Genomic DNA, 72089 nt, shown 5'->3' on the forward strand with positions numbered 1-72089 from the left:
ATGCATTGTTTTAGCATGAATGTGTGATGTGGAGATTTCTTCCAGATGATGATGATCACATTGCACCATGATCATGTGACTTACAAGATGCTTCATGGTGACCTAAGCAGTACTCATATACCCATCCTGCATCCTCTCGGCCATCATTCTTATGTCCTGGCTGCATCTCCCCCCCACATATCCCAACACTTCCAATCTCTACCAACCCCACGACCTCCGGGAACTCATCATTTTGACATCTGGGGGTTTCCCCCTCCTGGGTTTGTGCCTGCATATGTGCACAAATGAATCCGAGCATTGCCAACAGCATGTGCTGTACGCAACATGTTGTTCTGTATCTGTGTCAGGGAGGAAACCGGTCCCTCACACTGCCAGTAAAGTCCCATTAATCACCCGTGCAGCCACAAGGCAGACCAGGCCAGTGGATGGGACCGTGTTTCTGTAACTCAAAACCACAATGCCTCCCCGCTTATGAACATTGTCCGTCCTCCATCGATCACGCATCTGGATCCCATTGTCTCGTGCCCCGACATCAGACAGTCATCTGGAGCCCATGGAAGAAGAGAGAGGGAGCGGAGGGGAAGAAGGGCACTCCGATTACCGGTAAGTGTGATTAATCATAACCACATTGGGAGCAGGATGAGGCAACGACAGAGTTGGACCACAGGGCAGAATGATAATGGCTGCTCCTTTAGGTTTGGGGTGTCAGTAATGCTGTCAGATCCAAAGGTCGAGGACAAAGGGCGAGCGTGAAGCTTGGATGAGAGGTCAAAGAGTAAGACGGGAACTGTAACAGAGAAGTTAAGGTGGATTAGCACTTTGCATTAGAACATGTTACCACCACTGTGATGTTTTGGAGCTTGATTCTTCATATCTGATCCTGGTTGTGTTTCAGAATTAAGCTCTTTTAAACTGTTTGATTCTCTTCCCTCTGAACAATACTACTGTTCTGTTTGACTGTTTGACAACAAGTGAAGATACAAATATGATGTTAACAGGGCTTCAGACAGAAAGTGCTGAAGAGGCGGCAGTGGTGGGAGAATGTTGTTAAGGTACAAGTGAGATATGAAGTGTTAAGCTTATCAGATGCAAGAAAACTGCACAGCAATTTGTAAACCTCAGAATTTCACGTCTGAAAATCTATTCATATTTGTATATTTAGCTTAAATGTCTTTTATTGCCACATTTGACAAAAAGTTGTTCTGTCTCATAGCCTGAAATAGATTTTAGGTCATTTCAATTTGTTGTGGATAATGTTACATTGTTTTTCAATTAATGTATGTTTGCAATAGAGATTGATTGCCATTTGTTAGAGGCCTGATGTTCTTGCCTATATTTGCTCACATATATATTTATATATATATATATTTGCTCTGATTCTGATTCTGATGTAAAATTAGCCTATTTGGGCATCAGCAGTTCCTGGTGCATATGTACCATTGGATTAACTTAAATATATTACAGATTTCTTTTTATCAAAGAAAATTGATAGAGGTGATGATTCTCATCTTTTAGAGCAGATTTCTATATGATCATTTGTGATGGATATCAGAGGGTGTAAAAATATGTTCATCGTGTACGTGTGTTCAAACTTTTAAGTAATGAAACAGATTAGTCTGTCACTAATAGAAGTAATCTACATCACTATGCATTGTTCTTCAGGCCAGTTTAATGAACAGATGCCTGGGCTGTATGTACTGTACAGACTGCAAACCCCCTGGCTTTTACAGGCTCTCGGTTTAAACTGTGTGATGCTCGCACCCTCCTGCCTTTTTGGAGGATAAACTACACTGAGTGTCTGATGGGACGTCTTTTCAACTCCACACAACGGGTCCAATATTGCAAATCAATCGATCTAATATGCTGATGAACTGAGGATTGAGATGTTGTGTCATGGCATTCATACTTTTAAAGAAATTATGGCAGCTTATCATATTAAACAAGATATTTTGAAGATAAGAATTTCTTTAGTTAATAAAATTCTGTATTTTTCCAGTTGTCTATTTTCCATAGAAAATGTTATTGAGACTGCACTCAATGTACAGTATACTGCTAGTGTGTCATACAACATATGACCAACATTCTGACTTCCAGCTCCTTTGTTAAGTTGTAACCAACATGAAATAAAGGATGTAGAACAACGGCAACTGTAAAACAGGCAAGAAATGGAGTTTCTGATTTTACTAATATGGACATAGGAATATATTTGAGATGATACAAGACAAGAGGACATTAATTGTTTCCCTTAGTGGAAAGAGATGTTGTTACATGTTGAGGAGGTTAAGGAGGGATGACTTAGCCTTGGTGCCAGACGAACTTAGCCCCGCCCACAACATTTTCTGTCAGGAAGTTCGGTCTGGAGTCGCTCCATTGGGGAGAAATAATGCTCCGAACAGAAGCTGTTAAGACCAATCACATTGTCAGGGCGGGCTTTATACGATGATGGCCAGATGATCAACCATAGATATGTGATCAGCAGTTACGTAATCCACTACGTCATCAAACAGCGCTTGGGTTGATTTTGTTTTCCACAAACGTGCCTGCCGCTGGAGAGCTGAGATGTGTAGATGCTGCCATTGAGTCTGTTTTAGAAGACATCGATAGCGCATTCATTTTGAAAGAGAGAAACGCGATCAAGGCATGGCGATGCAACTCGGCGTGCACGACGAGGTAGACATTATTTTTTCATCTATTGCATGTTCCCTATGTGGCAGAAGGTTTCCCTGAACGAGGTTTCCCTGAACGCAGCACAGCGAGGACGTTAGCAGCTGGAGGAAGCAGCCCGGATCTAGCCGCCACTGCTCGGCTTCATGTCCGCACACGGACCGTCAGTCCACGGGAAGGGAACCCGGGCAGACCCGGGTCTGGGTGAGGAGTTCCGAAAGTGAGGGCGTGACAACAACCGGACTGAGAGGTCGAGAGCCTTCAAATCGAGCTAGCTCTCAGCGGCTAGCTGCTCTCTCAGCGGGGCTTAGGAGCACAGCAGCGCTTAATTACAAGTGGAACCATTGAACGGATTCCGTTTAACTGCCACAAGAGTTGTTCATCTTTTAATAAAGATCTCAATGAGGAAAAACGCTGTGTTGTTTTTTTATGGTAAGAGAAAGTCTTGACTGTCTGACTTAGTAAATAACTTACAATGTTGCTAAACATACGTCACATACTACGTTGCTCTGATTGGTTGTAGGTCTATCCAATTGAGCGAAAAGGCATTTTTTTTCCTGGTTCGGTTGAAACACGCCCCATAATCACAGCCCAATGGAGCGGTCTCAGACTCATATTCTGACTAGAATTGAGTATGACAACGTCAGGCTAGGGATGACTGGCTGGCTGTGGGGAAATGAAGGTAGGCAAGAGGTAGTATTCCCTTGTTCTATATTATAAGGCTGCGTTGTGTCGTCTACATGTCAAACACGACATGGACTATTTCATAATCTTTCTTTTACCTGTCTTCACCCAGGATCACGTCAGGAAACACCTGCTGGACTAGTTGTTTCTCCAGTCCCTCTGGGAATTAAAAGTGCAGCCTCTGCACAGTTCATCTCCCTACAGAGAAAACTCTTTCCACACAGCTCCTATCACCCTCACCAGAATGTCTTTTGGGCCCTAATCTCTAAATTCCTCTCAAGCTCGCTCCGTGACAATCTCCTAACGTGGTGGAGAGGGAGAGGAGCTGCTGAAGGCAGAATGTTTAAAGAAGAAAATCAATAAATGTCTCTTGTGATTCGAGTGAAACTCTCCAGATGCTGGAAACCAGACAAAACTCCATCCACTTCGTCTTTGCCCTCAGCTTCCATCCCTGCTCACAGCAACACCAGCCCATGTTCAAAGGAATTCACCAAACGGATGGAGTGTGAATCACAAATGCTCGTCCAAAACCCCTCACGCTTCTATTAAATTCCAGCAGAACTTCAATAAAACTGCTACAAATATTCTTCGTCTCAGTTCAAATCAAAGAAAATTTTACATGGTGTTGAAGATGAAATGACAAAGAAAATACCTAACTTATTTCACATGTAATAACTGAGCAAGAAGGTTCCTGGTTGGAATCCCAGTTCAGCTGGAGTCTTTCTGTGTGCAGTTTGCATTTTCTTCCCATGTATATGTGGGTTTTCTCCAGATTGTCCAACTTCCCCCTAACGACCAATACCCCTACCAGGACCCCTCCACTAAACTCCAGCTCCAGTCAGACGCCCTCAGTCCTGCGCTGGCACCTCTCCTTCTGCCCTGTGCGGGGTGATAAGCCCCAATTATGATCGCCTTCATCTGGAGTTCACACATACATTCAGACACATACGCAGGGTGTCCAGCGTGTGCCATGACTCTCGCTCAATATCAGCTTGGATTGGCTCCAACTCCCTCCACCACCCTCAAAGGATAAGCAGTATAGATATTAGATGGATGTGATTACTGGGCACCCTTTTATCCCTATATTGTCACCACCTGCTCATTTTTGGCATTTTTTAGAAGAGCTAGCTCTCTGTCATTGTTTATGTCGATACTAATGTCGAATCTACATTAAAAGCGTTTGGAACCTTCAACCTATCAAGGGCCATTCAATTTGTATATCATCCTTCAAGGGCCATACTAAATTACAGTAAAACGTTGAACTAACCTCTCAAATGCAATGGCTGAAACTGCTGTTGTTTGGCACGGCATCTGATGTCAATTGGTAATGATGATGACTGTGGTGATGATGTTACCTGCAGCTCATTTTAGCCGAAACAACCTCCTTAGAATAGTCCTCATCTTTGTCACTGACATGCATGGCTTATAAAGAGAGTCATGTCTTATTTGTATTAAATACTTCAATACATAAAAAATGGCTTGTTTCTTGTTTGCATCACAGAGCAGAAAGGAAAACTGGAATTTCTTCTGTTTCCTTTAGTAAGAGTTATTTGAAAGTGACCCAGTTATACTTCTTGATGAGGCTTCAGCTTCTTAGCTGTCAGCTTTCTCACCAGAAAACGTGTGCAATATTATGTCCGTCAAAATGCGGTGTTATTAAAGCTGGTTGTTGGGCAAACAACCCCAAAGAGTGTTAACTTTATCTAAGAGCAATAGTCCTTCCAACTCATCCGAGTATGCATGTTTCGAGTTGGAATGATGATCAACATAATTATAGATAAATAATGAGTGAACAAGCCCAGAAGTACGTGATTGGAGAGGACCAAAAACTCTCAGGTATATAGTATTTACTTTGGGCATGCCCTTTCCAAGGAAGGGCATAGAAAAGGGCATATATTAAGAGGTTGAGCAGATTGGACTTTTTTTCAGGTGTTTTCTTTCTTGCTCCTTCTACCTGGCTTTTCATGAAGCATTTTGATTTTCTTAAATTTTCTCTGGGAGAAAAGTTACCGGACCAAGAGGAAAACTTGGAACTAAAATCCTCCACAGACTAAACCGGCGTAGACTCAAGTGAACCAACAATCGTGTTTGGTAATAAAATCTTCCATCATTCGAGTGTATTGGCAATTCGATTGACCAAGAGCAGAGCAGACCCGTCAGTCAGAGCCTGTCTGTCCGCGGCAGGTTCCAGAGAGTATGAACAGATGAACAGAACAGATGAACATCAAACATTGTGTGCTATCTTTGATCTGGGGATTAAAGTAATTGATGCTGAGTTTTATGGGATGGACTGTGTTCAGTGTATGGAATATGTTCTCCGGCTGTGTGAGGCTTTGCCCATACGGATCTGGATGACTCATTACAGCACCCCCACCCGCACCCCTCCACTAAACTCCAGCCCCAGTCAGACGCCCTCAGTCCTGCGCTGGCACCTCTCCTTCTGCCCTGTGCGGGGTGATAAGCCCCAATTATGACTGCCTTCATCTGGAGTTCACACATACATTCAAACACATACGCAGAGCTACATGTAAGCAGGCAAGCATGTACACACACACACACACACACACAGACACACACACACACACACACACACACACACACACACACACACACACACACACACACACACACACACACACACAGGCAGTGAGAGGTCTGATGGTCAGGTGCCCCAGACAGCATTCCCCTGTGTGATTAGGCTTAGTGAGCCATCTCTTCTCTCCAACCTGTCGCCAGTAGCTCTGCTTGGCCTTAACACCCGGCCAGCCGGCTACATAACACCACTGTCTGTGTCCGTGCGTGTGTGTGTGTGTGTGTGAAGGAGAGAGGGAGCGTGTGTATTCCCAAATCCAGGCTGTGTGTGTGTCAAATTTCTCTTTCACATAGATGTAATATACTCTCTCTCTCTCTCTCCCTCTGTGTGTGTGAGTGTGTGTGTGTTAGTGTGCGCATGTGTCTGCTGTCTGCAACCTCTAAAGCTGTGTGGATTAGTGGCAGGACCCCACCAGAGCATGACAAGGCCTTTGTCTCTGGAGCCCAGTGGTTTTATGGCTGAGCACGCTCCTGTGTCCGTTTTTGCGTGTGTGTTGTGTGTAAGTCTATATGAAGTCAAGAAACAGAAAGGTTACTTCTTTTCTTCATTTCCCGGCCTCTATTTTCAAATCACAGTATGAAGGTGGAGGGGGTAGCAGCAGGAGGAGTAGGAGGCTTCTCTCTCTTCGTATTTATAGAGCGCTTTTCCAGTCTTGATGACCACTCAAAGCACTTTACAGTACAGCTTTAAACTCACCCATTCACACACACATTCATATAGTGCATCTATTAGCAGCACTTTTTTGTTCATAAAGGGCAATTCGGGATCAGCAACTTGCCCAAGGACACTTCGGCATGCAGATGGGGATCGAACTACTTGGGGATCAACCCACATTCAGGCCTAGCCATTCGCCACAGGCTTGTGGTTTGATGACAGCCTCCACACTCTATGTGTGTGTGTGTGTGTGTTTGTGTGTGTGTGTGTGTGTGTGTGTGTGTGTGTGTGTGTGTGTGTGTGTGTGTGTGTGTGTGTGTGTGTGTGTGTGTGTGTGTGTGTGTGTGTGTGTGTGTGTGTGTGTGTGTGTGTGTGTGTGTGCTCGTTGGAAGAAGCTGCTGTGTCACCAGCAGTCGCTGCTATCATTTATTTTATGTGTGAGCTCATACCTGATGGATTGTTCTCAGCACAGCTTTATATCACATATTTACAAATTTATGAACACACCACACCCCCTGAGCACACTAGTTCCTTACATTTATATGTGAGTCAATCTCTATTGCTGACTTTCAGGCCATCAGAGGCACAATAATGCTGCATCTATCTGGCAGCTTAAAACAATGTCGTCAAAATATAGACTCCTGTCTTTATTTCCTATCTAACCAGGAAATGCAGTACATCAAGGTATCATATATCGGTGCAGATCAGCTTTGTCAAATTTCACTTTACGCAATTCTTCGGACTTCACCCAGCGCCCCCTGGAGCCACAAAATGCTTTGTACAACAATATAACATTGTACACAGCTCTGGTATTTAATGGTTGGGGAGTTTTGTAAAGATTGGGAATGATTTACTTTTTCTCTCCTTGACAAGATACAGGCCCCACTTTGAAAGAGAAAACAGAGAAGTTTGACTTGTCGACCATTTTCCTGTAGTATTACAGACACACTAATGCCAGGGCCGGGTCTAGGCAGGGGCAAGAGGGGGCCTGGCCCCCTCAAATAAATGTTGTGCCCCCTCAAACTAAATCCCAATTTATAATAATAATAATATAATAAAGCACAATGCCCCCTCAAGATTTGTGGCTGCCCCCTCATACATGCCTGTCTAGACCCGGCCCTGACTAATGCTGTCATTTGCAAGACCCCTCTGTACATTTAATACAGTAGCAAGGCTGCCTCAAAAACACTGCAATGATTTCTTATTATTTTAAGGTTCACGTAATTTAACAAAGAAAAATAAGAGATGTTTTACTAGTGACACGGTGTCCCTCTCCTGTGTTTAATGTCCACAGTGATGGTTGATTTGTGATTGGTGTAACTCCAGATTCCCTATAGTCTCAAAGAATAGTGAAGAAGCACCAACTATTTTGATATGTTTTTAATCCTTCCAAACAACTGCTCTAAAATATAGCTCTTCTACGACAGGTCAGTTGAATGTACAAACCAAAGCTCTCTGGTTTGTACATTGCCTATGCATTATGTCACCAATGGCAGCACAAACCCTGCTGCCATTGGTGGCAGTGACTGGTGCGTGCGTGTATATGCGCGCTGGTAATTGGGGATTGTTGAGTTGACGCTGTGGTTTTTCCGTGGAACTGGGATTCCGACTGGAAATACCAGAGCTTTGACCTCACACAGCAAAGATCCCAAAGTCTAAATCCCTGTCTGCCATCTGATAGTCCAACACAGACACACAAAGAAGAGTACAGAGGAAAACCACAGTGACCAGCAGTACGTGGGGGAAGCTGGGGCACAGCTGATGAGGGGGTGATGATTAGTGTCAATACCGCATACGTGTGCACCGGCATGCTTTCATGGTTAGCCTCCTCCTGACAGATGATGCCACTCATGAGGAGGCTTACTTCTGTCTAGTCATTATCATGCAAGTGAACTGGTGATGAATGTGGCCAAAACAAAAGACCATATCTATCTATCTATCTATCTATCTATCTATCTATCTATCTATCTATCTATCTATCTATCTATCTATCTATCTATCTATCTATCTATCTATCTATCTATCTATCTATCTATCTATCTATCTATCTATCTATCTATCTATCTATCTATCTATCTATCTATCTATCTATCTATCTATCTATCTATCTATCTATCTATCTATCTATCTATCTATCTATCTATCTATCTATCTATCTATCTATCTATCTATCTATCTATCTATCTATCTATCTATCTATCTATCTATCTATCTATCTATGCACAGTTAGATAGATAGGTGTATATGATACTATTAACAAAAAGTTCAACAAAACACCTGTCCTTCTTTTCTCCTGTAAAATCAAACAACACAATTTTGAAATCACAGCCCATAAAACATACATGTTACCTTTGATGCAGCAACTTCTCCACCAAAATAAAGCGTACAAAGCTGTAGTGGACTCATTACTGCCCCCTGAGGCCAGAAAGTGGAAAAACAACCATATTATGGCTGCTAAAAACTTGTGAAATTTAACTGAAATCAATTTTGATGTGAGAGCTGAATGGGCTTCTAGGGGAAAACGTCCCACAACAACCTACACAAAGGTAGATCCATGGGTTAATGGAAGTGTGCGGGTAACTGTCTCCTTCACACAGCTTTGAATGTGTGGGAGATCAGTAGCTTCACCCATCTTTCTCAAAACGTCAATGTCTCGTTGGAATAACTGCTTTTACACTTAATATGTGAGCTATAAATTCTTACATAATAATGTCATTTTTTATTCAGTTTTTTTTCTTTTATTATATGAACGTTTTCTTGAGCTTAGACTCACCTCTTAACCCACAGCGAGGCCCGCCCTTATCCTGAGATATTTGGTGGGTTTTGTTGGGGCTCTGCACACATACTTTGACTTTTTATTACTCCCATAAAAAAGACAGTACCATTTGAGAAAGAATTCAGTATTCTTTAGACAGAAAATTGTTTTTGATGATTGTAAAAAGGTATTTTATCAATAAAAATAAAATCTACATCTGAAATCTCTCTTAACACTTATATGAAGAGCTGTATATAATACATTTTTTGCAGGTTAACTAAATTTAAATTTAAATTTGTAAATAAATAACATTTTCCTGATTACCCTAACCCTTATCATTTATAATGTAATCATTTTGCACTTAACAACTGAGATCCAACACTGATGGCTTCTACCTGTGGTTGAACATTCCAATGTTGTGATAGTTCTTCAATATGGCCAAACGTCTTTGCAGAGTTGAGGAGCGCATAATTGTAGATAAAGAGCAAAGTTCACATGCACACTTACCTTTGTGTGTGCATGTCATTTTATGTGTGTGTATTTGCGTGCACGTTTTAGCCTGGGCAGCGAAGAGGAGCACATTCGTGGTAAATCCCGGTCGGCTGAGTCCTAGTGACAGCGAGAGGTGACGCGGTTCAGCGCACTCAGAAAACAGAGGAGTGTACCAAATTAAATTCAGCTGTGAGTGTGTGTGTCTGTGTGTGTGTGTGTATGTGTGTGTGTGTGTTAGCGTAAATGACACTGTGCTGGATGGGGAAGGGAAACCCGTGGTGAGAGTGAGGCCCGGCAGGCTGGAGCTGTCGGCTGTTTTTGTTTTCACACTGGCATTGTGGTTAATGCCTGGAATACTCTGACAAACCTTCACAGCGGAGAGCAACACTCTGACTTCCTCCCACTGCACAAACGGCTCCGATAAGACAGGTGAACACATCCCTTGGACCCGGACTGCTCAACACGTTAACTCGTTCTCTTAACATGCTGCGATACGTTGCTTATCACCTCAAAGATGGCAGCAGGCACTCCCGTCCACATGCGTGTAAGGAAAGTGTAACCTTCAGCGCCCACACACAGACGTTCTGCATGCTGGAACACAGGTTTTTCCTCAGTTTTCCCTCTGCTAGTGAGGAAAGTGTTCACTGCTGGGTGACGCTGAGGAATAAACACATACATACTTGTGGCTTCTGTCACTAAAAACAGAGGAAGTTAAAGAGCCAGCCAGTTAAAGAATGGAAAGAGAGAGGGCCAACCAGCTCTGGTGTCAGCACCTATGTAGGCCCAACCACCTCTGACTTTGTAGGGTAGAAGTGAAGGGGTGCCCTGGGATCACTGGGACACAGACATGATCCGAGAAGTGTGTGGTGTATGTGTGCACTCACAAAGCATGCACTGTCCACTGTGGGGGTATGAAGTCAAACGAAGCACGTCAATTATAATTTGGAGAAAAATCACATGACTAAACAGTTGAGTAACAGAAATCTATTCAGTGATCATTGTAGTTTTTGCGTGTTTACTAGTATCCATATTAATGTGCAAAAGTAACCCCTCTCATGCAGATTCAGTCATATACACTCACACTGTGCGCTGTCAGAGCGCTGATCTCAGTCTCTTTCTCCCTCTCAACGGCTCCACTCTGGCACTGTTTCATTTGTGCCGTAAAATCAACCAAATGGAGAAGGTAAATTCCAGTTGGCTGGTACAGTAGTTAGCACTGTTGCCTCTTGGGACTCCAGCTTCCTCCCATATAGTCCAAGTACATTTATATCGGGCCTTGGTTCATTGGAGTAAATTGTTGTTTTTCTCCTTATGTTGACCCTGTGACGTTTGGAAGAACTATAACAACAGTAGAACGTTGCTTTAACTTTTCTACTTTGTAATGGAACACCAATGTCCATCCTTCACAATAACTTTTAGTTTGTATATGCTTATTTAAATTACAACAAGATTGCATAGCTATACAATATGCCTACTCACATGTTGGACTATTACTGGCAATACCTGTATAATTACAATTCTCATTAATGCTCCATGTACCTCTGTTGGACATTTTCAATTGTAAAGAATACCCAGAAAATGTAAACACTTATTCATTTATGTATTAAGTAATGTTATTTCTTTCCCTGATAAAAAGATTATTTATTGTGTGTTTGGCTCACTCTTGTTGAGGGTTAAGGGCAAAGGATGTTGCACCTTGTGAAGCCCTAGGAGGCAAAGGGTGATTTCTGAATAAGGGCTATATATAAATCAAATTGTTACATACTAAAACTTGCTTACTACACGTTAAATGAAAGATCTAAACACAGCCTCTTCTCTCGCTTGGGAAGAGGCCATGGCACACTCAGAGAAGCTCTGATAAATAAAATGATGGATGCATAATGCAATCATGGGCCTTGTTTTCTTTCATACTTTACAAAACAAAAAGATTAAATGTCATCGGGAACTACTCCAGAAGTAAGAGAATCAGTCCACTGCTGAGTGACAGAGCTGCCACACCCTTGCCTGACACAAGCTTTTATCCTCTGAATAAAATCCTCTTAGCTGAGAGGGGGATCATATGGGACCTCTAGAGAATACACTTCTCCTTAAGACTGATGGGATCTGATCAGTATCACCTTAACAAGGCATTTTGCCTGTTGTACATTTTCACCAGAGTTAATACACTGTTAAGTCAAGCAGGTATTTTTAGATGCAAAGTGAAAGGCAGATGATGGGAAACTTGTCTTTGTAAAGAAAGAATTGTAGATTAGCTCATGTTGGAAAGCTAACAGGGCGTGTGGAAGCGTGCTTGTTCCAGTGGTCAGAGCCAGTAAAAAGACTAAAGTTGTCATCATAAGACATTTTCTGACCAGATTGACTCCAGACCTTTTTTCACGCTTGTTAATCTCGGAGAGACAAAGTCATTTTCAAGGTCTAATTATAATTTGATCAGATTCCATCACCCAACTATGCAGGAATGACTTTTGTTTATTTTTGCATCAGATCTCTCAAGCACAGGCATAGCTCTAGTGTGGCGTGGGATAATTTCTCTGTAAAGTCTATAAAACCTGTAGGGAAAGTCGCCTCGCCCTGTCTGCAATCATAACTCAGACAATTTCAGCAGTATGAGTTTCGGTGGGAGAGTGTGAGCGTCACTTCATGGTCAAAACCCCGCTCCGGTGGCATTTCCACCTGGACAAGAGGAGCACTCTGTGGCAGCTGATGTTTTCCAGCCTTTATGCCAGCCCGAGTGTGTGCACGTCGTGTTGAAGTGTGTGGTCAGTGCTGGCTTTTTGCTGAAAGCCAAAGCTCTTCCAAAGCCACAGACAAAGCCACAGCAGGTGGATGGGTAGCAGGGTGGAGGAGAGCAGAGGGGGTGAGGCAGGGGTTTACAGAGGGCTCAATGCCTCTCCTCATCACGCTCCTCGACCCTGAAGAAAAGGCTGATTAAACGGAGCCTAATGGGATGGAGGCGCCACACTCGTCCTTTTTACTGCGGCTGGACAGGCCTGCAGGACACCGGCTGACTGAAGGAACAACAGAGAAGAGAGGGATGAGAAAAACGAATGAAGATTCCTGGAAGAAGAGTTTCATATCAATGGCGTGTCTTAAACAAAATCATAAAAGTTCTCTAAAGATGAGACTGAAGATGAATGAACCCAAAGAGATCTATGGTTCATATTTCTGAATGAATTTCAACGACAACTTTCATGAAACAGTTATTAGTATGTTTCTTCTTCTTGTGTTTATTACCTCAGCGAATGAGATTATGGTTTCTGCATTTGTTTTTTGTTTGTTTGTTTGTTAGCAGGACCATGCAAAAAAACGACTCAACCAATATCCAGCGTTGGTGCATGACAGAAGGAAGAGCCCAATGGGTTCTTTCTACTGTAGATTCAGGGTTTATTTTTGATTTGATATCTATTAGTGTGTGCAATTTGTTGAAGTTTGAAGTTTAAATTTAAGGGGACTGTTGGGCGGAGGCATGAGCTCTACCATTCTTTTTGATTTTGTGGCCATGGCAGAATAACCTGCAAACAAAACTTTGACATAAACATTTAAAAAGATTATAAAGTGTTAAGAAATAATTGTCTTTTAACATATCCAAGTGATGAGTAGCATTATCATTCATTGTCCAATATTCACTGAACTTTCCGAGCTCTTTTAGCCTCCGAACACCGCTAAGGGAAAGTCCTGACTCTTCAGCTGCTCAGTGCTCCACTGTGCTCACCAGCTGGAAGCTATCTGGGTCTGTCTGCTGTTTGCTGGTGGGACAGTTTGTGGTTCATCAATGAAAACGGCCTCCTGTTGAGGCTGGAGACAAGAGTGACCAAGAGGGAACCAAAACAAAACAGTTTGTAAAACCTAAACAATTATCTCAAAGAAGATGTTTGAGGAGACGATGCTCATCATTGTGAGCTGGACAAGTTCATATAAAGATATTGCTTAATGCAGCTTTGGGTTTTCAGAAAGTCTGCAATTAAAACACACCGACATATAGGGATTTGAGACTGTATGGCATCACTGAAGACACATGGCAGGTGTCTCTGCTGGGATTAATCTATTGCAACAATTAAAGGGGAAGATATTTCACACATCAATGTCTGTTTTGGGGTCTTGGGGGTAGTGTACTGTATTGCATATGTGAAAAAGGTTTGTGTTGGCACAGGATGACTCAAGTGATGTCACTTGAGTCGGCATCAGTTGGACTGAAGTTGGAAAATTAGAAAATAACTGAAGATGTGGAGTCCAAGAAGTCAATCGTTGGCTATTGGCTATCGTCTGACGAAGAAGGCATTGTTGGGGCTTCTGGTGTACACAGCAGATATCAGGTCCAAGACTCCATCTTCCGTTACCACACATTGTTTGTAACTTTGTAACTAGTTTCTTTAATCAAACCTTTCTCCTCACAAACCACATTGAGCATTCACACCACATATTGTAAGTGTTTACGGTCCCGCCGGCATTTTGGCCAATATCTTTGAACAGCTACCTGAATATGAAAGCAGATGAATTAAAGAGCTGTTGCATTTCGTCAATATGTTCAACTTCTTTTTCTCTTGTCATGAACTATTTACCAGCGATCAACCAAAGCCTGCTCAAACACGATTGGTAAACTCCCTGCATATTCACGTGCACAATCTGATATTACAAAGAAGTGAACTGTAGTCTGCTTCTCGGATAAGTTTGAGGCTAGAAGCTAAAGGCTGCATCATCTGCTGAAAGCACAGCATACAGAATCTCTGGTGGAAGTAGTCAAATTGCATTGTGGGTAATGTAGATGCCAGGTTTTGACTGGGACGAAGAACGTGTTGAAGGGTCCTGCTGCATCAATTTTGATATTTGCTGATCAAGCATCCCCCTGTAAGGCCGACTGAGGGTGGTTGTGATGGGGCCCAAGGCTGACTGACTGACTGTGCTCCTGTGACGCCTGCCAGGCTTTGTGGTGGACGCCTCTCAGGTCTTCTCAACCAAGCTTAGTCTGGTCCCTGGACCCTTGCAAGGCCTCTGGGAGCCCACTACTGACTCCCTATTGTCTGTTTAAATGTGTGTGTGTGTGTGTGTGTGTGTGTGTGTGTGTGTGTGTGTGTGTGTGTGTGTGTGCCTGTGTGTGTATGTGCGTGTGTCCAAAGGGGTCTTTGAAGGCCTCCTGGGGGCCAGTGACTCCTCTTTGTCTCCTGGTTGGCCTGCTGTCAGAGTGTCTTTGTTATGACAGTTGGGCTCCTTTTAAACAGACTAAATCACCACTCTCAGCTGTTCATTTACTGGCCTAACCCCTGGCAGCCCTCGTGACACCTAACACACTGATACACACACATGCACACACACAGACACACACACACACACACACACAAACACACACACTGCGACATCACCCTCTTCTACTTCATTGCACCCCTCTCTTTCTCCTACAAGAAAATACACCAAGATCCACCCTGTGAAAATCTCTCCGCTGGGCAGAATAAGAGGATGAAGTGAAAAGGAGGATGAGGATAAAGGATATAACAAAGCAAAGCAAGGGGGAGGTGGAGTGGGGCGGCAAAGGGCATTTGACCTCTGACCTCTGTGTTGTGGCTGGGGCACCGGGGGGGTCAGAGGACACAACGACCCAAGGTAATCAGTAACTACATTCAAGATACGACACACAACTAGACGGAAAGAGAAAGAGATGCACATCGACATTCGGTTCGATTTCAACCTGATTCATCTGTGGGACAGGAAATGAACATGTGTTGTCAAAGCAGTAGCAGTAAAGTAGCAATTAAAGATGTGTTGTAGGCATAGTGACGAAATATAAACTAAATGGTTTCCCATGGGGACATTTGTTCACTGCAGCAGTGAAAGTGTTGGGACCAAGAAGAATAACAGAATCAGAGCAAAGGATTTATTGCAAATTAAATTAAATCAACCAGAGAAAAGAGAATCAACTGATTAGAAAACATTTTTATCTCACTTCTCATTTGCTGTTAAACAAGTGAAATTTAACAAGTGATACTAAATTGCCATATCATCTGATTACCAAGCGGCTGTAGTCCAGGGACAGACTTAAAGATTCAATCCCACTAACAGATCATTTTCACTTGTTGTCTTTGGCTTGATCATTATAATAAATGTCTAATGGAGTCAGAGTGCACACAGAAAGGCAGCGTGATGATGTCATCATTGATTTCTACAGTCAATATTGAACAGCATTGATCCACCTTGTGTTTGAAGAGAGAAGACGGGAAATGTGCTCATTTTTTTTCCATCTTGATTGTGTCTTTGTGTGTGTTTCTCTGACCAGAGAATCTCTTGCTGCATTGTTTGCAATTGTGTGAAAATTCTCTGTGAATGTTTAAAAAGGGTATATATATCTTCAGTGACAAGAGCAAGGGGAACTGCAGCGCAATGGGTTGGCCCCACAGAACCTTGATCACATGGAGAGACAGAGGACATGACATTAAGAGGGACTGAATCAAATTAAGCAGAGTAGCGTCAAAATCTATTGTGTCTGATGAGTAGAAGTGAGCAGGTGAAGTTGAATCAACTACACTAAAGCCATTTTCAACCATGAACTAAAAAATATTTTCCAGACTTTGAATTTCACATATAAAGACACAGCAGGAGACTTTCCGGGTCAGACAAGTTCACAACAGAAATCCCAGAACATTGACACCAGAGTCACCAGAGAAACATTGAAACCAGAGCATTGACACCTAATGCTCTCAGATCTCGTTGTCTTTTCAAGTTCACAACTTTATCAGTATCTTCCATGTGAATTTGTATTCTGTTTGTTTTTTTCTGTAAAGTGACCAACGAGCTGAAGATTTGTACATGATTTGTCCACATCGTCAGCAAAGTCTAGTTTAAAAACAAACTGTCAACCAACCACATGTAAAGAGTGTGATCATCATGAGTGACCACTCTAAACTCTGCAATTGAAGTTGTCGTCATATGATGCGAACAAGGTGGGATTCAAGGGGGACATTGTGAAAGTCACATTCACACATTGTAATAACATGTAATTGTAGAACTGTTTTTTGGTGACTATTGACAAGTGTATTGCATAAAAACTGGTTCAACAAGAAAATCCCATGAAATGTGTATCATGCAGGAGGAGGAGGATGCAAAAGTTACAGCTACTTCTCACAAAATTTAACCCTGAATATCAATATGGATATGACTGATAGAAAACGGAATTATTTCCCTTTTTATGTAAGGATTAATATTGAAAAAAAAACCTGGAAAACAAATATCTCCCGCTGAAAAAGCAGTGACACACACGTAGAAGACACCGAAGAAGATGTCAAGAGAGTTTGCCGACGACGGTGTTTGTGTGTTGTTAAGAGAATCACGTGATCTCTGTGGTGGAGTTAATGCGTCACTTCCTGTCTCTGTCTGCTGCACCTGACTGCTCCACCTCTCGGATTAATAATGTGAAGAAAATCTCCCGCTGTGTTGTCCATGTGTGAAAGTCAAACTTTGGGTAAAGTCCGTAACCAATTCTCCGGACTTTCCCCGCAGGTCATGTCTGAAAACGGCTAAAGTGATTCAGCAACAGTGGGAAACGCTGAGAGAGAGAGAGAGAGGAAGACATTTGTCAGACTTGTTGTAACTCTTCCAGAAGTGTGTGTGTGTGTGTGTGTGTGTGTGTTAGTACCTGTGCACCGGTTCATTTGTGCGCGACTGTGTATGTGTCGCCCGAGAGTAAATGTTAGAGGTCCGAGCAGCATTAGTGTTACCAGGGTGATAGCACAGGACTGTAAAGCCAGGGGCAATATAAAACCTGTGCTTTCCCAGAATGCCTTTGTGCTGGGCATGTGTGCCAGCTCCCGTTGCCATGGGGATGAGGGGGGTTGTTGTTAGGGAAACATCCTGATTCAGACCTTTTCTCTCATGACCCCACCGACTGTGTTTCATGTGTCCAGCGAGAACACACAGCGTCCATGCCTCTATGTCTCTCACTCACTGTCTCACACACCATCATACACAGATGTGTGTTTCAGTGTGTGTGTGTGTGGGGGGGGGGGGGGGGGGCTCCCTGCATGCTGTGTGTAGCGGTCCCAGATGTCTGAGGCTCCATGGGTGATAATGGTTTCTTTCAGAGGCAATAGGGTGTGTGTCTGTGTGTGTGTGTGTGTGTGTGTCTGTGTGTGTGTGTGTGCGTGTGTGTGTGTGTGTGTGTGTGTGTGTGTGTGGGTGGGTGTGTGGGTGGGTGTGTGGGTGGGTGAGGAAGAGAGAGAGACTTAAATTGTGCATGCGTGTCTGCACCACTGCATCACTTCAACAAACTCAATGAGAGTAACACACTTGTGTGTTTCATGCAAATGAGATTTGATCCTGATTGCGAGCAGCTCAGGATACTTCAGGACACAGCAGGAGTTCAGTTTACAGCTGCAAACAAAAGTTAATTTAAACACCACAACAGTAACAAGCTCATTCTCTCAAGGCTGATATACTAGCTTACTAATACAGCTTATGAAAACCAAAACGATCTCTGACAAGTATTTGACTCTGTATCAGTTTTGATCCCTGTTCATACAAACACACCTGAGAACGCACTTCATGTGACCACTCACACGCACTGAGCACCCACGTGCTGGTGTAAACAGGAATTGATCAAAAGAAAATTGTCTCCTACACTTGTACGCAGTTGTATCTTTGCAAAATGGAGAATTTAACTGAACCATAGCTGATGGCAAAGACAACAGGGTCAACAGCACTTGTAATTGATTTTGAAAAAATCAGTGAATGCTCTGTCGTGACCGAAGAGGCCCAGTTAGCAGGGGGCTGTAAGGGTCTACATCATCGTTTCCAAGCATGTCTGTTTCTGCCCAACCAGACTAAAATACTGCCCGGAGTTTTCAAACTAAAACAGAGCCAGCAGCGTTTCCAAAACGTATCCATTTTAGTGTCTCTAAAACTCCGGAGTAGCATGGACAACCGGCGTTTCCGAAGCTGACTTGAACATTTTTTAATGACAACTGTCGTATGAATGTAGCCTCAGATGCTTACATACAGCAATTACTAAGGGGAAACAAGAATGATGAAAAGTGATCGAAGAGATATATTTTCTTGGAAGTGGAACTGTTACTGACAGTAAGTGTAAACAACATTTCCCCTTCACCACTGATGGTCGAGTTGTGACTGATGAGAACAAATCAGAAAGCGATTACAGGTGTGTTGTTTCCAAATGTCTCCCTTGAGATTTAAAACCCTTGAGATTTCAAACCGGCTGACAAGCCAACAGCCGTTCCAAGTTTCTCCATTATAAAAACTATGGACTTGTGTGGACTGCAGGAGTAAATGCAGGACCAGTAATGCGTTTTTAAACTAAAACGTAGTAGTGTGGATGGAGCCTGAAGTGCATAGGGTGTTGTTTTGGGAAAGCTCTGACACATCTTTCTTAGTAGACTGAACAAGAGCACTAGAGACATGCACAAAAACCTGTTGGGTAACTTTACTGGAGAAATAAATCATGCAGATGGTTGACTTCTCCTGTAAAAACACATCTCATCCCAATGATGAGGTCAATAATCGAGTTCTGTTCTTCCCAGAGGAACTTTCTCTCCTTGGGGGAACCAATAAGAGGGCTGAGCTGTACGATACTCTTTCTTTCAGGTTGACACAGTTTTCCAAACAGAAACTTCAAGAGACACCTCTCTCTCTCTCTTTTACTCACTTCCCCCCTCTGTTGGCCAATCAGCAGCAGAGCTGAGGCAGGCGACCTCTGTGGAAACTGGACCTGGATGTACGGACAAGCAGAGAAGATGTCGCAGCCTTCACAGCAGCAGTTTGCACGGCCGCTGCCCTTGTGCTCACGCCGCAATCCGCTGTGAGTTTTTGCAAATTCCCCCTGAGCTCGGCGCAGGTGCCATCTGTCTCGTTGCGAAGGCAGAGACGGGTTCAGTGGGAGCAGACGTTTGGAAGGAACTGACAGCAGAGAATGTAGGTCAGCAGGTTCCCACACCAGCCTGGCTCTGCCGTCCAGCAGCAGCTTCCACTCTCTCTGAGGAACCTGCAGACTTTCCGCTCAGAGGAGAGCACTTTGGAGCCTCTTGTCACTTACTGTATTCAGTGTTTAACTGATTCTCTACTTTTGGTATTAAATTCTGCCAATTCTTCCACTGCTGATTTCATTTAGTTTGGCTGCGGCAGTACAATCCTCCCACATGGATCAATGCACATTTGTCTTATCTTTAAGTAGCCAACATGGGATGAAAGACTTGTCTTTCTTACTCAATGCTTCTGTGTGTGTGTGTGTGTGTGTGTGTGTGTGTGTGTGTGTGTGTGTGTGTGTGTGTGTGTGTGTGTGTGTGTGTGTGTGTGTGTGTGTGTGTGTGTGTGTGTGTGTGTGTGGCAGTCAGGGGCCACACTGCACACAGCTGGTGGCGCGGCTGCAGCGTCTCGTCCCAGCAGGGTGTATTCTTAGCTCCCACAACCCAATAAGTGAAATGAGATTAGACGACACACACACACACACACACACACACATACAACCCAAACCTCAACCACCACCACCACCACCACCACCCACACACACACACACACACAAACACACACACACAAACAACCACACACACACACACTCATAGACACTTCCGACTGAGGCCATGTGTGGAGAGTGGCTGCTGCTGAAGTCTCCTGTCTATAACTTTTTTCTGGCTTTTCCACATCTGTGTGTTGTGCCTGAGAGAAGCTCTGATGTCACATGTTTACATACATGTCAACATACATGTTCAAAAACCTTAACATACTTGTTCCTCCTCTTTGCTTCCCTCTGAAGGACCTCTACAGTCAGGAACGTCTTATTCCACAGTGTCTAACAGTCTAATTGTACTATATACAACTTCTCGTCACTGAAGATGTAGAATGTTTATTGAAGATTCTTTTTGTGCAACAGATTATAATAATAATTTTCTTCTAAACTAAGCCTGAAGTGGCTGTATCTTTGAAAAAAAGTTCTGTGGGTTTGAAGGACAGTTGATGATTGGAAGGAGATGTATGAGGTGGATTTTTGTTAGTGTCATTCTGTTGCTGTGACGTTTGTTTCTCTATTTCATGATTTTTTTTTTATACCTTACTTGCTTATTTGTTCCTATTTGTGAATAAATAACTGAATATTAATGAACAGTGTTTGCTGACAATTATAACCATCCAAATTTAGACATATTTTATATTATTAAAGCTTTGTTTAACTACATTCTCAGTCTCTATCTGTTTGTACGACACTTATATCTGCTTACACTAATTGTAAACCATTAATACGGATGTTTATACACCCCCAAGCTAATGGGGGGATAAAATTGTCAAATTTTCTTATTGGGTATAATTTGTGTTTATATTAATTTACTTATCTTTGTAAGTTTAAAAGTCAATGTGTAGACACTAATGAACTTAATAAAAGTAGGAAATTGAAAAGGATAAACATAATTTGATCTACATGTTATGTCATCTATTATAGTATTACTAATATTATAGTATTGTTATTACTATATACCTCGTATTGTCAACCTATTAGAGGTTTTACTATTAAATTCCTCTTAAAGAACCAGTGTGTAAGATTTAGGTGAAAGGGATCTATATATAATGTAATATATAAAAATCCTAGCGATTTTGTCACTGGTGTGTTCCTTCCAAATTGTACAAATTGTTGTTTTCTTTACCTTAGAATGGGACCTTTAAATATTTAAATACTTTATATTCAAATCAGGAGAGGGTCCTCTCTACAGAGGCCTCCATGTTCATTTCAGTAGCCCAAACTAGACAAACTAAACAAGTTTTTATGACAACTAAAGGCTACCACAGTTGTGTGAGGTGAGGGGTATTCAGCTGCAACATAAAACTTCACAACTAGATGCGCTAAATTCTACATACTGACCCTTTAGTTACTATATCTGCTTGTTTCATCATTGGAGTCAAACAACTGTGGCTGATGTTTATTAAAATCATTTCATCCAGCCTTCAAGTTTACTAAGGCTGCCATCTTTCAAACAGAAATACTCTACATGTTTGTGTACCCTTTTCTACCAATTACCCATAATCCAGTCTGACATAAATTTGGAAACTTTGGGATCCCCTCTGCTGTAACGTCCTATGGGTTTTGCAGAAAAGGTCATCTGATGAACCAAGGCAAAAAAGTACATGTTTTTATCTAAATTCAACGCTGTCATTAGGTCAATATTTTTTCGAATATCATTTTACAATCCTCAGCCCTGCACCTCGCTCATGGTCTCAGCCAGGACCAGGTGAGTCACGCAGAATGCTCAGTGGTGTTACATGAGGCCAGCCAGGCTGCCTCACCTTGTTATCCAGCTACAGAGTTTTCATCAATCAGTAGTGTGGAGGTGACATTTGTCATATTTGGGATTTGCTGGTTTCAAATGCAGACATTTTGCAGCCAGCTTTAAATAGAATGTTGACCGCAGAATATTTGGTTGAGTGTGTGACAGAGAGAGTGAAGTGCTGCCAAGAAGCGTGTGTGAGTGTGTGTGTGTTCGTTTGTGTGTGTGTGTGTGTGTGTGTGTGTGTGTGTGTGTGTGTGTGTGTGTGTGTGTGTGTGTGTGTGTTCGTTTGTGTGTGTGTGTGTGTGTGTGTGTGTGTGTTTGCGTGCGTGTCTGCAGGACAGTGTGTTTATGTGTGTAATGTGTGTTGGAGAGTGGCTGGGGAGGGCATAAGTGAATGGCTGTGCTATTGCATCCTCCCAGGAGACCTCTAAAAGAGAGAGAGAGAGAGAGAGAGAGAGAGAGAGAGAGAGAGAGAGAGAGAGAGAGAGAGAGAGTACCTTAGCAGCTCCTCCTTCATCCCCAGAAAACTCCCATCTCTCTGCCCATACCTCTACATCCTCGCACCGCCCCTCCACTAGAGTCAGCTCACACTCTCTCTCCTCAGGCAGACACACACCGAGGGACGGTGGTGTTTGGAGAGGAGCCGTGCGCTCAGAGTGTGTGTGTGTGTGTGTGTGTGCGTCCTGCGAGAGTTGAAGAGCCCGCTGTGCTCAGTCGGGACAGGAGTGCTGGACCCGGCAGCAAGTGTGATAAGCCGTCACAGAGGAAGAGGAGGAGGAGGAGGTGGAGGAGGAAGAAGATCCACTGGAGCCGCTCGGTCCATTGGCTTTGATTTGTCCACCTCCAAGCTCGTCTCTCCCTGCGCAAGTTTACGCGCGGCGGCTGAGAGGGGACAGCGCACAGTTTGGTTTAGTAGAAGGGTCCGGTTGAGAGATTTGACTATATATCATTTTTTTTTAATTTAAGCATCCCTCCTTTCCCCCCCACCCCGTCACCCTGTCCCCTCTGAGTGAGAACCGGGAGAACCGGGTGGACGGATCCCGGAGCTGCGCGCCTCCCCAGTGCCTGATCCACTGGATGCGGGATGATGGATTAACAGACATCTCCGGACCCTGCCGCAGTTTCTTTTTTTGCTTTCTTTTCCACCACCCTCTGTCCACCTCGGGATTATTTCAGCTCGCACCGACCTCCCCTCCATCCTTGTCGAGATGACGGAGGAATGCGTCCTGCGGTGCGTCCTGATGCTCTGCTGCGCGCTCCTCTCCGCCAGCGCCAGTAACTGGCTGTAAGTTGCGCACCATGCTCACTCCTCTCCACCTCCAGTCTTGTAGCATTCACCTGTTCTCTTTCTCCTCCTCATCTTCACAGCCTCCTCCTCATCTGTCCCTCCAGCTTGGTGGTCTCTCGGGTTAATTGTTAACTATCCAAACACGCTCACACACACTCTCCCTCCTGCAGGTCTCTTTCTGTCTCCCCCCAGACTTAATAACTTACCAACACCGATACATCCCCCATTACACAAGTGAGAGAGCACATGTTCTTTTTTTAAGGCGCAGTTCTCCATAAAACAGCATTTTCTTCATTGAAAAACGACAATGCATCCTTCAGGTAATATATATAATACATAATGGCAGGTGGAATTATGACTTTAATATTCACATGCAGCCTGAAGGAAACAGCATATAAGGTAATTGACAAAGTTTCCTTTCACCTTGTTATATTTCTGCTCACAGTTGAGAGGAGATGCCCTTTGGAATCTGATAAGTAAATGTTAGTAATGGTGCAGTAGTGTAGAGAGATGTGAGATTTTTTTAGTGCAGGCTGTGAAACTTAATGAGCTACTCTTCTTTAAATGGCAATAAAAATGTAAAAAACTAACAGTGAAGAGTTCCCAGAGCAATAAAGCCTCTGCCCTGCATCCTTCTTAATCTTAAAACTCTTAATCTTGTGGGTTTGTCAACATTGATGTTATTGTATGTGCAAGAGAAATAAAATCATTAATAAAGTCATTATTAGGGAGATGTGGGGTAGTTCAGCTGCATCTGAGCTCAAATAACTCTCTTACAATAGTTTCTAAATGCATAGTGTACAATTGCACGAAGTAGAAGAGAACTGCTGTGAGTTATTAAATTAAACACCAAACATTGACACGACCAGAAGACAATATCATAAGGATCTCGCTGGAGATTAGAAATAACATAAAAGTACCACACGGTCAGAAAAAGCCTTCATTTGGTAGCTGAGGATGTTGGGTAGAGCTGAGCCTGTAGCTGAGCTGCTCAGTGCCACCTCTTCCTGGGGCCGGTCGGTCGGGTCGCATGTGTGTGCCTGCTCTCCCAGCAGCCTGTGGGAGGTGGCCAGGTGGGTTTCTGCATTCCTCCGCAGGCTCCACTCCATTTTGCGCTGTCATTCATTCCTCTCAGCTTCTGCTAATTTACAAGCAGCGCTCATCACTCAGGCAGGACCCCTCCTCAGGTGATAACTGAGTTATACCTGACACTGCTGCAGCTAGTGCACGCTCACCAGCTCTTAGAAAATTACAATGGAAGTGTCTGCTTTGCCAAACAGTGACTGCATGTTGACTTTTCATATTTGTATAATTTCCTTGTGTTAATCCATTTGTAGTAGTCATAATAGTTAATAATACACATTCCTGCCTGCCATGTTTACATCAGCCGAGCGCTGCAGACGGCCCAACTGACATTGTTGACAGATTAATCAGAAAAAGTCAAATCAAGGCCAATTCCAAACAGCAGTGCCTACCCTCACTGAGTGCAGAGGTAATTGTGCTGTTCAGGGCTGAAGGCGTGGTGACAGCAGCACAGAGCAGGCATGTACAGGCAAGCTGTCGAGCTGCCAGTCCGCTCTACGGGGTTGCACTGTTCAAGAGAATCTGTGTGTGTGTGTGGCTGTGCGGACTGTAAGTCAGAGTCCTCAGCACCTCAGTCTCACCTTCACGCTGCAGTCAGTACACTCAGGGTCACGGGATGGAGAGCACTTCGATTACTGCTGTATACAAGTGGTGACAGTTCGAAACTGTAAAACGTGCATTAACCAACTCACTGCACACTCACAGCAGTTTACCACAGAGCCACTTGATTGGACATGGCAACATGAGTGCTCATTTGGAGTGTGAATCACATGGGTGGCGGTTTGCTCTCTACATGTATTTGTCTTCATGAAATACCCGCTCACTGTGAGTTTGGTGTCATGTACTTATCTCATTCTCTGGCTCACTGTGGATAACAAAAGCAGATGATATGATGTGAGAACATCAAGGGGTCATGACACATGTAGAAGACCCTCTCCTACTTTGGAGCACAAGGGGTCAGGGGGTCAGGGGGTCAGGGGGTCAGGGTGTCAGGGGGCCAGGGGGGTCTTGGACTGATGGACCTGTTCTGCAATTCATCTGAGGGGAGGAGGAGGGTCCATCTACATTTTTAATACATTTTAACATGTTTTTTAATTTGTGTGTTCAGATAAGATTTTGTTTTTGATGCTTTTGGTATATTTATATATATATATATATATATATATATATATATATATATTTCTATCCCAAAAACGGTTTGATTCAATACTATGGAGAATATAGGCATGACATTGGAAAAAGTTTGGTGCTGACTTCATTACTCTTCCACATGTTTCTATCAATCGAAGACGTTGTGTTGTGGTTCTGAAAAACGCGAGTTAATGCTCTTTTTTAATCTGAATGTTTTGTTTCTGTGTTGCAATTAATTTGGAAAATGACGACTTTCAGTAGATTGAGTTTTGCTTGAACAATTCATTTGATATCAGATTTTGAATTAATATTTAATAATGTTTATTATATTATATTGTATTCATTTATTAATATTTTCTTTGCATTGTAAGGCCTAGCTTTGATTTATAATAGCAAACATATTTTTTAGAGTTTTGGTTTTAAGAGATGAAATCAGTATATATAAATCATGAAATTCTCAGAAGATTAATCGATAATTAAAACAAATAAATGCCGCCTTCGTGCTGTTGTATGAGAAAATATGACACACATTGTTATTTCACTCATGAAGCCTTTCTTGAATTTTGTATTCACTAAATAGAATTTACAAAAGTTGAGCTGTTTCCTCTGAGCTGCTCTTCACATTTCTGCAGCCTGACCTGGACTTCACTTTAACTTTCGACTGTCACTGTCACCTTCAGCACCTTCATAATCACTTTGCCAAATCTCTGTGGCTGCTGACTTCATTACTCTTCCACATGTTTCTATCAATCGAAGACGTTGTGTTGTGGTTCTGAAAAACGCGAGTTAATGCTCTTTTTTAATCTGAATGTTTTGTTTCTGTGTTGCAATTAATTTGGAAAATGACGACTTTCAGTAGATTGAGTTTTGCTTGAACAATTCATTTGATATCAGATTTTGAATTAATATTTAATAATGTTTATTATATTATATTGTATTCATTTATTAATATTTTCTTTGCATTGTAAGGCCTAGCTTTGATTTATAATAGCAAACATATTTTTTAGAGTTTTGGTTTTAAGAGATGAAATCAGTATATATAAATCATGAAATTCTCAGAAGATTAATCGATAATTAAAACAAATAAATGCCGCCTTCGTGCTGTTGTATGAGAAAATATGACACACATTGTTATTTCACTCATGAAGCCTTTCTTGAATTTTGTATTCACTAAATAGAATTTACAAAAGTTGAGCTGTTTCCTCTGAGCTGCTCTTCACATTTCTGCAGCCTGACCTGGACTTCACTTTAACTTTCGACTGTCACTGTCACCTTCAGCACCTTCATAATCACTTTGCCAAATCTCTGTGGCTGCTGAGTTATGTTCAGTGTCCCGCTGCTGAAAAGGGATTTCAGTGCTACTTTTCATTAGTTTGTCTGTCATCGCCCACCTCCTCCGCCTCCGCCTCTGATTCTGACCCTGCACTGACTGGTTCTGCTGCACCTGCACGCTGCTCCAGGTCTGCTTTTCATCTGTGTAGCTGTCGTTTTGTTTTTGATGGAATATATATATACTGGCATCGCCCTCGGCAATGGCACATAGTCAGTAATTACCACGCTTGGTGCAGAACAATGGTAACCACTTACAGTGCAGCACACATGCTCAAGCTCACAGACCGACACATGCACAGCTGTTACCCAGGTATCATAGATATCCATCGAAAAACGTCCCCGTAATATTTAGCAAATTCAAAAACTCTTGTTTATTTCCAGCGAGGTAGCTTTGTTGCATGTCTACCTTGTTTTCTAACATTGAAGAAATTGGAAAGACATTTATAACTGAAGCATTTTCAACATAAGAGACTTTCAATAGACAAAGTTTAGGGAACCACTGCTCTAGTTAAGGGATCACCAAACTGATTACAATTCATACTGAGGTGGGCATGAATGCCAGTACTAACTTTGCAATGGCTGTCAAGATATTTCTTGCAAAACAAAAATGTCAACCACAAGGTGGCGCTACATGGGAACTCAAGGGATCATCGAAGCCAATCTGATCATCCTGTGGGGAGCATAAATCTACAGAGTTAAGGATGAATAGTAATAACTTTGATCCTCTGACTTGAGTGACATGGTCAGATCAACATTTCAGTTTGTCCAGGACTTTGGTCAAATTTCCTGACGAGCTAACGACATTCCAATCAGCCTAATTAGCAGACATTAGCATGTCGACACATTGAATTACATGGTGAAAATTACACCTGATAAACATCGACATCAGTAGCAGTCACACAAGTCATTGTGGATATATTCACGTTTGAGTATGACTTTAAACTCTTACACTACCTTTCTACCATATTTACTGTGTTTACTCACTATTCTTAACTGAATCAATTGATTCAAACGTTAAGTTAAATGTTAAGATGTACTTCAAAAGATCTCAGATGCTGACCTCAGTGTGGTTGTAAATCATTTCTCTCACCACTCCTGTGGTAAAAGACGGATTACATCTGGCATGTGTCTAAAGAAAAGACAGAAAACAAGAGGCCGTGCTCGTCTTCATTTATTTGTTTAGTTAAACTGTCATGAGTCTGCTCTGCAGAAAGGATTAGAGTCCTCAGATGTTTGCTCAGGAAAGCTCGTCTCTTTTAAAACCTAGAAAGAGTTGAGTGTTTGCTTTTCAAACACTTCACTTTCAGTTGGGAACAGTGGGTTCAAGTTTGGATGCCATGTGCTGCTGTCAACATGTAGCAAGATACAGCAGCGAAGCCAGGGTGGAGATGAACATGATTGCAAAATCATGTATCATCAGCAAATATATCTGGTTTATGTAAAATGTTGCTTTGCTATTCCTGTTGTCATGGTTATGTTATCACCGACAATTAGCCAGGCACTAAAAAAGGAGAGTTGCAAAGAGTCATTTATCGAACCCCAAAAAAACACAGAATTATTAAGCCTAACCGTGAGTTTTATTAATAGGACAGACGACAATAGTGTGTGCAATGAGTATGGCGTATATGGTGTCGTATGGTGTGACAAACCAAAGAGACAAAGGACGAAGGTTGGGGAGGATGCCAAAGGGATAAAGAGAGACAGAAAGGTGGACCAAAATGGTCGTTCTTTATGTGTTTTAGAGGCCCAGCCCAGATGCTGCAGGGTCAAGCAAACAATCCTCTCCGCCTCGCAAAGGACAAACACGGCAGAGAGAGACGGTCGTCCCAGTTATCGTCAAAGTCCACTTATGTAAAGCAGGATAAAGAACACACACAAACACCGGCCTTTTTCTTTCTGTCTGTGTCTCTCTCATTGTCTTTCGGTTTCTTTGTGAGTGTGTAAGTGCATGTGTAAGCATGTGATCATATATTGTCTGCTTGTCTCCTGGACAACGTAGAGAGAAGGCAGCTGATGGGTAACCAGAGAAAGCAGAGCCCTTGGGTATGCGGTACTTCCGGTACAAGCTGGCGCCTCGTACACACACGCACACACACATGAATGTGGTAAAGCTGTGGCGTGTTATTTCGAGAACTCATGTCACCAGAGTGTGTGTACAATTATCGTGACACGCTTGGAGCCACAGGGAATCACTCAGGGTGACCAGATTAAGGCCAGGACAGCTCGGGGCTGACGAGGAAACATCAGGGTCGCTGAAAGACGAGAGACCGAACTGAACACACAGAGGTGCACAGGGTTTTTAGGAGACACAACACCGGGCTGTGAACAGCTGATCGAATTCCTAAATGCATATGAATGCATTGACTAGACGGCAAGTTACGGTGACTTTTATCTTTCAAATGTTTCAAAAATATCTTGATCAGGGCATCTGCAAATACCCTGGGGGTGGGGGGGTTGTTAGATGTGGTGAAAGTTTCAGGTGAAGGTCAGTGCTACTGACTTGGCCTGTATTTCAATATCAACATGGCCGTAATTTAAAGAACCATTGAGAGTGACACACAACTCATGGAGGCAATTTATCAACTACTGCAACTCAGTCAAATCGGCACACCTCCACCAAGGCTGATGCTCTATTTTGCCATTTAAAGCAGTGTTTCCCCTTAAAACTAGACCGTGGCAGCACGCCATATTCTAATTTGTCCCACCACAGTTTCAGAATGAACCTAAAAAATGTTAACACTTCTCAGTGTCTCAACAGAAGAGAGCACTAACTTTGTGTTTTGCTCTGCATTGCATAGCTTAGTGCAACCCTATTATGTCTCTAAAGGTGTTACTGTCCATACAGACCTCAAAGTTTTAGCTGCAGTTGTGCATGTACGTGTGGTATGCAATGCAGTTCTGTCTCTCAGATGAGAACTTGTCTCTCACTTTTGAGTGCACGTGAACCCCTCTATTGCCATAGGTTGAGTGAATTCTGTGGGAATGCTGCTAAGAAATTGAAACAAACTTTCAGTAGACAGCCTTTCTTGTAGATCCTTAAAATTGACTGTATTCTTTCCAGACTCACACTGCATCCTTCCACCAAGTTTCATGGTAATCTGTCAAGCAGTAATTCAAATAACCAAGAGACTGAAAAAAAGAAACTATAACCTCCTTGGTGTCAGGAACAATAATAACTCTGCATAGAGGAAATGCTAATAGGTAATTCTGTGTAATTTTACGTTGCTCTTTAGCCAAAATGTTAATAAATTATGGCTAGAAACATGGAGCTGAGGTTTTAGCTCATGAAATCTGTGGCAACAGTATCTCAGTATTGTCTGTGTGGGGCTCACAGTGGCAGACTTTTATAATCCCTATGTCCCTGTTCAGGTTAATACCCCCTAATTATCACAGCAAGAGCAAACTGAGCATTAGGAACATGTAAGGGCATTTAATGTTGCGTTCCATACTTCACTTCAGTCTGCAAACAAAAAGTAAAAAATGAAAACTTAAGGATTCTGTTCAGGCGAGGTACCAAAAAAAAAGTGAGAAGCATGCTGTAAATGAATTCTAACCTTGTGCACAGAGAGTTCTTTATACATGCAAACTTGTGCACAACACATAAGTTACACATGTGTGTTAACTGTGTAAACAGTAATCAGGAGTGGTAAATGCTGCATGTTCAGGCCTGCCCACTGTGCATGAGAGATTTCCACTTTACAAGCAGGCTCATCTTGTTATCAATTGTGATCAAAGTGAATGCGAAAATAACACAACCATGAATTCATTGAAATCAGATATGGATGCAAGTCGCTTTTGATTCAGTTCACAACTTTAGGAATATTTGACTCCACATTGACAACGTAAGAGATCAAATCATCTTGTAGTGACTTCTCTAATATCTTGTGTATTATCCTGCTGACATGCAATTTGCCTCAGTGTCATTACAAAATCTTATACTTGTAAAACTATTAAATTTCAAATTGCATATTGGATCTTACCTCTCCTAATCTATTAATAAACAAATAATTTTATCCTCATTCTCAACTTGTAGCTCATTGACTTTTAATAGGCCATTATCAGAAATGTAGCTTACGACACATTTACCATAACCACAGGTGCATTTGTAATTAATTCATTAATTAGCCACTTGCCAACTCGGTGCAGTTAAATAACTAAAATACATAGGTGACACGGTTATGCTTTCATCAATGTAATAACAAAGACATCCAGCTTTGTCTGTGTCTGTGTTTGGGAGAAGATCTTGTGAGCTGTTGGTGGAGACCAAAGCATGAGCTAATACAATTTGTTAGGTGTTTTGGTAAATAAAAGTAATTGATGTTACAACCCTGTTTCTGATTATCAATAAGCCAGTTATTTTTGTCCCTTGACTGACACATTGTACCATTGGCCTACAAACTAATTAAAATAACGAATCTGGCTTAATGGGGTCAGAGGGATTGAGGGCCACTGGGACCCACTGGAAACTGATTGGCCACTTACAGTCTTACTGATTGATGACTTACGGATGCTGTCAACCTGTCTATGGGTTGGGTCAGAAGATGTATCATACTGACTTTAGTGATTCTCTCTTTTCCTCTAGATGTTGCATTTGTGTTTTGTAGTTAAACAGATGTTTGATGAAAACATTTGATGAATGATTGGCCTTTATTTAGCTAGACACATTGATATACCTCGCAGGATGAACTGTTATCATCTTAGTGATTCCTTTACTGACTTGACATGCAGTGCCATAATCATATCAATGTTTCATCAATGTTTAAACAATTTTTTGGATTTGGATTTGTAACAATATTAAACTGAATGGTGCCAGAGCACCTAGTATAGCTGTTGACTATAAATCCTGTTTAGAAATAAGTTTTTAAATGGCAAAATATTATGTGAAAATCCAATGACTTGTTTCAGCGTGAAAGAAAATACATTGTAAACTAAGGGTAGACACCTGCAAGGGGATGATGGGTCACAGAGATGCAGAGCCCAGCACCAACATGACATCATCACACATGTCGATAATCTTTGTCCAAATAACCCCAACAGCACAAGTCCACCAATACGCCACGCTGGTGGTGCTTTGAGCCATGTTTAGCAATCCAGCTGAGTTTACCTTCAAACTGAAATGGTCACAGGTACATAGCACAGCAATCAGCCGCAGCCAAGTCCTGCATTTAGACACAATCAGCTGTTCACAGCTATTGTTTCCTGAAAGCTACAGACAGAGCCTGAGCGCCGGTTACATCACCTGGAATACAATAGAAAGCAGAACAAAGAATCAGAAGACAGTTGGATGAGGCTGGTGTCCACGTACGTTATCCTGACACTAGGTACATAAATACACACACAAGGACGCACACACACACTAATTGGCTCCTAGTCTTTTGGGGCCACAGCACTAACACCAAGCAGTAGGTGAATTTCATGGCTTTTAGGACCTCTTTTCCCAAATATGTGTGTGTGTGTGTGTGTGTGTGTGTGTGTGTGTGTGTGTGTGTGTGTGTGTGTGTGTGTGTGTGTGTGTGTGTGTGTGAGTGTGTGGGTGTGCGAGTGCGGGTTGTGGTGTTGGCAGAGCATGTTATTTTTAGGGGGAAATGAGCTCTAGTGGAGCCAGCAGAATTAAAAATACATTCAGACACGTGTGGGCACACACACACACACACACACACACACACACACACACACACACACACACACACACAACCACACAAGTGCTGGCAGACACACACACAATATAAGTGTTGATTGAACTCATCAGGTAGTTTTTATTTTCTCGATTAACTCTTTCCCGTCTTATTCCTCCCTGCTTCCTATCCTTTTTCTCTCCTGCACTGTCGGATTTTAAATGATTCCCAGTTATCTTTCATTCTTTCCATTCAAGAAAAAGGCTGCTTTAGTGTGATGACTCAGATCTAGATCCACCTCGTCTTCCAACACAGTAACTTGCACATCCACCCATTATTACCACCACCGCCCTCAGATTAGTGAACCAGTCACTGATCGTCACCAATGCTTTGTTTTTTCTTTTGGATGTTTTGGTTAATTCTCAGTGAGATATCCATCTTTTTTGTGATTCATGCGTTCAACTCCTGGCAAAGAAACAAGCATATTACCATAGCTATTTCCCTAATGCTTTATATCCTATACTCTGTCTCAAAGCACACATTATCTTTAAAAATCATACATCTTCATAGTTTTGATATTCCCATCATCCTCAACATGACATCAACATTATTGCATCAAGTTAAAGGGTAATTCTTAACCGCAGCGGTTCCCGCATCCACCTCAGTAATGCTGTTTTGTTAATGTTGAGGTATTTACAGTTAATCAATTATCAGTGACAAGTATCAAACAATATCATCTAAAAGTCAAGCCTGAGCATAGGCACGCTCACTGGATAATCTCCAGAGGGGCCTTACTTGAGCAAATATCTGAGTGTGAGGCTCTGGAGTTTGTCTTGCTTGCGCCATGGTAAAAACTTGGAGAATGTCTCAATGAACTGATGTGAAATCACAGCAGGAGATCCCCCAGAGGATTCACCACGAGCAAGGAGGTGTGTTGATGGGTTTCTAACACTCGAGACACAAAAATGAAAAAACTTAAAAAAATGCAAACATGAAATAACACTTGACTCAGGTTCAAAGGTCAGTCTCACATTTGCAGGTCAGTGGTGGTCACTGAGATCCACGTTTGCTTTCTTTGCAGCTCTGCTTTTTCTTTGTCTTCAGGAAATATTGATTACGAATGGTGTCAGTTGACATACAGAGGTTTTTTAAAGAGCATGAGGCACAGTATAAGTTGAAGAAAATACAAGTGTGTTATATTTTATCGTTCTTACCCCAACTGCTTCCTTTTGTAATGAAAAATCTTTAGTGTTAAACACCAGCAATGATGCTCTGAAATTCCAGACCCCAACTTGTTAAAAGTCAAAGATCAGACCTTTAAAAACTAATAAACACTGTAGTTCAATTCAGAAAAGATATCAAGATAGATTTGTATTTTAGAACTTAACCAGTACGTTATTCACATAGGCAGCTGGAGAATGCTTTTCAGGAAAATCGTGAAAGTTGTATAGGGTCTTTTTTCGACTGCCAACACGCTGGCCATCTAAACTGTCCACTGTTCAGTGAGATATCTAAAGGTAAACTGGGAGAATAGTGCCCTCTAGAGGTCACAACATGTCTTACATACTGTAGGTGTCCACTGCAGAGGGGACAGGGAGGGTTAGCTCAGGTCACACCAGCATTTATCTTTACTTGAAGTCTCCTGCAGGCCTCTCCACTGGCAGAGCTGAATCTGAGGCTATATTGTTTGCGGTTGTGAAACTGAGCTGTCGCTTCATTTCAGTTTAATTCTCCTCATGGCAGTTTGTTGGTCTAAAACTAAAGAAAAATATTGTGCATCAAGTCAAGACTCGACTGTAACTTGTCACAGCGTTGCCTGCAGGTCTGTTGGTTCCTTTAAGAGTTGTGCACAGCAGCCCAGTAGAAAAGACGTTTCTTAGACTCTTTCTTGCAGCTCTGCTCCTTTGCATTTCCAATCCATGCTATATTTACCTGTCAGTGTGTGCCTCCGCTGTGTGCTCAGTGCTGGAAAGGCAAACACCAGGATATTTTCATATAAATACACATAAGAGATGATGGAGGCAGAGAGTGAGCTACAGTTTGTGAGCATTTGAGTCCCTTTGTACGTGTGTATGTGTTGACTGTCATGCAGATGTGTCCAGCATCCATACACCCTCTACCCCTTTTTTTTCCTTTTCTGCACTGTCTCTTAGATTATAGTCAAAGAAGTAAAAATATACAGTATATCTTTTTTTTTTTATGTATTCAATGTTGAATTAAGATAGTGTCAACGCAGAGCTGTGGAAAATTGATTGGTTAGATTTATTTCAGCCTGAATGAGTGTTTTATGGGAATATGTTATAGGAAGGGTGTATGGGACTTAATCTTAAACTTCATAAAAAAGAGAAAACAGTGGATTGTATAAAGCTGAGATATCCGATCTAGATTTCCCTAGAATTACATAATAAGGAAAGGAATATCTACATATACTTGTTTTGTCCGACAATAGTCTCAAGACAATTCATTTACACCAAAACAACAAAAAAAGGGTAAGGGTTCTAAAATTTCATTAAGATCCTTATTTGTTTATTTATTGTATGAAATGAATGGCTTAAATGCATAATTTTGAATATTTTGATACATGCATGAGTAATTTATAATTCCAATTCCATTCAATATGAAATAAGTCACTCTTCTTATCACAAAACCACTAAAAAAAAATATTTCAAACCAGTCTTTACACTTCAGTTCAGGTAAAGAAATAAGTAACATGCCTATTACAGAGCATTTATGATGCACAAGGATCTTTTCTTTAAAGTTTCTGAGCTATGCACGTTGTTTCCAACAACAACTGAGCAGGAAACTAGGAATAGGCCTAATCTGAGCTCAAAGATCCATTTCCTTCAGAGCGTCTCGCTGTCTTCCTTCAGAATGAAGCTCTCAAAGCTAGTAAGTAAACCGTTGAGTTCAGATTGATTTGTTACATATGACTTAACTATTATTTGACCTTTCAAATTGCTGATTTATTTATTGTCGATCAACTAAACATGAATCCAGTATTCTTACACTGAAATACATAATCTGATAACTATTTTTAAAATTTAAAAAAGAGTTATTCATATTTAGAAAGGTTAAAAGCTGATATATGCGTTTTTATATTATCCTTCGACTTCTTCTCTGCAGATAAGAGCGTGCGTCATAGTGTCTCCTCTGCTTGAAATAATCTCGTATTTTCAGTTTCAGCCTCCCATGAGTCTGTGGGGGGCTCAGGGTGGGAGGTATGGAGCATTCCACCTGGACACTAGTGTGTTCGCAGGCCGCTGTGTGTTTGTGTTGCATTACACATGGCAGCCTTCACAACATGACTGGCTCCACTGGGCTTAGGCCCCTGGGATTTAAGCACGCAACTACCAGAGGCTAGAGAGAGAAGAGGGAGAGGAATGAAGATGAGATGGGGAATGATGCCTGCGTGTGTGTATGTGTGTGTGTGTGTGTGTGCGTGTGTGTGTGTGTGTGTGTGTGTGTGTGTGTGTGTGTGTCTGTCCTTCTACGGTTTGACTCCTCTGTCTCTGTGTTGAGGTGTTTTGTTAACCTCGTCTCTGGGAAGTGAAGGGTACACACAGTAGAGTGAACAGATAAAACGAGACAGGGCAGCAAACGCTCACACACACTCGCCCAAGGCCTCCGCTAGACTTTTCCCACGCGTGTATGCACACACACACACACATACACATACACACGTGCAGACCATCACCTGAATAACAGCTTATCCGATGTTTATTAAATGTTTCCAGGGTGAATGTCAGGCCATAGGGATGATGTGTGTGTGTCTTTGTGTGTGTGGTGCTGACCGTCGGTGGAGCAGCTTTCCGTTGTTGTCTCGTATTTTCTGTCTGATGGTCTCCCAGCTGGATGGCTCGGCCCGAACGCTGTGCCCTGCCCAGGGCTACGCTAAACAACAAAGGGGGATCAAACATCCCACATGGCTTTGATGAAAGCCTCACAACTGCAGTGGAGTAAATCAGTGCAGGGCAGAGCTGAGCTGGAAGGGGGGGGGGGCATGAGGGGGACCTGTTGAGAAATAACCTCATGGATAGAGAGGTCTGTTTTGAACCACTTTTCATTTTCTGATTTCCTATTCGACGAGAGTTGTTGTGCTGATATTTTTCGGGCATTGTGCAACTGAATCAACTCCAAAACTGTTGTCTATTGTTACATGTGACAATACGTTGGCATCTTTGCACGGAATGAAGAGACTCTTCTGTTAAAGCTGCACAGATGGACTTTTCTGACCATGTGGGAGCAGAAGAAAAAGCTGAAAACACAACCTTAACCCTAGAACACTAACGTACAATTAGTAACACCATCACTAACGTCGGGTACACTTTACCCGATATAATATACCCGATAAAAAATACTTCTCACCAAAATATATTAATGTACAACAATACATGGCAATTTGAACTACTCTTCTTTTATATTCCCTGATACAACATCTCATAAAACGAAAAAAAGGTATCATGGTATCATGGTTCCCTATAAAAAGGCTCTAAAATTTGTGAAAAATTAGGGAGCCGTTAAAGAAATATTCCTAAAAAATATATATATATATATAGCTGGGAACTTGTTCTTCAGTCCAGCCGTTCCTGGGACATGTCCGGTGAAGGCATAGTCTCACTGCATAATTAACAACTTATATTATATTCAACAAATATTTTACCCTCTTTCACTAACGTCGGGTGAAAATTACCCGAACACTGAAGCTACCCAAGGACCCATGCCACTCAGACAGCAGCAACACAATGAAAATCCCATGACCACACTTTCTCAGGTAAAAAACACCTGACGTTAGTGTTCTAACCGCATTAAATAGTTTTACTTATTTTGCTTCCATCCAACCTGATCCTTTTATCTCTGTTGTTGGTCTCCACCAGTCCCTGAGGGAAATACATGGCTCTTTGAGAGACTAGCTGCTAAACATAGTGGACCATCAAGCAGCTGGTCTCTTACTGGGTAGTGTAAAGTGCAGTCATCAGACCCAGTCAAGTTTCTTATGCAATCTACCAAACACTCGGCAAAGGTGAGGGAAACTTCAGCAATCCCTTAAGACTAATGTAGAAATAGCTATAACAGCTTTAAACAAAATGTTGGGATATCCTGTCATGAAGTCATTGCAGACACTCTGAGGAATATTAATGAAAATGGTGCCTCATGCATAAGTGGTGGTCAACATTACGAGCGAGTGAGGTCATCAGCAAGGGTGGATGTGAGTGGAAGTGGCTGAGATGAGGTGGAGTGGGAGAGAGCGGGGTTATCACAGCGATGAGTGCAAAAATACTGACACTGTCTGGTCGGGAAGAGAAGAAGGAGGCCATCAAAGAGGAAGGGAGAAAGAGAGGAGAGATTATCTGGGCTGTTGAGAGGAGGAGATGAAAGGGTGAATGGAGAGGAGGAGCTGTTTGACCTGCTTGAGGATGATATACTAATTATACTACCACATCATGCTCCAATGCTAAACGTCCAGTACTTCTGTCCTGTTAGCATCCAAACTCAGGAGGGTTCAAAGAGCTGAGATGTAGTTACCAGCTGACCATGGCAAAATAAGATTAAGATTAAGATACATTTTTTTTGTCCCAAACACATGCACAGACATGCACAAGCACACAAGGAGGGAAATTTAACCTCTGCTTTTAACCCATCTGGTGCAGGACACACAGAGCAGTGAGCAGCCGTGTACGGCGCCCGGGGAGCAGATGTTGGGGAGTAAGGTGCCTTGCTCAGGGGCACTAGACAGGGTAGGGAGAATCCTCTTGGATTTTTGGACAGATCAATCCAGGTTCGTCTTTTTGTTGTTTCTCCGTGGAGTCGAACCAGAGACGAACCAGAGACCTTTTCTGCCCATAGTCCAAGTTTCTGCCACTAGTCCAACAACTGCTCATATCTATCAACCCTGTGCGCTGATGTAAAACACTGCTACTAAGACTACTGTCAATAATCTGCCGGCAGAATCCCTTGCCGTCTGGATTTGTGCCAGGGTTTGATTGAGACAGGCAGACAGGGCTTCACTGAGGTATGTGTGGTCTTGGGAACTCATAACCGGAGACCCAGAAAACAAGCCTGAGGAAAACAACATGTCTACTTGTTCTTGTAGCAGCCTTAAGGTTCATTTTGTTGGAATTTGTTTTTATTAGGTGCCAGTTGATATTCAAAACCTGCCCATTGTATAAAGGAGACTGCAAACACTGAACAAGATTTTGATAATCAGCATTTTGCATTTGGAGCTGCCTCAGCTTAGCTTAACAGGACGATTTGAAGGACACTTAAAAAAAACCCTAACCCTAACCGTCCCCTTTGACAGAGAATAGAAGAAATCTAAATATTTAAGTGAGTGAAATCTAATTGGCCAACTAAATTCCACTTTTTACAGTGCAACTTGCAGTCTGTTTCTTTGAATCCAGTGATTTGTCCTTCTGTGCATAATTATTAGAAAAGTGCTTGTGTCAGGTGAGGAATTATCACCTGTTTCTTTGTTTTAGAAAAACTAACCGCACTTACAGACTCAACATGAGTTGAAATGACGTCGACAGACACTCTGCGGTGTAGACAGTACACAATCAGGGCTGCTCCCTCTATGGGACACTCACTGAAGAAGACCTATTTCTGTAGGGTGCAGCTGGCCCACGAGATATGAGACTGAAGTGAGGTGAGGTGGATGTGTGAGGGTCAAGGCATCCAGACCAATGCCATTTTCTCGGATTATGATATCTGCCTGACCTGGAGGTGGTGTGTGTGATAAACCACTTTCCCTCCTCTCAGTGTCCTCATTTCCAGACATTTACCCAAAACATTCCCACAACCTCATGGGAACAAACACTCCTGACACCATCTCTGCTTCTCTCCTTTCGTCCAATTTAACCAATGTGGTTTGTAAGGAAACATTCAACATGGCGGTAACTTGTTGAAATTATGTGTTGTGTCTGTCTTAGAATTTACCTCTTTAACCTGCAGAGATCATAGTCAGTTATTTCAACGTCTTCTACTTGTACTTTAACGTCCCCTGTAAATACGATATTTTTCCTTTTGGAAAACAAAACTTAAAGAGATCCTGTTGTGTGCTTTTCTTTTTCTGTCAGGTACTTGGCCAAGCTGTCGTCAGTGGGAAGCATCAGGGATGAGGAGACGTGCGAGAGGTTACGAGGCCTCATCCAGAGACAGGTTCATACCTTTAACCACTGACTATTATGATTCAAACATTATAACTCTATGTTCAAGGTTCATTTCATGCATCCTGGTGACACATTCACCACAAACACTCAAGCATGGTGGAAGTCATTGCACTGTCATAGAGGCTTTTCTTAGAAAAGCAGATGCACCTGTGATAAGTTCAGCTGTTCATTCATGGCAGAGACCTGTCCTTTTGAAATAGATGATGTCTTTACAGTATGGCTGAACAGAAGCTTTCACATGTACCTGTGTGGAGGGTTGCAATGGTTCCCAAGTTGAGCAGGCATGCATCGAAAAGTTCAGATTTTATAATTGCAGCTAGACCCTGTTGAACAAATTATGGACCATGAAATAATGACGATTAAATATTTAGTATTTCTAAACAGAGTAGCCAGAGACGGTCAAATGGTTTGTTACAAAAGCTCAGTTTGAGTCAGGAATGTCGACTGCTAGCAATATTAGCATTGAAGCTATAGTTACAGCGCAATCAGGAGTTCTGGAGTAATAAATACTGCATCAACCAATGCTGAGAGTGCAGAAAGTCCCAGACCTTGTTTTTCTGCTGTAAAGATGTCATAAGATTTCTTAAAACAAAAAAGATAAAGATAAAAACGCAAGTTAAGCTACAATATTGGAAGTAACTAACGCTAACTTGGGACTCCAGCGCAAACAACTCACTGTCTTAGCTTATACAAGAATCTGAAGTTTTTTAGCCTGTGAATCAGCCGCGGGAAGGTCTTCCAGGAGCTAAACTTTCTTGAAACCCCAAACACCAGAAGCGTGTTGACGTGACTGACAACTCTGAACTTGTACCCCTGTCTTTGGCCTTCTCTGAGGCTCGCTCAAAGTCTTTGGAGGAAAATATCCCCTCTGTTGCCAAGCTGTTCAATGAGTCACACACATCTTTGACAGCACATCCCCACACCAAGATCTATTCAGTGAGATATGTCAACAAAACTATTAGAAAAAGGTAAATACTTTATCTTTGATAGTGACAGGAATTTAAATAACTTGAAGAAAAGGTGAAAATGGAAATCACTGTGGCAAAGGTTGTGAGTCTAGAGATAAGCTTTGTTAACACTTCACTTAGTATCTGTAATTTAATGAGGACAATACTTAACCAGTTAGTCAGTTACTAGTAGGGATCACATCATACCTGTGTGAATATTGCACCAACATTTCATGAAAAGTGAAGGATTAAATGATATAAATGAATAATACCCTGAAACAGAATTTGATGCTTCACGTACATACCGATAAACCCCTGGAAACCAATATGCTTCTTTGAGAATGTCGATCCATTATGAGTCTTATCTTCCCATCCTTCAATGTATCTGATACCAAATTCAGTATGTTAGTTTGACGTAACACCTGTGTGTTTCTGCTCCAGGTTCAGATCTGTAAGCGCAGTGTGGAGGTGATGGATGCGGTGCGTCGTGGAGCCCAGCTGGCGATAGATGAGTGTCAGTTTCAGTTCCGTAACCGTCGATGGAACTGCTCCACGCTCGAGACAATGCCTGTGTTTGGCAAAGTGGTCACCCAGGGTAAGAGAACACTCCTTACTATGGACACTGTATCAGAATGTAGTTATTGTAAGTCGCTTTGGATAAAAGCGTCAGCTAAATGAAATTAAATATACAAGAAGCTCATGTCAGTTTAAAATACTGCAACAAATTTGAGTTAGGTTCCATTTGTGTTGGTTCAACCGCCCCCTTAAAGTCTGGGCTCCCTCCCTAGGACTTGAATACACCCTTTATCTGAATATACACACCTCCTTTTGAAATTCAGAGTGAGAAGCTCCTTTCAGTTCCATAGTCAAACAATATGACTGTGTTTGTGCATGTGTGTGTCTGCTAGGCACCCGTGAGGCCGCCTTTGTGTATGCCATCTCAGCAGCCAGTGTGGCGTTTGCGGTCACGAGGGCCTGCAGCAGCGGAGAGCTGGAAAAATGTGGCTGTGACCACAACGTACATGGAGTCAGTCCAGAGGGTAGGTCTCTCTCTCTCTCTCTCTCTCTCTCTCTCTCTCTCTCTCTCTCTCTCTCTCTCTCTCTCTCTCTCTCTCTCTCTCCACACACACACTCCCACACACACACACACACAATACTCATTCTATGTTGAAAAGTCCTGACAGATTGGTAACTTAGTAATAATGCCATATTCTCTACTTGCGTGTAAAGCCAGATATTTTACAGCATCGGTAAACTTATATTTTTCCTGTAAAATATAATATATATACTACTAATGTAAAAGTTTAGTGTTTATGCAATGTTTTTAACGGTTAGGAAGGAGCCATTCAGAAAACCAATCCGTCTCTATTTGAATATTGTGTCCCAGGGTTCCAGTGGTCGGGCTGCAGCGACAACATTGCGTATGGTGTGGCCTTCTCTCAGTCCTTTGTGGATGTGAGAGAGAGGAGTAAAGGCCAGTCGTCCAGTCGGGCTCACATGAACCTGCACAACAATGAGGCTGGACGAAAGGTAACGCACTGCTCTCCAAAGAAAATCAGCCCGTGTGTAGAACACTGCACTTAAGTGTTGTGTATTAAGTATTAGAGGGAGGTGTTTTCTAAAGTTGCTGGGAACAAGTTTTTTGACCTTGACATAGTTTGTTGTGTGTGTTACATCAGAGTCTGGGAGTTTACAACAGAAACAACACGGAGAGGAATGAAAAGTCTTTTATAGAACGTCTAGTTAGGTTTCAAGTCATTTTAGTGAAGGCCAGTTCATGACACATTTGCAAGTGCAGACTCAGGTCATCTAAGATTAATCCAAGTCACGGTTTTTAGTATTTTAGGTGTTTTTGGAGAGTTTAAGTCAAGTTTCAAACGATATAGGATAAATCAAAGTTTAGTCTTAAGTTATTTAAATTTAGTCCAAATCCCATCTCAAATAAGCGAAGTTCAAGTCATTCTAGACGAGTCAAGTTAAGTACAAAATATTTTTTCGTGAATATTTCCTGATGGCTGCTGAATGTTGCCAAATAAAATAAAATTAATATATTTCAAAGTTTTCATTTCACAGCTGTATTGGTGAGTTTTACAAAACAGAGAACATGTCTTTTATAATAGACCTAATCATAAATAATAGACCTAAACAATATTTAGTAGGGATGTCAACAGACTTTTAAAAAATCATGATTTGTGATTAATCTAATTTAACTGTACATATCAATATGTGATGTGAAAAATGTTGTACTTGATGCAGTTTCACTTGTGCAAGTATAGAGCTTTTCTAGTCTTGATGAGAACTTGCTTTACAGTCCAGTTTTATCATTCTCAAACACATTCATACAGTTCATCTGTGGGCAGTCCTTTGCACACAGACATCACTCACACACTGTCAGGGGCAATTGTGGGGTTTGGTCTCTTGCCCGAGGATGCTTCAGCATTGGCAATGGAAGAGCCGGGTATCTAACCCTTGATGTTCTGAACCTCCTGAGCCACACAGAGAGGACAAATAATCTATAATTATGTTCCTGTTATTATTAAGCAATCAATCAGATTACATTTTAGGCTTGCAAGGCCTCCTTGTCTGTAGTTAACATGAAAGTCCCAAGATAAGTTTTTAGAGACTCAGGTTTGAGAAACTTTAAGTCTCACAGCAGTCAAGTCAAAAGCAAGTCCCAGTCCTTAATTGTTTGTCCCATGTCCAAATCTCCACAGCTCTGGTAGCAGTGAAAAACGTTGTTATAGTTGTTACTGTAGCAACAAAGAGTCTGTTTTTGAGAGATGTATGTTGGCAGTGGTGTGGATCCCCACCTCTTCTTTAGATATTCCTCATCGGCATCATCTTGTTTCACTGTCTGTCAGCTAACCTGAGGTTCTTTGGCATCTCTGCAGGCCATCTTGTCCCACATGCGTGTGGAGTGCAAATGTCACGGAGTCTCGGGCTCCTGTGAGGTGAAGACCTGCTGGAAAGCCATGCCGCCGTTCCGCAAGGTGGGCAACATCATCAAGGAGAAGTTTGACGGCGCCACGGAGGTGGAGCAGCGCAAGGTGGGCACCACCAAAGTCCTGGTGCCTCGCAATTCCCAGTTCAAACCTCACACGGACGAAGACCTGGTCTACCTGGAGCCCAGTCCAGATTTCTGCGACTACGACCCGCGCACGCCGGGTATGCTGGGCACGGTGGGCCGCCAGTGTAACAGAACGTCGAAGGCCATTGACGGCTGCGAGCTGATGTGCTGCGGCCGCGGCTTCCAGACGCAGGAGGTGGAGGTGGTGGACAGGTGCAGCTGCAAGTTCCACTGGTGCTGTTATGTCAAATGCAAACAGTGCCGCAAAATGGTGGAGATGCACACTTGCCGGTGATGGACTTGGGAGCGTAGAAGGCACTGCTGATGGACAAAACAAACGCCCCCACTCTCTTCATCAATTACCAAGGCTGGAGGGAGCAAGGAGGACTTGTGAAGCTCCTTCTTCTCCTGCGCCAAACCACCCCGCCCGCCTGCTACTGGAAACAGACTGAGTGGCTAAGAGGTCAAAGGTCATTCTATTCATTTCATGCCAGCGTGTATGGATATGGGTAGTTTATGCATGGGATTTCCTACAAAGCCACAGAGGCAGTTTGTTTCTTCTGAAGTAGAGAGCATCTTTCACTTTCAGTCCCCCTCCCTCACTCTCGTATTTGATTGGTCATTGATGCTTATTATTTTTGTAATGTTTAACTTATTTGTTGAGACTGACTGGGGGGTGGACCTAGGAGGAGGGGACAGACGAGTGAAGATAAGGGACAAAGTGGGCCCATGGGTGGGCAGGTGGATGGGTGGGATTTAAGGGGTGGGGTCAAGAGGAGTGTTATTTGCCCTCTGTCCTTGCTGCTGCTGCTTCGGTGACTCATTTCGTGGATGTCAAAAAAGGGAGACGCCAGGTCTGTCACAGGACTTGAACAACAGAGAGGAGCGAGTTGCGGACGGACTTTCTGCGATTTGCATCCTCGGTGGAACACGGCTGGGCAGCGCTGGGGTTCAGTGGCTGTTGAGTCAATATTTTACCCCCTGCGGTGCCCTGATGCTGCTCCACCCACACACGCACACACACACACACACACACACACACACTCTCTCTCTTTCCTGGAGGATGATGATGATGATGATGATGATGATGATGATGATGATGATGATGATGATGATGATGATGATGATGATGATGATGATGATGATGATGATGATGATGATGATGATGATGATGATGATGATGATGATGATGATGATGATGATGATGATGATGATGAAAATGATCATGATCATGTTGATGAACAGGTGAAAGCCACTGTCCGCTCCTTTCTGTTTTTTCCTGTCGGCCATTAGCACTGACAGGTGACGGGCATCCGACGCAAAACACTCACAAACATAACTTAAAACAACTCTAAAACAACACCTGTATTCATTCATAGCTGCTACCTGCAACAGGAAACCAGAGACCTTGTACTGAAACAGCTTCCAGATCAGATCTAAAGTGAACATTGTGTTGTGAAAATGTTGCGTGCCCATTTGGATTGATTTAGATCTTGGCCTCCTCTTGCAAGCCGGCATCTGCCAGATGCTAGTGGACTTCACGCAAACACAAGTAAACAAACGGTGACGTGCATGCACCAGCAAACACACAGTGTAAACACACACACACACACACACACACACACACACACACACACAAAGGGGTCTGAGAGGGCTGCCGAGCATGTTCACCATGCATGATGACTGAAGCACTTTCTCTCCAAGCGCACATAGAGCTCTCGCCCCACAACAAGCATCCAACCACATACTCACTGTTTCTATCTCTCTTTCTCTGACACACACACACACACACAGTTTCTCAAGCCACTGTCAGGACTCTCTTGTTGTCTTGTACCACCACCATAAAGCCAAGCTTTCCTATAATAACGTGCTATCATTATAGATACATACTGTAGATCTGTAAAGACTTATACACTGAAGAAGACTATACTGCCTATGAATGTATGTTAATACGGAATATATGCTGTGTCAAAAATGACTGTTGTGAATTATTTCTAAAGAAACTACATGTTGCTCGTGTGTGTGTGTGTGTGTGTGTGTGTGTGTGTGAGAGAGAGAGAGTGAAAGAATGCCACAAAAACGATGATGCCCAGAAGGAAAGAAAGAATATGAGAGGACAGAAAGATGGAAAGTGAAAGAGCAGATCCTATTCCACCACCAGACCCTGAAAAACACACACATATACACAAACACACACACACATGCACACTCAGACACACACACACACGTAGCCTTGCTGACAGACATACACATATTTCAATAAAATCGTCCATTTCCCGTGTCTTTCAGCTGCGTTATTATGTGACCACAGCATGCACCGTGTGTGTGTGTGTGTGTGTGTGCAGTTTGTGTGCGGTACATTACACCCCGGGGTCCTTCCCTGCACCCCCGACACCTATAAACACAATCTCCTCACATACAGTATATCTAGCAGCGACAGATGAACGTGTTTCCCGAGGCGCTGGGAACCTGGTCGTCTGGTTTTGGGGAAGAACCAGGGCGGCCGCTTGGGTTTCAGTGAGCGCCTGATTGGGTTTTGGGCTGAAGAGGGAACAGAGGCAGGAACACCGGGCTAGAACAGGGATTACAGTGAAATGCAGACCACATGGCACAAGCTTTTTCCCTCCTCTTGTCTCTATCAATAGAATACTGCCCCCCCAAGCACACACACACACACACACACACACACACACAGGCTTTTCTGCTCTTTCTCCTGCAATATCTTTGACTTACGCTGGTTCCAGTCTGCTCCCCGTCTGCATAGAGTGTAACCCTAACCGCTCTCGGCCTACGATGGCAAGGATCTGTGCTTCATTAGGGCTGCCATGATGGCCTAGATGAGATGGGTGGTGGTGGCCACACTGATTGGGAATGTCTGTGTGTGTGTGCGTGTGTGTGTGTGTGTGTGTGTGTGTGTGTGTGTGTGTGTGTGTGCGTGTGTGTGTGTGTGTGTGCAGTCTGTCAGACAGTCAGTCAGATAACTCTAATGCCTCTTGTGGTTTGCGGTGGTTGTAGTGGAGACAAGAGGCTGACAGCAGGGTTTTACCACTTAGTGTGTGTGCGAGTGTGTATAAATTAACATGCTACAAATTATGGTTTTATGAAGGACGATACAAATATTTGTGGAATGAAACTACTCTCAGCTCATTTGGTGTCAATACCAGACTCCTCACAGGGCAAAACATCCCACAGACACATATATGGCTCTATTACTGCTGATGGATCGCAAGAGGACATAAGTTATGATAAAAGCTTTCACAAGTAGATTAAAAAAGATCTTAAAAAACAACAGTGATCAGTTTATTTTGTGTTTACACATGAATTCCAAAAGGTGCTTAATTCCTCTTCCGCTTTTTATTTCCCTCAGGGGTTTTGCTGCTACAATCTTACTAGCTTTGGTAATAGCAGGTTATGGCAACTTGACATCATTAATGAAATTAGCAGATTTATATGTATATTTGTAAATTCCACAGATTTTACAAATCCCTGTTAAACAATGGTTATTAACTTTAACTACTTTTAATTGGAACTGTAACTAGAGTACCCTCAACAACTGAGCTGTCAAATAGATAAAACATCAAAATTCTCCCCCTAAAAAACCTGATATAATTTAATTGTCAAAACTGACCAACATTAGCTTGGTCTAGGAGGAATATCCCAACAAAGCATTGACATATACCTTATCACTGGTATACGATCACTGTACTGGATCCATTGTAACTGGGCAATTGAGCCAAAGTCATGACGTGACGCCTGTGCTACTGTACCTTGACCTTTCTAAGACACAATGTGTGTCCCTCTATTTTTATAATCTAACCCAGATTTAAATCCACTACAGTTTTTACTACTATGGTTGAAATCTTTGAGATTTTGATGTTAACAGATTTTAAATTAAAAACAATGATACGATGATATTAGGGCTGGGCAACGATTAAAAGTTTTAATCGCGATTAATCGCATGATTTCCCTGATTAATCACGATTAATGGCATTTGTATACGCAAAATCCAATAATGAATTTAAAAGTAGTGTATAGCGCAATTTTATTTTCAATGTTCTGCCATATGAACATGACAACCCAGAGTTGGGACCAGGAAGCAGAGCTGCAGTGCTAAACACTTCTCTGCGCTCCCTCTGGATCAGTCACCCAACCGCATAGAGACTGTCTCTGTCTACCGTCCGATTCAATTATTTAAATTAAACAATAACAGAGCGAGAACTCACAATAATCTTATACAAATTAACACAACCTCTGGAACAACACAGGAAACTAAGACTTTCAAATGTGGTCTTTTAAACATTAGATCACTGTCCTCAAAGGCTATTTTAGTTAATGAACTAGTCTCAGACTACAATATAGATGTAATGTCCCTTACTGAGACGTGGCTGCATCCTGATGAATATGTCAGTTTGAATGAATCTACTCCCCCCAGTCATATAAATTCACACGTTCCCAGGGAACTCGGGCGAGGAGGTGGAGTTGCTGCTATTTTTAACTCCAGTCTATCAATTAATCCTAAACCTAAACTTAGCTACAACTCATTTGAATGTCTTGTTCTTAATCTTCCACGTCAATCCAGGAAACACCAACAGCCAATCATATTTGCTGTAGTTTATCGTGCTCCTGGGGCTTATACTGAATTTCTAACAGAATTCCCTGAGTTTTTATCAAACCTAGTCCTAAAGACAGATAAAATTATTATTGTTGGTGACTTTAATATTCATGTTGACAATAATAAAGATAGCCTGAGCGTAGCATTTATTTCAATACTAGACTCAATTGGTTTTAGTCAGTGTGTGCATCAACCTACTCATTGTTGTAACCACACACTTGACCTTGTGTTATCATACGGTGTCAAAATTGAACATTTAACAGTACTTCCGCGCAATCCAGTACTATCAGACCATAATTTAATAACCTTCGATTTTTCACTATCTGAATATATGCCACTAATAAAAAACTCATTTTCTAGATGTCTACCTGATAGTGCTGTAGCTAAATTTAAGGAAATAATTCCGATTACATTTAAACCCGTATTATCCGTCGACATAAACAACAAATTCTTTAAAAACCCGAGCTCTATTGAGATTGACCACCTCGTAGAAAGCTCTGCAGACTCATTACGATTAACATTAGACTCAATAGCGCCTCTAAAAAAGAAATGTGTAAAACATAGTAAATTAGCTCCGTGGTATAATTCCAAGACACATGAGTTGAAACAAATATCAAGAAAATTAGAAAGGAAGTGGCGCTCCAGCAACAGTGTTGAAAATCTCCTAGACTGGAAGAGTAGTGTTACAGAATATAAAAAGGCTCTCCACAAAGCAAGAGCTGCCTATTACTCAAAACTAATAGAAGAGAATAAAAACAACCCCAGGTTTCTCTTCAGCACTGTAGCCAGGCTGACAGAGAGTCACACCTCCACCGAACCCAGTATTCCTCGATCCCTAAATTGCAATATCTTTATGACCTTTTTTAATGATAAAATTCTAACTATTAGAAATAAAATCAATCATCTCCTGCCCTCAATTGGCACTAATACCCTCCCAACAATAGAGATCTCAGAAACGGCTGAGAATCCTTCCCATTATTTAGACAGCTTCTCTCTGATCACCCGTGATCAGTTTACCAAAATAGTCTCAGGTTCTAAACCAACAACCTGTATTTTAGATCCGATTCCAACTAAATTACTTAAAGAAATTCTGCCCCTAATAGATAATTCGTTACTTAACACAATCAATCTGTCATTATCATCAGGTTATGTACCACAGTCTTTTAAAATAGCTGTAATCAAACCCCTACTCAAAAAACCCACCCTAGACCCAGAGGTTTTAGCAAATTACAGGCCAATATCTAATCTCCCCTTCCTATCTAAAATCTTAGAAAAAGTTGTAGCCAATCAGCTGTGTGAGTTTCTCCAGGAAAATAATATATATGAAGACTTTCAGTCTGGGTTTAGAACCAATCATAGCACAGAGACAGCCCTGGCAAAAGTCACTAATGACCTTCTAATAGCTTCAGATCAGGGACTTGTGTCTGTCCTCGTTCTGTTAGATCTCAGTGCAGCATTCGACACAATTGACCATCAAATTTTATTAGAGAGACTAAAACAGTTAATTAACATTAAAGGAACGGCCTTAAACTGGTTTAAATCTTATTTTGCTGATCGCTCCCAATTCGTTCAAATCAATGATGAGTCATCGGTGCGCACCAAAGTTAACCATGGTGTCCCACAGGGGTCTGTGCTCGGCCCAATTTTATTCTCATTATATATGCTTCCACTAGGAAACATTATCAGGACACACTCGGTAAATTTTCACTGTTATGCGGATGACACCCAGTTATATTTGTCAATAAAACCTGATCAAAGTAATCAATTAACTAAACTTCGAGCATGTCTCAAGGACATAAAAACCTGGATGACCCGCAATTTTCTCTTATTAAACTCAGATAAAACAGAGGTTATAATACTCGGCCCTAAACACCTTAGAGATACATTATCTAATGATATAGCTGCGCTAGATGACATTGCCCTTGCTTCCAATGACACAGTCAGGAACTTGGGAGTGATCTTCGATCCTGATTTGTCCTTTAATAGTCACTTAAAAGTAATTTCTAGGACCGTGTTTTTCCACTTGCGTAATATCTCAAAAATCAGACATGTCCTTTCGCAAAAAGATGCAGAAAAACTAGTCCACGCCTTTGTTACATCGAGACTGGACTATTGTAATTCATTATTATCAGGCTCCAGCAGCAAGTCGTTAAAGACTCTGCAGCTGGTCCAAAATGCCGCAGCACGTGTCCTGACGAGAACTAAGAAAAGAGAGCACATTTCTCCAGTATTAGCATCGCTACACTGGCTTCCTGTTAAATCTAGAATAGAATTTAAAATTCTCCTCCTCACCTTCAAGGCCCTTAATGATATGGCACCTCTTTACCTTAAAGAGATGTTAGTTCCATATCAACCTACTAGAGCACTCCGATCCCAGAACTCAGGTTTACTTGTTGTCCCTAAAGTCTCTAAAAGTAGAGTAGGAGCCAGAGCTTTTAGCCATCAAGCCCCACTGCTGTGGAATAATCTCTCACTTTCAGTTAGGGAGGCAGACACGCTCTGTTCGTTTAAAAGTAGACTCAAAACCTTCCTTTTTTATAAAGCTTATAGTTAGAGCTAATTTGTGCGATGTTCCAAATTTGATTAAATGGCAAAAACCCCTGATGATGCTAAGACGCACAGGGAATTTATGACACAAGACACACGGAGCTTCTCTTTCCTGCTTCTCCTTCCTTTTCTCCATATTTATCACATCAAGATAATTCTTATCTGATCAGTACATGTTACTAACTTGACCCCTTTTCCCGGAGTTTCTGTGCCTTAGCGCCCGCGGATGCAGGGCCACAGCTGTGGCCGCACCATGGATTATGATTGTGGATCGCGTGTCGGAGGTCGCAATGGTGGATCCAGTTCGGTGGATTCTGTATCGTGCCAGCTGATCGTCGTTGTAATGGAGGATCCTTTGTCGCGTTGGCATCGGATGATGAGGGACCACGACCGAGGCGGCAGCTGATAATGGATTCTAACTGGCGGCGGTGGACAATGACTGTGGATTATAGTGGATCCCATCCTGATGCTGGATCGTGGTCTTGCTGCTGGCCAGAGACTGTGATTGCAGCGGGACTGCCTGACACATAGTATTGAAAAATGTTTAGCCTAATGGATGCTGCTAAAAATCCTGATGATGTTTTCTTACACCTGACATCTATTGCACTTCTGTCCGTCCTGAGAGAGGGATCCCTCACATGTGGCTCTCTCTGAGGTTTCTACATATTTTTACCTGTGAAAAGGGTTTTTAGTAGTTTTTCCTTACTCTTGTTGAGGGTTAAGGACAGAGGATGTCACACAATGTTAAAGCCCCATGAGACGAATTGTTATTTGTGAATGTGGGCTATACAAATAAAACTTGATTGATTGATTGATTGATATGAACGAAAGTGCCATAAGCTTTGTTGTGCAAACACTTTTAACATCAGCATTTAATACAGTAGCAGTTAAATAAAATATTCAGTGTAAATCTCAACTTAACAATGTTATCAAAGCAAATACAAAATTAAAGCTCAATGCCACTGCCAGGGCATTAATGTTATCTTCTTCGTTATGAAAAATGTATACTCCTCCCTGCGTCGCTGTTTCGTTGAGTGATTTGCTGATATCAACTGTGTGTTTTGCATTTAGGTGATATTTTAGACTGGAAGTACTCCGGTGGTAAGAAAATTCACCCTGGCAGTGGCTACAAATTACTTTGGTTCTGTCGACTCCGCCGTCTGGAAGAACTTTAAAATGAAAATGGCCATGTAAAAGCTCCGTACCCTTATCCATGGTTGTTTATCCGCCAATTATTTTCTTTTTTCCGGTTCCGCAGCAGTCAGCAACAGACTTTCACAAAATAAAAGCCTGACTTTCACAATAAAACAATAAATAATCAAACCTGAGTTAATGCGAGATAAAATAATTGTCTGAGTTAAATAAGTGATGAGTTAACGAGTTAACTTGCCCAGCCCTAGATGATCAAAAAACTACCGCTCCATCCATAGGCCTCTTGATTTGGTTCAAATCCACAAATTCAGACAAAACACTAAAACTTCATCATGAACCCTTGACCCCTACCTCTGTAGGGCTGATGGGAAATGCTGCGTGTTACAGGCCTCTAAAACAAAAAAATACTAAATAAAGAAGATGAGATAACTGTATCAAAATGATCGGTCCTTTCCACACAACATGCTGCTGACATAGGCTATTTTCTAAAGCTGCACTTTCACTTCTTTACATCATTACAAATACCATAGAGATTTTGTAATCAGGTTTCCTTATTTCTGGAACAGACCCTGGTGATAATGGCTCCACCTCAGCTCTGTATGGAGCAGTGTTAACACCACTGTCAACGCACATGCTGACGGCCTGAGCACAATGCAACCCCATGTGGGTCTACAGCGCTCTGTTGGAGGTGCACAATTTCACCTCCAACAAAATACGGTAATTCTGCAAATGAAGACAGAAAACCTCAAGCCAACATTAATTCATTACATATACATAAACGGTGTGTAATAACAGCAGCGTGAGCAGCTATTACGTGGGTGACTGCCGTCCAAATATAAATCTTTACATTTACTTCTTTATCATGAAATCTATTTCACAATGATAAATGTGATTGATGTGTTACTTGTCTTATTAGCTTGAGTTTTTCACGACCAGCATTTCTCTAATAAATTCCTCCCAAAGGTGGTAAAGAGGTAACGAGAGAGCGAGGTGTCATTTCCCTCTTTCACATAAATCTCGGAGCCAGCTCTTCTCCCAGACAGCAAGCGGCTAATCGTTCAAATTACACCTCCGGTACTGCTTCTCTGCATAGCTCAGGTTAAATGTTTTCTGATGCCCTCTCTCTCTCTCTCTCTCTCTCTCTCTCTCTGTCTCTCTCTCAGTGTGTGAGGGGTTAACAGTGCAGGTTGGCTGGATGTTAATGCCACTCGCTCAGAGAACCCAGGCGAAGGCTGGCTTTAGCCCAGGGCCCGGCCCTCCCAGGCCTCTCTCAAACTCCCAGATCTCTTCAGCATACTTCTCATATTAAAAGAAAACAAGTTACACAAATGAGACAGATGGTTCTTGTTTGTGATGACAGTTGCAATTCTTTCTCCCCGAGCCCTCCTCCCCTCGTCTCCCCTCTCGGCTTTCCTCTGGTGTCTCTGCTGCTGTTTTTTTTTTTCTTCTTCTTCTTCTTTGCCCTGGAGCAGCCACGTTGTTATGAGTGTGGTGGGCAAGAGTCGGGCTCGTGGGCATCGAGACACGGACAGCAGGAGGGCACCGGTGCAGCAGACTTTCAATTACCTCTCTGTGTTTGGCCTTCTTTCTTGCTGTTTCCGTCCATCCCTGCTGTGAACTGTATTCTCCTGGTGCTAATTTGCATGCTCTAAATAAGATTAAGATTAAGATACATTTATTTGTCCCAAACACATGCACAGACAAGGACGGAAATTTAATCTCTGCTTTTAACCCATCTGGTGCAGGACACACAGAGCAGATGTTGGGGGAGTAAGGTGCCTTGCTCAGGCACTAGACAGGGTAGGTAGAATCCTCTTGGATTTTTGGACAGATCAATCCAGGTTCGTCTTTTTGTTGTTTCTCCGTGGAGTCGAACCAGAGACGAACCAGAGACCTTTTCTGCCCATAGTCCAAGTTTCTGCCACTAGTCCACCGCCTCTCCCAGTTAAGTTGTCTGCACCAATTACAAATACAGGAACCATTGACGTCCACACCCGTAACTTCTGTTTCATGATCCCAATGACACAATTTCCTGCAATGCAGCTGCAAAAGGTAAATCATCAACCCTGATAGCTGCACATGAACATCATTTAGAAGGAGAAAAACAGGTTGTTGTCACAGGGAGTCTATTTTCATGAGGGGGCCGGAGAGCAGGGTAACAATGAGCAGTTCTGTGGGGATGCTTCAGCAGGGGAGGCGAGCACCGCCGATCAGTGGACGGATTTGAGGACACTGTGGGAGAGTTGGGACACAAGCACACAGGAGACAGGTGGTTGATTTAGTGGAGTGATGTACTGCAGGTGACCCGCAGCAGCTTACTGTCCACATTCCTCCAGTGTGGACCTGTAAACCCCCTGTGGGCTGTGACAGACAGACCCGCACGCAGAGGAGACTCCACACAGAAACAAAGAGGGGCAGCCTGAACGTTTGTGAAATCATGAACTTTATTGACTGACTAAATCCTGAGCTTCAACATGCCAGTGTGGGGATTCATGTGTTCACCACGATGAGGCAGGACATCGTGGATGTGACCGACAGCAGCAGCACCGAACAACATGCAGACATGTTCACCTCTGAGAGAGAGACAGCATGTAACCTAAATGTAATACCTGTATCTGTGGCAGCATCAACTCCAGGCTCAGTCTGATATTATAGGACTAATATATATTTTTATAATAATAACAGTTGCTGTACGGAACTGCATAAATTCTCCCTTAATGAGCAAAGATGCAACTGGGATGGAAAATAAAGCTGCGTGTTAGTATGATTCATTTGCAATTCAGATATTACACAGATAAGGTCTCAGGTTTATGAATAAATATGAATGACAAGAATGTCGCTCAGTGGAGCGCATACTTCTGTCATGGCCTAACAGCCCCTTCATGAGACCACATTTAAATTCAATTGATCTGGATTTATTTGGAGCTGCACCAAATTAAACACACTTTTTTTCCCATTAAGATCCATGATTCATTTTCTGAGAAAATCAAGTACAAATGTCTTTGTCAAAAAAACACCCAATGTAAAAGAAAGTGACACAAAACTCCTGCATTGGTCTCCATTATCCAATCTGTGTAAAGTTAAAGAGAGACTGCACACCTAAATGTGTTTGAGAGCAGTAAACCAAGTTATAATATTAAGTTATATTATCTATATGTATATGAATTTCAATCGAAGGTGGGCGGCTCCTAACCACCTGTGACCGCTTGTGAAAAGAGGATTTGGAAAGTGATGAAAACAACCTCCCTGGCCGAGGTATTTATTATTGAGCCGGTATTCTTCTGCATGAACTCATCCTAATCATGTAATCAGGCAGCAACATGTGACAGGTGACGTGTTGGGAGAGACCTGACGCGGATCAGGTTGACAGTGAAACCGATCCAGGTGTGAGTGTTCCACTGTGGCTAACACTCAGGCTACATTTCATCCCGGCACGGACAGATCAGACAAGAAGGGAAAGTGACAACACAACTCCAACATACACACACACACACACACACACACACACACACACACACACAAGTGGAGGATCAGGCTGTTGATGAGGGCTTTAGCTGCCACAGCTTCTTCACCTGTGGATGCTGGTATGGATCACTCTGAGCGTACCTGTCTCTCTCTCTCTCTCTCTCTCTCTCTCTCTCTCTCTCTCTCTCTCTCTCTCTCTCTCTCTCTCTCTCTCTCTCTCTCTCTCAATCTAGTGCTAAGAGCAATGGATCTGTCACCAAGGAGATTTCGACTAAACTGCTGAAAACTTTCCCTTAGCACCTGGGCACACACACACACACACACACACACACACACACACACACACACACACACACACACACCTAAATACGCACACATCTTCAGGTGTGTGTATGTGTATGTGGGTGACAGGGGTTGGAGCGTGTGTGTTACATGTATCTAATAGCCAACAGCAATCGACCGTGTCATAATAATCCTTGCAGTGACCAGTGGTAGCGTCAGTCATGCACACACCACACACACACACATACACACACACACACACACACACACACACACACACACACACACACATACACACACACACACACACACTCACACACACTCACTTTTTCTCTCTCTCTCTCTCTCTCTCTCTCTCTCTCTCTCTCTCTCTCTCTCTCTCTCTCTCTCTCTCACACACACACACACACATTCACACACACACTGCTGTTTTAGAACAAAAAACTACATGTTCAGATCTCTAAACAGCAGCGACAATAATGACCAAAAGTTGACAAAATGATATTCTTTAAAAAATATAAATTCTTTAAAGAATGAATAAAGAAGAGAGTATCGTGAATGGGCCAAGTGAAAGTCTGTAAATGAATCACCACCTTAGTCTCTGTGATTATCCATGATTTTAACGTAAAAATTATCAATTCCTTTTTTTAAATATTTTATCCGCAACATTAAGGCCGCACATTAAACATATTCAGTAAAAGACAAGACAATGAATTCCCAAAACATGAAGAGGTTTATGTTCCTGAGTGACACAGTCAGTTATGTGCCTCATGGCATCAGTGCTCAGTAAAAACGGAATGATAACGAACCAGTCACAATCAACACCAAATAAATAAAATATCAATAACAAATCATTTGAATAAAAGCTTAACGTTTGTTGCTGTTTGAAAAATAAGACTGGAGCTTTTCATATAACCTGAAAACACAGCTACACCCATGTTGTGGCTGAGAGATACTTTCCCCACGGTTTACAATACGGCCTGGTTAGAAATAAAGGTGGCCCCTGTCTGTTTTCTCTCAGTGCGGCCCCTCCTCCTACCTGCTGGAGAGCATTTAGCCCGGGCCGAGCGGGCCAAGCCTGCACCTCTACACCACAGCCAACATCTACATGAAAACCACATTGTGTTCCATGTGTTGGCAGGAGCTCTGGACACTGGAACAGCAGAGACTGTCAAAGGTTCAGCACAGGCACGGCTAAGCAGGCTGTGTCCTCGCCTCAGCCAGCAATGATTTACTTTCACGCACGCACGCACACACACACACACACACACACACACACACACACACACACACACACACACACACACACACACACACACACACACACACACACACACACATTGACAGATATACAGATAGTTGCCTGGCCCCCGCACTGTGTAGCTGAGATGTCTGAATACTGATTTAGTGCTGAGCTCTGATAAACTGCTAAAAAATCCTCAGCGTGCTTTTCATCACAAGCCGGTATCTCTGCAGATCATCATAAAATTGTCTCCTAAAAATGGGTGCAGCACACACACACACACACACACACACACACACACACACACACTCTGCATGTGGAGAGGTGCCTATGTGGGTGTGCATGTGTGTGTTCCAGGTTTCTCAAACGTCCTGGTGTGTTGCCTGGTCATTACATCCCCACTACTGCCTGCTCGCTTCCACCCAGAGAAGACGCTCCACCAGGCTCGAAGGTGATTGGTCGACCCCAGAGGACAAAACATTTAGACACATTTGTCAAACATGATGAAGACCAATGGAGGCCAGGTGGTGTCTCTCTGCATTTGTCTGTGTAGAGGGCCGAGGAGCATCTGTGGCGTGTGTGTGTGTGTGTGTGTGTGTGTGTGTGTGTATGTGTGTACACCAATATTTCAGCAGCGTGGAATGCCCTTCGTTCAGCCTGTGTGATAATTAATGGCTGTCAGCGTCTCTTTAGCACAAGAAGGCGCTGACAGACAGCACTCGAGAAACGCAGGGAATGTGTGAACGCCTCACTGGGGTGGATGAGGGTGGCGGAGGGAGCCGACGGGGGGGGGCAGATGCTCCAGGTCACCAAAACTGGGATATCACCCTCATTTATTTGCCGTTTGACGAATTCCTGGACATGTGTGTGAGAGGTGTGAGAGATACTGATCTCTCAGCACTGACATTACAGCAGAGTCTGAGAAACATGGAGAGAGAAGTGTGGGTTGAGCAACAAATTTAGAACTATCTACACTTTATAAATATTTAACAGAGGAACCTATTTACATATACAGACTTCAAACATATATGATGAAAACTGAAAGATGAACGTGACTCTCGAGAACCAGCAAAGTGCAAAATATTGCAATAGTCAGTTTTTGGATGATTTCATCTTTTCATCCATTACCACAAGACTTAGTGGAAAACTAGTAGAGCCATGTACTCATCACCTCACTGGTTGTGTTTGGCCAGTTTATCATTTTTTGGCCTATTTCCTTCCAAAAAAACACTTACCGGCAATCGGCTCTGATTCATCAATCGATTACTGACATTATTTAATATCATTTAAGGAAACACAAATCACAAATGGCAAAATAATATTTTTACCTCATTGTGACAGAGGAAGCAAAAGCCTCACAGAGAGCTACTGAAAACACCAGATGATGATGTTATTACAGGGCATTGACCATTTAACTTGGTAAATTATATATTATATATGAATATTGATCAAATAATCTTAGCTCTGCCTTCCTACCACAGCTCAAAGACAAGCTGATTGGTTTAAGGCTAATTGCAGACTGTAAATTGTTCGTAGGTGCGAATGTGAAGGTGAACGGTTGTCTCTATACGATATGCTGGCGACCTGTTCACTATCAGCTGAGGAGAAGCAGTATGTACAGTGGGTATGGATGGTCCAAAATAATTTGTTACTAACAATGTTGTTGCTTCCATTGATCAGAAACAACACTGCATGTACTACTTCATGTTGACCTGTCTGAGGCAATGTTAAGTTCTCGTTTACACGCATTCAGTCCAGCTCCTTGTACAGTATCCACTTGCTTAACTAAAGCTGAGCAACAATCTACTTTCAATGAACTCCATTCAACAGATCACCTATTTAAGCAAAATCAGAATGTGAAAGAGTGAGTGTGTAAATGTATCTTTACCCTCCTGAAGAAAAGGTCCATAACAATCTTAACTGTATCTCGTAACTAGGTCTTCATGTACAAATGCGATTGAATGAGAAAAGGAACCTATATGGTCACACTGATAATTTTGTGAAAAGTGTTTCAATATGAATAAAGTTTTTATATCCAGTGAAGAAATGTTTTCTTTTTGCAGCAGGAAGGAACTTCAGTTTATTTCGGACTACAGTAAAACGCATTAATGCATCAGACTAACAACTGCATTCGGCTTGATCATCCATCTCACTGTGGCGGTGATTGAACTCAGGAAACTCCCTGCTGACCTCTGTTAAAGGCCTTCTGCTGTTATTAGACCAGATCATGGACATGGTTAATTAGTGGTCGACCTGTACGAGAGAGCTAATTGGTTAAGCTTCATGAATGGTGGATCCTATAATCCCTCCAAGCTGAAGTGTTACAAACCACTCTTTACCCAGGGTAATTTATAAAGATCAACAGAAGTTACTGCTCAGTAGGACTCATCAAGATGAGTAGATATGATGTGGAAAATCCTCATTGACTATACTACAGAATAAACCTCTTTATAAACAGTGCATGTAATTAAAAAAGTGATTATTGATCCCAAGTTGTCCAGACCAGGACTCCACTCTTGATTAATTCAGGCTAAAATACAATTATCAAACTTATGTAATACAGTTTATTCTCATACAGCCAGAGTAACATCTAGCACACACTTTTGAGGGTTGATTGGTTAATTCTGGATGTTTGAATAACAATTCACTTCTATTTCGAAATTTAATTGAGAGATTCTTAGACATATTTTATAGGTGCATCTTTGTATAGTTGTGTTGCTACAGTATCACAGTTTGCATTTGTCTTTGTACTTCTAACATTATCAATCCCAATGTCATTACCCAGGTATCAGTGTGTATGTGTCTGTATAGAAAGGGGGGGGGGGGGGGTGTCAATGGCATCAGCATTAGCTTCATTGCGTTATACACGGGCACAACACCTGGTGATGTTTGGTTGATCAGCACCTCCTACTGGCTATACATGTCATGACATCATTCAGTTGTGTCCCCAACACTGAGGGTGAAATTTGCCACTAAGACATGTACTGAGAGAAAACAAGATATTTTTTACACAAGGTATGCTAAACACTTTGAACTATAGTTCCATCTATTTGCATGTGTTACCTTAGGTATTGTTACAAACTGAGAGAGGATATAACATCTCCTGTGTTGGAGGGTGAAATAAAATCACTTGTTACTTGATACCATTGACGTATTAAAAGTATGTATTAAAACATACAGAAATAACTTTTTAAATCATGTAAACTGATTGTATATGTAAACATGTATCTATATATATATATAGATATATATATACCAATAAAAACCAAGGGGAAAAGTGGTAAAGGCAATTAAGGTATAAGTTTAATATTTTTGAAAAGAATGCATATACAAAGAACAAAGACTTTAGACAAAGCATTTGGTTTTGCACCAAAACAACAGGTTATAATAATTATATTGACTTGGGCTGGACGTCCATCCAACTCTAAGCCACCAGTAAAGAAAAACAAGAACCAACCAATCACAAATAATCTTTATCAAACAGTCTCTCTGCCATTGGAGGTTTTTATTCAACTAAACCAATCAGTGGTTTTCTTGGTATAAACTGGCAGGTAAGAGTTCAGATGAGTTCCGACCCCTAAATGTAAAAGGAGTGAAAGTAACCTTTTTTTTAATATATTTATATATATAAAATAAAAAAAACAGCACAAAAAGAAATAATGAAGAAAAAGAAAAGAGATTTTGGTAAAAACACCTGGAGCCTACATCAACATCGTGTGCCAGCTTACATCATAATTACATCTGTTAAACCTATCATTTAGAACAGAGACCAAGGTCCAGCTACACGCAGCGCAGCACACTGGGAATGGGTACGACAGACTGGACAGCCCTTCACACCGCAGACACACGGCCTGGATACAACAACACACTGCAGGAAGCCACCAAATTCTGACTTGGCACAGAAATCTGGTGGGAATTCGTCTTCATTTGTAACTCGTCTACATATGGAACTTCAGCCAAGAAACGGTAGTTTTTTTTACCCAGATGCCTCTGCTGTACCCATTCTAAGTGTGAGGGGATGACGGTGTTTGAACAGCGCCCTGCTTTACTCTCCCTCGGTCCCTGGCAACACATGAAGAACACACCGCTTGTTCTGCTAACACTGTTTAAGTTCCCTGCATCTAAAAGGCCAATTCCTGTGGTCGACTAGCAGACCCATTACTACTGGATGCCTTTAGCTCAAGTGATTACCACACTCCAAATGGACTGCACATAGAGGACTGCAGGGCCGATGGCGATAGTAACCTGTTTGACTTCCTCATAGAAAGAGAGCTGTGAGGAGTCTCATCCTGACTGTTTAAGTGAATGAGTCCTATCAGACCTACACAGTTTCTTTAGTGGTTCAGAGTGCATCGATCTGGAACATGAAATAAATATATCTCAGACTTGTCGTGTGTTTCAGGGGGAAAGAGGGTGTTGGCAAATAAAACTACTCTTGTTTGTAATTCCTCGAGGAACATAGGGGTCAGGCGATGAGTGTGCTCGTCGAGGGGGTGGGGGGGCAGGACGACCAGCAGCATGAGCAGCCACCAATCAGTTGGCTGGGGCGGGGCTTATATCCTTGGAAGCTTTACAGTGGCGGAGGACAACTAAATGGCCAGGCCTCTTTAAAATTGATGAGGCCACAACACTTACTGAGTTAAGATCAATCTATCAAACGCTTGACAGAGTGAGTTCTACTTGGGTGTAAGCTTGGTATCTGGATCATCTTCTGCTGGGAGCCCACAGTGGCCTATTGGCCAGGTTAGGTTCAGCTTCTGTCCCAACTCAGACCTCGGGGTGAGGCTTCTTTTATTATTGCAGAGAATTATCTGAAACTTGGTCAGCTGTTTTACTTCTTGCGGAGGACAATGCTGTCAACCAGCTTTAGTAGAGCAAGGGAAAGGGGTGTGTGTGTGTGTGCGTGTGTATGTGTATGTATTTAAGGATGTGTGGATGTGTTGTATGTGTGAGTGATCTGAAAAAGGTAGGAGCCTCTCATAGCAGCACACATTTGCGTTTCTTCTTGGGCTCTGGGGGCTCCAATGCAGCCAATATCGCCTCATCAAACACATTCTTTAGGCCTTTCTGTGAACACAAACACACGGGCTCAGTGAGGGGGCATTGCAAACGAGCACACGCACACAGACACACAAAAAGGTCAACTGAAAAAAGGCTGAGCAAGCGATCAGCTTGAACAGAGGCAGAATAACCAGGTGAAAACTGAACATCATTTATTGGGGGTTTCATAAACACAATGCGAGACCTGCAGGGGACAAAACAAATTAAACAATAATGCAAAGAAATGAGAAACACCTTTCTGGGGTTGTTTCAGTAAATGGGAGACGGGTTCAGGATAAACTGTCAACATATATAGCATGCATGTGTAGGTGCAGTTGAAATGAACCAAGAAAGTGGAGGAAAAACAAAACTCAGTCCCTGATGCCACAGCAACACACAAACACAAACACACACACACACAGCAGCCTTTCTATTCCACACCTCCTGTGTTTTCTCCTTGGCTCTCTTCTTCAGATTGATACTGATGACTAACACCCTGCAGGAACACATCCAGACTCAACAGAAAATATACAAGTAAAAAAAACTTAACCGTGAATGTTTTGCTCTTTTTGCCCTTGAGCGGAGCGGCTTACACCATGAGCTCAGTCATGTGAAGTAACCAGAGCTGCTCCGACACAATGCTGCACTATGCAATAAACCAGTAAACCAGTAAACCAGTAAGCCCCTCAGCCTGGCTCAACTCGCTGTTAAATTCTTCTCTGACAAAGCACTGGAACAAGAAGGGAGCCAGAGAGAAGAGAGCAAGTTCATCTGTCCTTTATTAATTTGTTATACAGGTTATTTCACACAATCATAGCTTTTATATTATCTGGACTTCCAACACAGCAGGATATGCACCACAGTTGATGGCACGTTGATGTCGTATGTAGAGAGCATTGGGCCAAAGAAGTCCAACCATTGTATTTAGAATATTAACTCTTAAAAGAAACTTGAAGTGGAGCATCAAAATGAACCAAATCAATAGTATTCTAGTACCAAAAAGTACAAGCTGTCATCTAGTGGTTATAATAACGAAATGGCCAAATGCACTCTATCTGACATTAGCATTTAACAGTCCTGCAGTGCATTCACCAAGTATTTAGAAACCCTTTACTATTTTCACATCTTTATGTTGCAGCCTTATGCTTTGAGTGTTTAAAAAGGTTCTAAAAAGAAAAGATAAAATATCACACTGACATATTTAGACCCTTGACTCAGTGTTTCGTTGAAGAACTTTATGCAGCCATTACAGGCTCAAGTCTCCTCTAGTGTTGTTTTCAAAGATGTTGATTGGGTTATAAATCCAATTCGCTGATTTGAAAATGGACTTTCAAGCTCAGTCTCTGGAGCAGGTTTACTTTAAGGATATTTTTGCACTTTGATCAGTCTTTACTTAACCCCCGATTTTGCTGGAAAAAAACACCAACAACTACTACACAATCTGATGCTGCTTTACCGTTAGGTTGGTGTTGGTATTGAAATGGAAATGATCCCTTCATTCTCCGCGTCTCTCCGTATGGAGGCTTTTGTGTGACCACTCTGCCATGAAGCCAAGATTGATAAGAGTGCAACAGTGAAGCTTGTTCTTCTGTACGTTTCTATTTTCACATCCTGGTGTTGCTTTGTTATTATCGTGAATTTAATGTAAATTAATCTGGGGATGTCTTAATTTTTTTTGTCAAAAGCTGAAACATTGATGGGTCTGAATATGTAACCATATTCATACTCTTACTCTGTGTTTATCAAAACATAACTTCAAGCCCTATGAGACAAACTGTGATTTGTGAATATGGGCTATACAAATAAAATTTGATTGATTGATTGATCAATAGTAGTACAAAAAATACATTAGCATTAGAAATGGAAGCTCTGTTTAGTGTATAGATAATTTTCTATTTGAAGCCACTGTCCCTCGCCGTGGTCTGAACCCACCCCCCACATTCACTACTACTCCAGGACAGAAGGGAGAGAAACTAAAACAATGGCTACATCCCAAATTACATCCTGCATCCTCTGCAAGATTCAGTTCGACTGCTGGCCAGGGGCCACACGACTGAAGCACCGGGCCGAAGTAGGAAAACTAAAAATGCTAGAAGATTTACAATTTAAAACTAAGTGGACAGAAATCAGTCCAGAAATAAAATATGAAGCTTATTACCACAGTAAACAAATCAAATGTCAGCAGTTGGAGGTTAGGCAACAGGTCACTGAAGTGTAAAAAGGCCGTAGAGTGAATGAGGCCAGTACACCGATTAGTTGCAGTAGTAGTTAGTGGCGGGGGATAAGACTAATATCAGTATGATGGACTGGTTAGATGTCTGAGATTGGGACTAGGTTAAAAAAGCAGCACATGTAACGAGATAGAGTGAGGAGAGGAGAAAAAGGAGAGAAGGGGGTAAAGGAACGAGAGAATAAGAGCAGTTATGAGAGAAGTGGCACAGAGAGTTTAAAATATACAGCATTTCCCTTTTCCCTGCGTCTCAGGAGGCTCAAGGGCAGCTAGGATAGCTTCGTCAAATACATTCTTCAGCCCTCGCTACAACGACAGGAGAAAGGAAGAGAACAGCACAGTTAGCACAGCAAACACAGAGAGGGGTTAGTGGGAGAGAGGAGACGAGGAACATGGCAGAGGGAGGGAGGAGGAAACACAGAGACCTGTAAGAGATGCATGACCACTGAGGGAAGGAGATGCACAAAGATGGAGGCTAAAGTGCAATAGTGTTGAGCTCAGAGGCGGCAGTCGTTCAACAGTGGGCTGAATGTGAGGTGTGGACCGAATGCTGAGATCCCAGGCAGGAAACAGGAAATGACATCAGCAGCTGTGCAACAGTAGTGCCAGGGGAGGGGTGGAGGAAGGAAGGAGCAGAACAGGGAGTTGAAGGGGAGGGGGGGGACACCACAGCCCCATCAACACCATTGTTCTCTGTGTGAGTAAGTGAGTGAGTAACAACTCATCTTATCGTTTGAGTCGTGTTCTTATCATTACCTACCTAGAGTTTCTATGCATCAACTACACGAGCAGATCAACTCATAAAACATCGGCTGACTTTTTTAACCCTATTAAAACCTGAGGCGCAGAATAAAGACAACCTCTAAAATCCAAGATTTGTTTGAAAACATTGATCTAAAACCTAAAAAGGGTTTTCTGAAGAGCTGAGAGAATTGCCCATGTTAACCAAATCTTTTATTTCTCAGCCTCTGATGTACATGAAGTTAGCTTAAACAATTGGCATTCATTGTAGATTTTTAAAGTTTCCCTACACTCCGTGAACAGTTTAAAAAAAAACAATGAAGCCGGCTAACTTGCCAAGATCGCCCTTTCACCTCCTCTTCAAACATGTCTCTTACTGACTGAGCCTTGGTCAGGTTGTGATGCCAGTCTTTACGTCATATGTCAGAGTTATTTACTTTTTCATATTTTAGCTTCAATATGAATTTGCTAATCCAGATCCCTCAAAGCCTTGTCTGATACTTCTACGAGCACACATTCAACTCTGGTTGTGGGAGGCAGGACCTCTGTACAGGGAAGGTTTCTAAGCTTTATGAAGACAGCTGATGATTTACTATTTGTAACATCGCTGAATTCACAAGATAGAACAGTCAATGAAACCAAACCAGCATGCAAAATAAACCAACCACAGCGTGCACAGGCCAGGGGGACATGTGGACAGGTTTTGTTCCTCCACTTTCTTTTTTGGTGTGAATGGAGTGTATGACAGACTGCGAATTGTGTATATGTACATAGTTACTGTGTATTACCTGTGTGAGGGCTGAGCACTCCACATATTTCACAGCCTTGAGGTCTCTCGCCAGCTTCTCGGCTGTCTCCGGGGTGATGGGCTTCTGCTTGTTCTTGGCCAGCTTCTCTATAGTTGAGGGGTCATCCCGCAAGTCAATCTGCGTCCCAACTAGGAGGAAGGGGGTCTTTGGACAGTGATGGGTGATCTCTGGAACCCACTGGATAAACACACAACATGCACACATGCTTTAAACATCAGATTTACTAATAGTGGGTTCTTCCATGCTTAATCAAGTTTGAGTCACTGTCAATGGCGGTCAGATCCACTAGAAAAATAACACTCAACTTCTGCCCTTTTTCTGAAAAATGCCCTCCAGTCTGCCAGATCATCTATTTCCTTTTTATGTACATTGGACATCATGTCTACTGGACAGAAGAATTTAAGCAACTCAAAAAAAGTCAGAAAATTAGTTGCCAACCGTTCCGATAGTAATCAAATCAGTATACATCATTGTATATAACCTGACGAAAACTTGCAATAAGTAAAAGCTGTGACCACATGTGATCACATCTCACTTCACTGCTCTGTCAGCAAATAATCACAACATTTGTGTTCATGAAGACCAAATTATGTTGTGTTTACCCATGTGTCTGAGGACTTTTTTAGTGTGTTGGTGAGTGCGTGTGTCAAAAAGAGAGAGAGTAAGAGAGCGAGCAGAGTCAGGATGGACTGAATGAATATAAAATTTGATGTAGTGTATAATACGTGCCAGTTCTGAGGTTAATTTATACAGTTGAATTAATTCTCTGAGGCATGCCATTAGGTTAACAAAATAAAATGCTCATCATTCACAGTTAAGAAAGGAGCATGGGCTGCACTTGCCTTTTCTTTAACGTTTTCAAACGAGGAGGGAGACACGACAGAGAAACAGACGAGGAAGACATCTGTCTGGGGATAACTCAGAGGTCGTAACCTGTCGTAGTCTTCCTGACCTGAAAAAAAACACATCCAAAAATTTTAACATTTTCACAGGACTCACTCTTCTGTCTAAACCTGAGAACTAACTGAAACTATCACACTAGCAATTAACAAATGTTGGTCTGTGGATTAAATATAAAGACATACTTTTTATTCATCATTTCATTTTAATTCACTGTACAGTACATGATGAGAGGGGCTTAATAGACAATTATTGCATAAAATGAAGACCCTGGATATACAAATTAAAAGGGATGGTTATTATAAATAAAATAAGACAAACCTGCTGTATCAAACAAGCCCAGAGTGTAGGGCTCGCCTCCAATCATTACCGTAACAGCATAGTTATCAAAGACCTATAACACACACAACAAAACCAAGGGTTGGTTATTATAAATGATCTATGCATTATGTGCAAATACATTTTGTGAGAAACATGGTATTGATAGTGAAACATTGATTGAGAAGTGATCTAATTTAAGTACATATCATTCAATATTGTTAGAATGGCTCTACAGCTGCACTGTCTTGCTGCAGATGGTCAAACCCGAGTTAACAATGGTTTGACGCATGTTGAAAGCAGCAAAAAAATAAGATACATTTATGTTAAGTAGTATTCAGAATACTATTCAGAACCTGGAAGACGGAATTCTTGTTAATGTTAACAGTTATCATTAACACTAGCTAAAAGGCTAACCTGTCTAAACGACTGTCACAAATAACCTGCAATTAGATTAATTAGGACTAATTATTTGGTTCATAGGGTTCATCGAACCAACACCAGTCATGTTTCGAACTGACCATCCTGTTTTCTATTTGTTCAGAATTAAAGGCATTTCCTTATAACAAATATATCATTCTAAATTGGTAAATTGTGCACAGAGGAGGTGGAATAGAAATCATCTGTCCACTGTGAGTGAGCAGCGGCTAAAAGATGGACCATATGCACATTCCGTCAGTAGAAGTTCTGTCAATCAGTGGAACAGACGTGCACACACTTACCGTAGGTACATATTCAGAGGGAAACTTGTTTGTGGTGTAAGAGATGAGCAGGCATGTTTTACCCACAGCACCGTCACCAACTACAACACACTTGATGGTCTGCATAGCTGCGTTTTACAGTCTTTGCTACTCATTCAAGATCTGGGAGAGAAAAACAAAAGGACACAAAACTTTATTATTTAATGGCACTGAGAGCAAATATTAAAACTGCCGGCCACAGGGTAAAGCCTCTATGGCCTTTGAACTTTGCTTTACAATACTGAATCAAAGTGGATGAAATACTTGAGTAAGTTAGTACTTGTACTTAAGTAAACATGACCCCAAATACAGTGGAAACTGCTTTTTGTGATCACGTTTGTGCCAAACTGATCACTATAAGCAGTTGATTACCATAACCAAATTATGAAGCATCTGTATGACAGTCAGAGAACGTGAGGGAAGGTAACAGCCCTTTTTAGGATAAGGGCAATATCACATTTGGCACTTACGTACGTGCCCAAACACACTCACTTTTCTCTCTCTCTCTCTCTCTCTCTCACACACACACAAACCAACTCAGCAGACATCTTCGCCCAGCTACAGTTTAAACGTCAATTCGTTTGGAATGACCGCCACATTTTCGATACTTATCAACACAAAATGATCAATACATTTGAGTGAGTAACATAACTGTTTCATAGCTGCGCACATTAAGCGCTTTGAGTTGTCATCAAGACTAGAAAAGCACGAGAAAAATACAGACCATTTACAGACAGACCTTTCAGCTGGTCTCTTTCTGCTACACAGGACTAACTCTCATCTGGACAAAAGGATCGGCGCAATGCGAATTATTTTTCATTATTCAAGCGCCTACACTACAAAACAGCCTCTCCTTCTGAGAGCCACTTCTGCAGCCAGTCTCCATCGAGGGGGCTGATGTTGAGGTGGTCAGGACCTAGAAATACCTCGGACTGCAGCTGGATGATAGACTGGACTGGCCAGTGAACACAGACACCCTCCTCAGAAAGGGGCAGAGCTGGTTCTATTTCCTAAGGAGGCTAGGGTCCTTTTACATCTGCAGGAAACTGCTGCTGATGTTTTACCATGTCAGTTGTTGGGAGACTCCTCCTTTATGCTGTGGTGTGCAAGGGGAGGCAGCATGAAGAAGAGATGCTACACATCTGGACAAACTGCTGTGGTGGAATCCCTTATATAAGTGGCAGAAAGAAGGACCCAAAACAAACTACTGGATATTATGGACAATACAGACCACCTCCTTCACAGCACGCTGACCAGGCAGAGTACATTCAGTGGAAGACTGCTTTCACACTGCTGCTCCACAGAGACTGAGGAAGTCTTTCATCCTCCAGGCCACATGACTGTACAACTCCGCTCAGATTTTGCAAAACGAGATAAATTAATGCCATGTCACTAGGCTGCCAGACTCTAACCACTACTGCTTATGTTTATCTAATGCACAACTTTGTTTAGCTTCAGTTATTTATTTTATCTATCTGTATTTATATTTAGCTTCAATACTCTGGCTTAGCTACTTGTCTTTCAATCAGCTTATACGCAATATATCTGAATTGTCAATATTTCCATTAGAATATACTTCTTTACAGTGACAGTTGTATACTAGTTCTTGTGGCTAAACTTTCATCTCACTGAATTGTACTTATTCTTGACTCATTTTGATTCTTGTGTTCGACTGTTTAGTGTGCAACAGGATGCCAGAATTTCCCTCGGGATTAATGAAGTATCTGACTATCTATCTAGCCATCACAGCCTTGAATCTTTGGGCATCACTTAGACTTACAGGAGACGAAAAAAGACGACAAGAAGCTCAACACCACATGCTGCTTTCATTTCTTGACAACAAAAAACCCTCTACAACAGAAGAATGGAATCCTGACCTACATCTGAAAATGATGTTAACCAAAACCTGTTTAAAAACTCATTGACACTGGGGTATTTATGGTAAGATAACCTCAAGTTCTCAATAAATAACTGCAACTCCCCAATCAAACACACATGGAAGTGTCCCGATGTCAGGATGAGATTTTCTAATTCAAGGGATGGAGGGGCCATTAAAATCCACACCTGGAGACAGACCATTAAGATAGCCATAACATGGCATCAATGTACCAGACGGAAAAGATGCTGGGAATGTTGTGCCTGTGCTCTTTATTTTCTGTCTTTATTCCACAAAATTCCCAAGAAACAGACACAAAATAAAATCAGCAATTGTCTGACACAATACAGATGTCATGGAAAAAGATTATTGCATGACAATTTTCAGAACCAAAAAAGCGTTGTGGTCATGACAGGTCACCTGTTAAGCTGAACAACAGTGTTCTGTTCAGAGTGTCCTTGTACGCCATGATAGTGAGCCAGCAGGCATACAGCCAAACACCGGAAGCTAAAGTTGCAGCATGGAATTTAGTTAGAGCTGAGAAGATTTGTCAAGTAATAAATGAAAGAAATTAGATTGTCAACTTTCTTAGTAGTCAATACTTTTTTGTAATTTTCCCTGGAAAAATTACATTTTCATTTGAAAAGCATGGATCAGCATGGGTCACTCACTGCCTTGCATCCACACTGCATGTCAAATTTTGGCTTAATAACTCCAGGGTTGTGTTTTAGTCTGGACAGGCAGGAATGAAGATGACGGAAACAATGACTGAACGCTCACAATTGATTGCTGATTGGGTGTTTTAGGTAATAACATAGCCTTCGCTGATTTGTTTGGCTCCAATAACATGATACCTTCCAAAAGAAAACATTTGGAATTAGCCTCACCTACCAAGCTTTACTGACACTGTTCTCTTTGTAAACGGCTGTTGTCCAGTTAAATTCTGCATTTTACTATTCAAGCAACCTGCGCACACTGGCGGGTGTATTCCCACTGTACATGGTGGTCACGAGATGTGCATTTTCAGGAGTGTTACTATGGATTTTGTCTGTGGGGAGTCTCCAGCTCATGATATATGCAAGTGCTTAAAACAGATCATCAGGATTGGTTGAATTTCTTGATGTTTCAGCTCTAATCCAAGAGGCTTCTTTAGTTCAAACTGACTGCTGGGAATCCCAGGTATTTAACTTGTAGGGTGAGATGCTGGACCCACCCTGCTGTTGGTTTCCTTGGGAGTCGTTATGGGTTGTTGACCCACCCGCCCCTTGTGGGTCATGTGTCCCAAAGAGTGAATTGTAGTGAAACTTCCTGGACATGGAAGCATGTATTTTGCATATAAAACAATCAAATAATTACCTGCATATTAAACCATAATTAAAAATATAATGAAAATAATAGCCGGCTCCACCTTTTAATTTATTAAATCACTATCTTATTTTACACTTGTTGTATTCCTGCTGTGATGTGAAAATACCTTCATAAAACTTGTCTGGGACATGGCAGTGCTGCTTGGTGCAGTGTGCATTTTGAGAAACACATAGAATGTGGACCACACCACAGTATTCCCCTATTTCTCCTCCACCAGTTCCAGTATGTCAGCGCTAACCCACTGCAGAGCTCTGCACCACCGTGTGGGGGTGGGGGTGTCAATGAGAGAAGCAGGAGGGACAAAACCTGCGAGCGCCAAATGTTTCGGTGTGATTGTGGTTTGACACAGTGCACAGGTGATGTCTGCTTACAGCACACTGAACACTGTGATTTCTTTAACATAAATTCCTTTGCAAACTAGGCTAGTTATCTTTGTAGTCCTTGCAGTTTGTTAGGTCTACATACTATTTAGCGCTGCTGCCCATTAAACAGTCACTGCAAGTGTATATTCATATTAACCACGAGACCAAAATCATATCAACTGCCAACTGCGAGTGTTCATGTTGAGAGAGTGGTGGGTGTTTACATCCCCGTGGGTGTTTACATCCCCATTGGTGTAAAAGTGACTTCCATTGGTTTGTAGATGCGCTGCAATAGAAGGGGATTGAGTAGCATGGACATCCTAGTCAACTTCTCTCTGGCAGGTGAAACTATCACTGACAAGGACTGCATCCTGTGAGCAGCTGGCATGAAAAGAAAATTGAAAACTTTCCTGCTGGCAATTTGGTACCCTACTCCACAAGAAATACAACAATCACTTATTAAATTGCCTGTATATTTTTGCAGCCAAGTGTACGAGTGAACGGACAATATGGATTGCCAAACACTTGGTTGGTAATCAGGTAACCGAGAAGAATTATTCCTTACAGAAAGCTGGTAAAAAACGTAATGTGCTGAGGATGAGAAGGGATCCCCGTTTCAGTCATTCAACAGTGTAAAAACCTGATTTTCATTCAACTATAGAAGAACATGTAAACACTTGTGATG

At 42.1% G+C, this 72089-nt stretch overlaps 2 protein-coding genes across 2 annotated transcripts in view; one reads left to right on the top strand and one right to left on the bottom strand.

The window, feature by feature from the left end:
- The first annotated feature begins 23298 nt into the window (after nt 1–23298).
- wnt4 (wingless-type MMTV integration site family, member 4) lies at nt 23299–44014 on the top strand. Its single transcript, XM_061069565.1, has 6 exons — nt 23299–23375; nt 39613–39694; nt 41094–41247; nt 41561–41692; nt 42040–42182; nt 43544–44014. Exons 1-6 carry the CDS (start codon nt 23299–23301, stop codon nt 44012–44014), a joined length of 1059 nt encoding a protein of 352 aa, XP_060925548.1.
- A 16287-nt stretch (nt 44015–60301) lies between these two features.
- Nucleotides 60302–72089, bottom strand: part of cdc42 (cell division cycle 42) — a 13084-nt gene continuing 1296 nt past the window's right edge. Inside the window, exons 2-6 of the mRNA XM_061069310.1 lie at nt 67781–67921; nt 67062–67134; nt 66683–66792; nt 65820–66017; nt 60302–62087 (exon numbers count right to left, since the gene is read on the bottom strand). Coding sequence (XP_060925293.1) covers nt 61998–62087; nt 65820–66017; nt 66683–66792; nt 67062–67134; nt 67781–67885 — 576 coding nt within the window. The 5' untranslated portion in view covers nt 67886–67921 and the 3' untranslated portion in view covers nt 60302–61997. The remainder of the gene's footprint in view (nt 62088–65819; nt 66018–66682; nt 66793–67061; nt 67135–67780; nt 67922–72089) is intronic.

This window comes from Limanda limanda, chromosome 4 (genome assembly GCF_963576545.1).
Source record: "Limanda limanda chromosome 4, fLimLim1.1, whole genome shotgun sequence".
NCBI classification, from domain to species: Eukaryota; Metazoa; Chordata; class Actinopteri; order Pleuronectiformes; family Pleuronectidae; genus Limanda; species Limanda limanda.

Excerpts from the sequence above, each read along its gene's own strand:
- wnt4 (XM_061069565.1), top strand. The coding sequence starts at position 23,299 with ATGACGGAGGAATGCGTCCTGCGGTGCGTCCTGATGCTCTGCTGCGCG. Across the intron at positions 41,248-41,560 it reads TGGCAAAGTGGTCACCCAGG|GCACCCGTGAGGCCGCCTTT; the intron begins GTAAGAGAACAC and ends TGTGTCTGCTAG. Across the intron at positions 42,183-43,543 it reads ACAATGAGGCTGGACGAAAG|GCCATCTTGTCCCACATGCG; the intron begins GTAACGCACTGC and ends GCATCTCTGCAG.